The sequence below is a fragment of the Taudactylus pleione genome, unplaced genomic scaffold (genome assembly GCF_031769625.1).
Source record: "Taudactylus pleione unplaced genomic scaffold, aTauple2 ptg000219l, whole genome shotgun sequence".
Lineage (NCBI taxonomy): Eukaryota > Metazoa > Chordata > Amphibia > Anura > Myobatrachidae > Taudactylus > Taudactylus pleione.
This window is the reverse complement of record NW_028284621.1, coordinates 734,819-806,907: the sequence shown is the minus strand read 5'-3', so window position 1 is coordinate 806,907 and position 72,089 is coordinate 734,819. Positions and strand designations below refer to the sequence as shown.

The 72,089-nt window shown below is 47.8% G+C and overlaps 1 protein-coding gene across 1 annotated transcript; it reads right to left on the bottom strand.

Annotated features, from left to right (window-relative positions):
- Positions 1-18,481: 18,481 nt before the first annotated feature.
- On the bottom strand, positions 18,482-43,215 carry LOC148517332 (uncharacterized). Its single transcript, XM_088478832.1, has 2 exons — positions 43,138-43,215; positions 18,482-19,382 (listed from the first exon to the last, which is right to left on the bottom strand). Exons 1-2 carry the CDS (start codon positions 43,192-43,194, stop codon positions 18,576-18,578), a joined length of 864 nt encoding a protein of 287 aa, XP_088334958.1. The 5' UTR covers positions 43,195-43,215; the 3' UTR covers positions 18,482-18,575.
- Between the last annotated feature and the right edge of the window lie 28,874 nt (positions 43,216-72,089).

The following is a 72,089-nucleotide window of genomic DNA, read 5'->3' as shown; positions in this document are numbered from 1 at the left end:
GGGTGCTTAGCACAAAGTACCTGATGGAGGGAACACATGTGGACAACAGGTGCAGTGCAGTAAAGAAATGTTGGGCGCCAGACCATCTCATAATGCAAAAACAGGAAAACTTTATTTACACTCCTCCATATCCTCCAGCACAGGAAGCGTAACCGTTACAAGCGCTACTTCACCAACTTCCTCCAGCACAATTCTTGCAGCAGATGGTCAATGCTGTATTTTACGCTTAATGGTTACAGAAGATTAGTTACGTTCCACTCCAAACGAACACCTCCAGCGCAGACTTAAACATATGACACAGCAGTGAAATAGTAGCACATACCCGGTGTTGCTGGGCTCAGTAGTTCTACACATGTCAGCCCAATAAAACTTCATACAGCATACAGGAGACTCCAGATTTGAAGTTCATCGCACTCGTCTCTATCCTCACGAGAGACTGCTAACGTGCGGCACATCCCATTACACAGGGACTCTCTCTCCTTCCATCACCCCGCATACACCTTCAGGCATACTAACGTCCTGTATATCCCAGGACTCTGCCTTTAGTACATGTCCCACTATCCAGGGACCTTTCATCTGACATGCTGGCAGCTTCATGCAGACCATTAACCCTTTCACTACTGGGCTTCTCTATTTCAGCACATGGTTACACAGAATTCTTCCATAGGACTCCCCTCTAGCCACGCTGCCATTTTGCACTGAGCCCTCCCTCACTATGGGGCACTTCTCCAAGGGCCAACAACCAGGGATCCAGCAATACACATCTCAGACACTCACCCTCTCACACATGGGCTGTCTCTTCACAGAAGATCTCTCATCTTCCACTGTGGCACAGTGGCGTAACTATAAATTTTGCTCCCCCATGCCAAAAAAGTTTCAGGCGTTCCCCCACCCAAAGATCAAACACACCCAAAGACTATGTTTAAGGTATGTGGTTACATGATACAGCAACGTGCCTTACACATTATGACACACTAAGTAATGCCACTTATAACACAGGGTGCCACACCGGAATGCCCCTTACAACACATTATGCCACACAGCAATGCCCCTTACACATCCCACACAATAATGCCACATATAACACATAATGACATACAGTAAAGCGCTTATAACAAATTTATGCCATGCTGTAATGCCCCTATTTCACATTATACCACACTGTAATGCCACATACAACACATTATGCCACACAGTAATGCCCCTTACACATTATGCCACACAGTAATGCCCCTAATAGCACATTGTGCACACAGTAATGCCAAATACACATTATACCAAACAGTAATGCCCATTACTTCCCACCCTGACAGATCTACTTCACCAACCCTCCTATCTGCTCCTGCCAGTCCAGTCCCATTATGCAATGCCCCCTGTAGTAGTGCCCCTTTTGCAATGTCCCCTGTAGTAGTGCCCATTATGCAATGTCCCCTGTAGTAGTGCCCATTATGCAATGCCCCCTGTAGTAGTGCCCCTTATGCAATATCCCCTGTAGTAGTGCCCATTATGCAATGTCCCCTGTAGTAGTGCCCATTATGCAATGCCCCCTGTAGTAGTGCCCATTATGCAATGTCCCCTGTAGTAGTGCCCATTATGCAATGCCCCCTGTAGTAGTGCCCCTTATGCAATGCCCCCTGTAGTAGTGCCCCTTATGCAATGCCCATTATGCAGGGCCCCCTGTAGTAGTGCCCATTATGCATGGCCCCCTGTAGTAGTGACCATTAAAGTAGTGCCCCCTGTAGAAGTGCCCATTATGCAAGGCCCCTGTAGTGCCCCTTCTAGTAGTTAGCCCCCTGTAGTTAGCCGCCTGTAGTTAGCCCCCTGTAGTGCCCCTTCTAGTAGTTAGCCACCTGTAGTTAGCCCCCTGTAGTGCCCCTTCTAGTAGTTAGCCGCCTGTAGTTAGCCCCCTGTAGTTAGCCCCCTGTAGTTAGCCCCTTGTAGTGCCCCTTCTAGTAGTTAGCCACCTGTAGTTAGCCCCCTGCAGTGCCCCTTCTAGTAGTTAGCCGCCTGTAGTTAGCCCCCTGTAGTTAGCCCCCTGTAGTTAGCCGCCTGTAGTTAGCCCCCTGTAGTTAGCCGCCTGTAGTTAGCCCTCTGTAGTTAGCCCCCTGTAGTTAGCCGCCTGTAGTTATCCCCCTGTAGTTAGCCACCTGTAGTTAGCCCCCTGTAGTTAGCTGCCTGTAGTTAGCCCCCTGTAGTTAGCCGCCTGTAGTTAGCCCCCTGTAGTTAGCCGCCTGTAGTTAGCCCCCTGTAGTTAGCCCCCTGTAGTGCCCCTTCTAGTAGTTAGCCCCCTGTAGTTAGCCCCCTGTAGTTAGCCGCCTGTAGTTAGCCGCCTGTAGTTAGCCCCCTGCAGTTAGCCGCCTGTAGTTAGCCCCCTGTAGTTAGCCCCCTGTAGTTGCTACCCCCTCCACACACACACACACACAAAAGAAAAAAAAACAAACACTTACCTTTATCCCCGCTCCAGTGCTGCTGCCGTCCATACCCCGGCGTCCGCTGCTCGGCACTATGGGAGTGACGTCATTACGTCACTCCCATAGTGCTCTGCGGGACCCGGAAGACGGAGCTCACTCCTGAGCTCCGTCCCCGGTGTCCGCTCCTCGGCACTATGGGAGTGACGTCATTACGTCATTCCCATAGCGCCCTGCGGGACCCGGAAGACGGAGGGGGCTCCGTCCTCCGGCTGCCGCCGGGGGTTTGAATAGGAGCCGGGCGCCCGCTGGTAACACACTCAGCGGGTGCCCGGCAGATGGAGGGTGCAGGGGGTGCGACCGCACCCCCTGCACCCTCCGTAGTTACTACTACTGCCCCCGTCGCCCCCAAGCTACCCAGCGCCTCCAAGCCACCGCGGGGGCTGCAGGGGCAGTAGTTACGCCACTGCTGTGGCATCAGGCAGCACTTCCCCTGTGATACTCTGCAGTGACTTCCTCACTCTAACAGGCACTCTGCTTCCAGCTGCTACCTCTGCAGCACTCCCCAAGCCTCTTCTAATAAGGGAGTCTCATTATCAATAGTGCTGCTCCTCATACAGCAGCTCCCTTGCAGGACTGTGGGGAAGGGTGACTCCCCCCCTTGTCTATATCCAGGGACTTCAAGACCGCTTATAGCCTATCGGCTTCTTGCAGGGGGCCCCTTTCTGCATTACAGGGGCATTCCCCCTGTACATATATGATATGGCTCATGGCAGCAGCCATGCTCCCTCCCCTGAACCTCAGGGAACCGCGGGACCTCCCTCCTCCCGTCCCGCGGCCCCAGCCTAAGATGGCCACACTCCTTCCTCCCCAAGGACACTTTTTGCGCTCCTGCGAGGCCACGCCCCCCTTTCCCTGTGAGGCCACGCCCCCTTTGCAGCCTGCTTCCTCCTGTCCTCCTGGTGATTGACAGATGATGTCACCGGGAGGTGGGGCTTAATTACGGGGCGGAGCTTAAGCCTGGCTCTGCCGGGTATTACAGGATGGTCTGTGTGCAAAAAGTTTGTTCCATAACAGCCCAACTTACCATCCCCTGTACAGGAGCCACCTTGGGTGTTTTCCTTATCTCACGTTAAGTCATGGCTAGTGGATTGCTTGCAAGCTCTCATGCTGCCTCCTACCATGGGCTACCCACAGCTGTTTAAAACCTGCTATATCGGTACCACCTATGCATCCTTCCTGGATGGATATTTTTACCCACTCTATTCAGATTATGGCTAGTACATCTCCCACCTTTCAACAGATGTTACAGGCGGATAGACCATTACCTTCCAAAGCATGTAGGCTGACTGTATCACCCTCTCAGTCCACCCAGTTTTCATATTCTGATGCGTCATCTGAGGAGGCAGATGATGCTTGCAATTCTTCCTCTGGGTTCCTCTAGGGCGAGAAGGACCATCATTCTACAGTGACTGTCTCTTCTCTAGGGAGGGCGGTCAAGTCAATCCTGAACATAGAGGATGAGGAACCAGACCCTAAGCCGAAAACCATGGTGTTTAAATGCATGGATGTAGTTAAGGCTGAATTTCCTCAATCAGACCAGCTCACTGAGCTCATGAGGGAGGATGGAATACTCCGGATAAAGGATTTCAGTTTCCAAAAAAGACGAGCAACTTTTTACCTCTCCCACCTGGTGAGTGTACAAAGTGGGAAACTCCTCCTACTGTTGATTTGTAGGTGGCACTCTTAGTCAGAAGCCCTTTGTTGCCTGTACCATCCACATCTTTTCTTAAAAGACGCCACGGATAGAAAATTAGAAACTTGATTCAAGTCCGTTTTTTCACTTTTTGGCACCATTACTTGGCCAGCTATGGCTGCGGCCTGGGTATCTAAGGCTTTCAGAGGATGGATAGATGCGTTAGAGGAGAGCATGCCATCAGATGCAACCAGGGAGCAAATAACCTACATCTCATCTTATTTGGGAGAAGAGGGATTGGATACTGGATACATTGTTTTTAAGGCGTTGGTAACTTTGGTTAGTCACCTGACATGTCCTTTGGCTATGATCCTGGAAAGTGGACTCGGAATCCAAGAAGGCTCTCAAATCCTTACCTTTCTCTGGAAACAGATTGCAGATCTGGCAGAGCTCTCCTGTCGCTCCCCCTTCTTGATGTTTCATCTGGACAGAGCTGTGCTACGGACCCGGGCTGGATACCTACCTAGTGGTAACCTGGTTCTATTTGAATAAAGAAATTGTGGTTCTGGCCTTCCAGTCCTCGGACCTTTCTGCCGATAAAGCCTCCCTGGATGTAGTTCCTGCTCTGTGGATCTACGTGGATCGTACCAAATCCGTTAGGAAATCGGATTCTCTTTTTGTGTTGTACGGCTTTCACTAGTGAGGCTGGCCTGCTAACAGACTTTGGCTCCGCATGACAATCTCTCAGGCCTACATGCAAGCTGATCTTCCTGTTCCAAACACAGTTACAGCACAATCTACTCAGTGTGTGGGACCTTCATGGGTCGTTCGTAGGGGCACTTCTGCTGAACAAATATGCAAATCGGCCATGTGGTCTTCAGTCCACACCTTCCTCAGATTCTATGCCTTTCATACCTTTGCCTCTCAGGATATTTCCTTTTGGGCGCTGGATTCTCCTTTTTGCTCAGGAGCATCTCCACCCTGCTCCAAACTGCTTTAGGACATCCCCATGGAATCCCTATGGACACTGAAGAAGAAAAAAAGAGTTATGGTAGACTTATGGTTAACTCTTTTTCTTCGAAGTCCATAGGGTCCACACAGCGCCCACCCTGATGCACCTGGCTTCAAGGGGTATTTTCCTCTTGGTCACTGATTCCCTCATCTGTTGTGAGAGTTTTTGTGGTGTGTATTAATCATCATTCTCCTCTCTCCCTCCACCTGCCTTGGGCTTATTCACAAAACTGTGTGCCTGTGCCTGGAGGAGGGGTATATATAGCAGAGGACCAGTGCATCCTGGGAGCCAAAGCTTTGTTTTATTCGGTGCGCGGTCAACCCCAACCACCTATACTCCATGGTAACCCAGTGAACCCTATGGACTTTCAACAAAAACAGTTATCAAAGGTAAGTCTACCATAACTCTGCATACGATGATGATGTACATAGTATATATAGTATACATACATATGCAGAAGTAAACAACTACACGTAAAACGCAGATGGGGGAGCTGCTACAGCTTGCCTAAGGCCCAGGCCCCCAGCAACAAGCCGTAAAAGTGAAACATTGAAAAGATTAGTACCATGCCGGGCAGGGGCTGGCTGGCAACTTTTAGCCTGGGGGGCAAATGCATGCAGGTGGCCCTGGCAGAGGAGTAGTGTGTAGCCAGGGTGCCCGAAAGAACGTGCGTGCTACGGCGCCCCCCCCCTCAAGTGTTCTAGGGAGGAGGCGGGTCCATATGGGATTCATGTAAGGTAAAAATAAAGATTAGGGGCAGCACCCTGTCGTAGTGCCCATATGCAGTGCCACCCTGTGCCACAGGAGAGGACACCCTTATGCAGGCCTTGAGTAGTGCCCCCGCCCCAGTAGTGTTCCCCCCTATGCAGTGCCCCCAGTAGTAAGCCCCTTATATAGTGCCCCCAGTAGTGGTAACCCTTATGCAGTGCCCCTTAAATAGTGGCCCCAGTTGTAGTCTTCCCCCTATGCAGTACCCCCACTATTGCCCTTTATATAGAGCCCCCAGCAATGGTCCCTCGATGCAGTGCCCCCAGTGGTAGTCCCCTCCCCCCTATGTAGTGCCCCTAGTAGTAGTCCCCTCCCCCCTATGCAATGCCCCTAGTAGTAGTCCCCTCCCCTTGTAGTGCCCCTAGTAGTAGTCCCCCCCAGTAGTAGTACCCCCCTTGTAGTGCCCCCATTAGTAGTCCCCCCAGTAGTAGTAGTCCCCCCCTTCTAGTGCCCCCAGTAGTAGTAGTCCCCCCCTTGTAGTTCCCCCAGTAGTAGTAGTCCCCCCCCTTGTAGTTCCCCCTAGTAGTAGTAGTCCCCCCCTTGTAGTGCCCCCAGTAGTAGTAGTCCCCAGTAGTAGTAGTCCCCCCCTTGTAGTGCCCCCAGTAGTAGTAGTCCCCCCCTTGTAGTGTCCCCAGTAGTAGTAGTCCCCCCCCTTGTAGTGCCCCCAGTAGTAGTAGTCCCCCCCTTGTAGTGCCCCCAGTAGTAGTAGTCCCCAGTAGTAGTAGTCCCCCCCTTGTAGTGCCCCCAGTAGTAGTAGTCCCCAGTAGTAGTAGTCCCCCCCTTTTAGCACCCCAAGTAGTAGTAGTCCCCCCCTTGTAGTGCCCCCAGTAGTAGTAGTCCCCCCCCTTGTAGTGCCCCCAGTAGTAGTAGTCCCCAGTAGTAGTAGTCCCCCCCCTTGTAGTGCCCCCAGTAGTAGTAGTCCCCCCCTTGTAGTGCCCCCAGTAGTAGTAGTCCCCCCCTTGTAGCACCCCCAGTAGTAGTAGTCCCCCCCTTTGTAGTGCCCCCTGTAGTGGTCTCCTCCTTATAGTGCCAGACCCCCCCCCCCGCAGTAGACACACATAATATTTTAAAAAAAAAAAACACTTACCTGACACCCGCTCCTGGTCCTTCCGCCGAGATAAGCTCCTCCGTCTGCTGCTTTGCATTATGGGAGTGACGTCACATCCTGACGTCACTCCCATTACCCACTGCGGGAACCGGAAGATGTCCGGCTCTGGCAGTGGGAGCAGCAGCTGATGAGAGTCTGTCTGACTCTCATCAGCTGCTAAAGCAAACACACAGCTGCCGGCGCCAGCTGCTGTGTGTTTGTGCTGTGTAGCGCTGACGGAACTCCGTCCGGTCAGCGCTACACACGCGGTGCAGTCTGTGTCACAGTGACACAGACTGCCCGCGGCCCACATGACGCTGCGGCCCGGGGGGCACATGGCACCCTACCCCCCAGCCCAGCCCGCCACTGACGCCGGGATTAGAAAGTCAAGAAGCCGGAGGTCGGCATTTAGACCGTCGGCATCCAAACTACATCCCATCCATCCTGTCTTTGACAGGAGCAAAAAATGGGGGTTCTCCCCCACCATGGTATAATCTATAATACTGGTTGTCTGCTGTAAACACATTTTAAAATGACAGCAGTTTGGAATATGAAAACATAAAATACAAATGGTCATTTTGATGCAAATACTGCATAACATGCAATTAGACTGACCTCCTGTAATCTCTAAAATGAGCTACATGCCAACATAAAACTAATTTTAGAGAAAATAAATACTCATATTATAGTAAGATATTTCTTCCTACCCAGCTAAGCACTGTCTGTGTTCCCTCATTGAATAAAACAGGCTATGTGAGGACATTTTACACACAGTGCTTAAAATTTCTTGGGACCATTTTGTCTACATTTTCTATTTACTAAGCAGTGTTAGGAGACAGAGTGAAAAGTGATAAGGTCCCAGCCAATCAGCTCCCAACTGTCATTTTTCAAACACAGCCTGTGAGATGACAGTTGGGAGCTGATTGGCTGGGACCTTATCACTTTTCACTCTGTCTCCTAACACTGCTTAGTAACTAGACCCCACAATTTGTTCTCAGCCACTGACTGAAGGTATTTTGTGGGGACGCCATATCAGTCTATTCTGGACACTCATGAATTCCCCACAAAACACCTTCAGTCAGTGTTTGAGAACAAATTGTGTGTGAAAATGTAGATAAAATGGTCCGCACAAGAAACTTTAAGCACTGTGTGTAAAATGTCCCCACAAAGCCTGTTTTATTCAATGAGGGAACACAGACAGACATCGTGACTCACGTCGTGAATGACCAGAATAGAGTGATACGAATAGGTAAGAATAGTGTGTGTGTTTGTATGGAATAAACTAGGGGTGAGCGGGTTCGGATTTCAGAAACAAAGTAGTGCCAAGCGTGCGCCTGTGTCATAAGTAAAGGGCCTGCTGGCTTGACCATTAAAGGGTGCTGTAACCCCCAAAGTACACTCCAAACCCCAAAAAAAAAATATTTTCTGTGTTTGTGAATTGTGTGCGCAGTAGCCGCACGTGCATCAACAAAGTAGTGCCAAGCGTGCGCCTGTGTCATAAGTAAAGGGTCGGCTGGCTTGACCGTTAAAGGGTGCTGTAACCCCCAAAGTACACTCCAGTCCAAACCAAAAAAAAATTTATTTTCTGTGTTTGTGAATTGTGTGCGCAGTAGCCGCACGTGCATCAACAAAGTAGTGCCAAGCTTGCGCCTGTGTCATAAGTAAAGGGCCAGCTGGCTTGACTGTTAAAGGGTGCTGTAACCCCCAAAGTACACTCCAGTCCAAACCCAAAAAAAAAATTTTTCTGTGTTTGTGAATTGTGTGCGCAGTAGCCGCACGTGCATCAACAAAGTAGTGCCAAGCGTGCGCCTGTGTCATAAGTAAAGGGCTGGCTGGCTTGACCGTTAAAGGGTGCTGTAACCCCCAAAGTACACTCCAGTCCAAACCAAAAAAAAAAAATATTTTCTGTGTTTGTGAATTGTGTGCGCAGTAGCCGCACGTGCATCAACAAAGTAGTGCCAAGCGTGCACCTGTGTCTTAAGTAAAGGGCCGGCTGGCTTGACCGTTAAAGGGTGCTGTAACCCCCAAAGTACACTCCAGTCCAAACCAAAAAAATATATATTTTCTGTGTTTGTGAATTGTTTGCGCAGTAGCCGCACGTGCATCAACAAAGGAGCAGCGCCAAGCGTGCGCCTGTGTCCCATAAGTAAAGAGCCGGCTGGCTCATTTCTTAAAGGCTGGTGTAACCCACAAAGGCCCTCATTCAGAGCCGTACGCTCTGAGCAGAGCGCACGCTCTGAATGAGGGCCGGCCTCCATGAAAATGGAGCGTCCTTCTGGACGCTCGTATAGCTGTGGGTCACCACCCACAGGCTATACGAGCGTGCATTTTGATGGCCGCGATGGTTTTCAACTGCAAGCTCCGGAGTGATTTTGGCTCTATCAGAGCCAAAATCACTCCCACTGACATCACTAGTGATGTCAGTGGGCCGGCTTCTGACGGGAGGCGTTCCCGTGGGAACGCCCCCGTCAGGGAGGCACGCCCCCGGCACGCCTACCAAAGGGGGCGTGCTGTCAATCAACATCGACAGCACGCCCCCTTTGATCAGACACAACGAGCGAAGGACTTTCCTTCGCTTGTCGCGTCTGGCGCATGCGCACGACGGAGCTCCCTCCGTCGTGCGCATGCTCAGTCCATAACATCGACCCACTTGCGAGCGGACAGCCGCTCGCGAGTGGGTCTGAATCAGGCCCAAAGTGCACTACTCTCCAGCAAATATAAAAAAATATTTTCTGTGTTTAGCCGCACATATATATCAAATCGATATAACATAAATGGAGGACCAAACTTTCTCCGATAAAAATAAAATAGAGAAAGATCAAGAACCACTTCCTCCTAATGCTGAAGCTGCTGCCACTAGTCATGACATAGACGATATCATGCCATCAACGTCGTCTGCCAAGGCCGATGCCCAATGTCATAACATAGGGCACATACAATCCCAAATGACAAAGTGCAGGAAAATGACCTTGAAAAAAACATTTAAATCAGCTGAAGAGAAACGTAAACTTGCCAATATGCCATTTACTACACGGAGTGGCAAGGAACGGCTAAGGTCGATCCCTAGTATGTTCATGACTAGTGGTTCAGCTTCACATGACGATGGAAGCCCTCCTCCCACTAAAAAAATCAAAAGAGCTAAGCTGGCAAAAGCACAGCGAAGAACTGTGCTTTCTAAGAAGATATCACAAATCCCTAAGGAGAGTCCAAGTGTGGTGGTGGTTGCGATGCCTGACCTTCCCAGCACTGGACGGGAAGAGGTGGCTCTTTCCACCATTTGCACGCCCCCTGCAAGTGCTGAAAGGAGCACCCACAGTCCACTTGCTGATATGCAAATTGAAGATGTCACTGTTGAAGTACAACAGGATGAGGATACTGGTGTAGCTGGCGCTGAGGAGGAAGTTGGCGAGGAGGATTCTGATGGTAATGTGGTTTGTTTAAATCAGGCTCCGGGGGAGACAGTTGTTGTCTGTGGGATGAAAAAGCCCATCACGGTCATGCCTGGGCAGAAGACCAAACATTCCACCTCTTTGGTCTGGCAATATTTCTATCCAAATCCGGACAACAACTGTCTTGCCATATGTACCTTATGTAAAGGTGGAATAAGTAGGGGTAGGGACGTTAACCACCTAGGAACATCCTCCCTTATACGGCACCTGCAGCGCGTTCATAATAAGTTACTGTCAAGTTCAGAAACTTTGGCTAAGACCGTAAGCAGTCCAGGGACACCTAAATCCCATTGTCCTGTTGTATCCAAGCGCCTGCAAACCACACCGTCAACTCCCTCCTCGTCAATTTCCTCCTTAGTCAGGATCGGAAGTAGTCCTGCAGGCCATGTCACTGGCATGACTGACTCTCCTATCGGGGATTCCTCCGGAGGATCCTGCATTGCTACGCCTCCTGCTGCTGCTGTTGCTGCTGCTGGGAGTCGTTCATCATCCCAGAGAGGAAGTAAGAACACCACTACTTTTACTAAACAATTGACCCTCCAACAGTCCTTAGCGAGGAAGATGAAGTACGACAGCAGTCATCCTGAAGCAAAACGTATAACTGAGGCCTTGACTGCTATGTTGGTGTTAGACGTGCGTCCGGTATCCGCCATTAGTGCAGTGGGATTTAGACAATTGATGGAGGTAGTGTGTCCCCGGTTCCAAATCCCATCTAGATTCCACTTCACTAGGCAGGCGATACCGAGACTGTACAGAAACGTCAGAAAAAGTGTCCTCAGTGTCCTGAAAAATGCCGTTGTACCCAATGTCCACTTAACCACTGACATGTGGACAAGTGGAACAGGGCAGACTAAGGACTATATGACTGTGACAGCCCACTGGGTAGATGTATCACCTTACGCAGCAACAGCAGCAGCGTCACCAGTCGCAGCATCTCAGAAACGCCAGCTCGTTCCAAGGCAGGCTACGCTGTGTATCACCGGTTTCAGTAAGAGGCACACCGCCGACAACCTCTTAGAGAAACTGAGGGAAATCATCGCCCAGTGGCTTACCCCACTTAGACTCTCCTGGGGATTTGTGATATCTGACAACGCCACCAATATTGTGCGGGCATTACATCTGGGCAAATTCCAACACGTCCCATGTTTTGCTCACACAATAAACTTGGTGGTGCAGAATTTTCTGAAAAGTGACAGGGGCGTGCAGGAGACGCTTTGGGTGGCCCGAAAAATTTCTGGCCACTTTCGCCATTCAGCGACTGCGTGCCGAAGACTGGAGCGCCAGTAAACACTCTTGAACCTGCCCCGCCATCACCTGAAGCAAGAGGTTGTGACGCGGTGGAACTCAACCCTCTATATGCTTCAGAGGATGGAGGAGCAGCAAAAGGCCATTCAAGCCTATACATCCACCTATGACATAGGCAAAGGAGGGGGTATGCACCTGACTCAAGCGCAGTGGAGAATGATTTCCGTGTTGTGCAAGGTTCTCCAGCCCTTCGAACTTGCCACACGTGAAGTCAGTTCAGACACTACCAGCTTGAGTCAGGTCATTCCCCTCATCAGGCTTTTGCAGAAGCAGCTGGAGAAAGTGAAGGAGGAGCTAAGACGGAGCGATTCCGCTCGGCATGTGGGACTTGTGGATGAAGCCCTTCATTCGCTTTGCCAGGATTCCAGGGTGGTCAATCTGTTGAAATCAGACCACTACATTTTGGCCACCGTGCTCGATCCTAGGTTTAAAGCCTATGTGGTGTCTCTCTTTCCGGCCGACACAAGCCTGCAGAGGTGCAAAGACCTGCTGGTGAACACACTGTCAGCTGAAGCGGAACGTGACACGTCAACATCTCCTTCTTCATTTTCTCCCGCAACTGGGGCTGCCAGGAAAAAACTGCTGGCGGTGATGCAGGGCAGGCAGGACCAAGTTTGGACATCTGGTCCGGACTGAAGGACCTCGCAACAATTTCTGACATGTCTACTGTCACTGCATATGATACTGTCACCATTGACAGAATGGTGGAGGATTACATCGGTGACAGCATCCAAGTAGGCATGTCAGATAGTCCATACCTGTACTGGCAGGAAAAAGAGGCAATTTGGAGGCCCCTGTACAAACTGGCTCTATTTTACCTGAGTTGCCCCCCCTCCAGTGTGTACTCCGAAAGAGTGTTTAGAGCAGCCGGGAACCTTGTCAGCGAAAGGCGTAGGAGGTTGCTTCCACAGAATGTGGAGAAGATGATGTTCATCAAAATGAATTATCAGCTCTTCCAGGGAGACCAGCCTCCAGAACGTACAGAGGGACCTGTGGTGGTGGATTCAAGTGGGGACGAGTTAATACTTTGTGAGGATGAAGATGTACACACTGAAGAGGGTGAGGAATCGGTGGATGAGGAGGATGAGGATGACATCTTGCCTCCGTAGAGCCAGTTTGTGCAGGGACAGATTAATTGCCAGCTTGTTTTGTGGGGGCCCAAACGAACCAATCATTTCAGCCACAGTTGTGTGGCAGACCCTGGCGCTGAAATGATTGGTTTGTTAAAGTGTGCATGTCCTGTTTATACAACATAAGGGTGGGTGGGAGGGCCCAAGGACAATTCCATCTCTCACCTGTTTTTTTTCTTTGCATTATGTACAGTTTGGGGCCTAGTTTTTCAAACTGCCATCCTGTCTGCCACTGCAGTATCACTCCTAGATGGGTCACGTGTTTGTGCCGCACACTCGTGTTGCTTAGCATAGTCATCCAGCTACCTCGGTGCAACCTTTTGGACATAAAAACACTATTGTGAGGTGTTCAGAATAGACTGGAAATGAGTGGAAATTAAGGTTATTGAGGTTAATAATAGCATAGGAGCAGAAAAACCTACAAATTCTGTGATTTTAGCTGTTTTTATGCTTTTTTTCAAAAAAATACAGATCCAAAACACAAAACCCAGAACCCAAAACACGGAAGGGTGGTTTTGGCAAAACCAATCCAGATCCAAAACACGAAGAAAGATCCAGATACAAAACACAAAACACGAAAAGTGGCCGGTGCACACCCCTAGAATAAACTCTTACTGTTGGGTCTGTTTACTAAGCAGTGTTAGGAGAAAGAGTGAAAAGTGATAAAAAAGTGATAAGGTGCCAGCCAATCAGCTCCCAACTGTCATCTCACAGGCTGTGTTTGAAAAATGACAGTTGGGAGCTGACTGGCTGGCACCTTATCACTTTCTTATCACTTTTCACTCTGTCTCCTCACACTGCTTAGTAAATAGACCCCTGTATATGGTGTGTGTGTGCTCTGGTTATTATACAATTTTTTTTTACAGTGGGGGTACTGGTGCACATCTTGGCCGTGACAATGATCACTGGTATCAGGCCTCAGGAGCTGCTCCGTGCTGACTGTGCTGCTGCATTCAGAACACAGAGGCCCTGATTCAGAGCTGAACGCTCTGAGCAGAACGCTCGCTCTGAATCAGGGCTGTCCTATTTAAATGTGGAGTGGCCTTATGGACGCTCGCATAGCTGTGGGTTACCACCCACAGCTTATGCGAGCGTCCATGATGATGGTCGCGATGGTCAAGACCATCGCGACCATCGGGCTTGCGATGAGACCCTTGCGGTAGGGTCTCGCTGCCGCAAGCCCAGGAGTGATTTTGGCTCTATCAGAGCCAGTCACTCCCACTGACATCATTACTGATGTCAGTGGGGCCGGACTCAGACGGTAGGCGTTCCCATGGCCGCCACGCCCCCGGCACACCCACCAAAGGGGGCGTGCTGTCAGTCGGGAGGCAATCGGGAAGCCGACTGCCTAAATACCGGCAGCCGGCTTCCCGACTGTCTTATCCCGTCAAGGGTGAAATGCCGGGCGTCTAGATGTAGACGCCCGCAATTCCCCGATGCCAGGAGACCGGCGCCCGGCATCACGATCGTAGTGATGCTGGGTGCCGCGAGCGGACAGCCGCGGGGGGGGGGAGGGTTAGGTTTAGGGCTCCCGGGGGGGACTTAGGGTTAGGCACCCCCCCGGGAGGGTTAGGCTAGGGGGGAGGGTTAGGGTCAGGCACCCCTCCGGGGGACTTAGGTTTAGGCAGCGGGGAAGGGGGTGGTTAGGGTTAGGCACTTAGAGGGGGGATTAGGGTTAGGCACTTGGGGGGGAAGTTAGGGTTAGGCACCCCTAAGGAGGGTTAGGGTTAGGGCGGTTAGGTTAGTGGATACTTACCTATCCACGATCGGGTTTTCCAGCGCTGTTGGGCTTCCGCTGTGTCGCACTCTGCTCCTGTCGGGCTGCCGCTGACGGGAATTGGCCGGCGGTATTTCATACCAATTCCTGTCAGTCACCATCGACAGCACGCCCCCTTTGGTGCGTGACCCCGAGCGACGTATTTGTCGTCGCTCACCGGGTCTCGCGCATGCGCACGACGGAGCTCCCTCCGTCGTGCGCATGGGCATTCTCACAACATCGACCCGTTTGCGAGCAAACTTTGCTCGCGAGCGGGTCTGAATGACCCCCAGAGCCAGAAAATTAGTAATCAGTTTAGGGGCAGTCTCCATGTGGCTGGGGGAGGGAGGGAGGGAGAAGAGGCTTGGTGTGGCCCATCACAATTTAGTTGCCCCAGGGCCCCCGCAAGCCTTAATCCGGCCTTGGTTCTGGATTCATCTTCATCTGGGTTTGACACGGAACCCCAACTTCTGTTCATCTCTAGTTTGAATGAGCTATTAATCACTTTACTGGACCATTAGTGACTTGTATCTGCCTAATGACTGTTGATGTTTCATTTATGAAATGCTACAGCGATAAATTTCAGAGCTGGGGATGGGCAGGAATTGATCTGTGACATTGTAATATCCTTTTAGGGCATTTTGGAAAGTTATTTTGCATATTACCCACTCCGGTCCTAGGTATGCCAGAAAGGAAGATCTGAGGGCCTGATTCAGAGCCGCTCGTTAGCGGCTGCTCGTTCGCTCCGAGCGATGTTTGCACAACTGCGCATGTGTACGGATTGTAATACGCATGCGCGAACCAGTCAGTGCGGCCGAAAATCGTTTGTTCGCTATATAGCGAGTGCCTGCTATTTTGAGTGACAGAATGAGGCGTATGTGGGTGGTAACAGGGGAAGGTGCTTGAAAACGGGGAGTGGAAATCAGAACGCAGGCGTGCTTAAAGGTCAAAGCGGCCGTTTTATGGGTGTGCATAATTAATACAGCAGCGTCATTGACCACGTCAGTTGGGTGTCTTTTAGCCAAAACTGCTCGCAAGATTGCGGTAGGAAAAACCAACCACAAGAATAGCGAGCAGTTCATACGCTGTTCGATGTACTCGATTAATCTAATAAATAGCGGACATGACGTATGATGCGAGCTGCCAGGGGGCATATTTTTCAAATAAACGAGCGCATGTTTTGTTCGCTCGTTCAGACATGGAGGCGTCAACAGACCGCAAGGAGTGAACGGTTCATTTGAATAGCCACCCCCTTTTTCTAAACGAGCGAGCGCTAATTGCGAGCGGCTCTGAATCAGGCCCTGAGTCTTTTATTACAGAAGTTTTTCACTCTGCTGTACAAAGAACCCACACAGGAAGCTGCGCAGTACTGTATGTCGTCTATAGGGGGTGCTCACCGTTTACTTTTCTATACGGAATGACGATGGCTTCTGCAGTGAATCAGAATGTTTGTCTTTTGTATTGAATCTGAATGTAACTTTATGTGGAGCAAGTACAATACTTGCCATTTATAAACAGAGACCATTCAACCAATCAGATGGCCTCATTAAGCAGTCTAGTGTAGCCAAACTAATACAACATAATATGTGATTAGTTATTAGGAATTCCAACATTTTATGAAATGATTGCCCAGCTGGCAGCCTGCTTACTACCTTATACTAATGCGATTATCTGCCCATCTATGCAGAGCATCTTTCCATCTCCCATCGGTTTTCCGTCTGCAGCTGCAGCCATCATCATTAGTAGCCGGTCTTAAGCTGGGTACACAACTTACAGGTATATCTGCAGATAATGGTTGTTCATACACACTGACCAACCATCATCTGACCGCAGATCCCGCTGGCCGGGGGGGGGGGGTGTTGTGCCCTCCTCCACGCGACCTCCACTGCAACTGTGATGATGAGAGATTGATGAATACCCCCCTAAATCTATGTAGTACATGTGTTGGTATTTATACTGCAATGGGGACCACTTGGCAATGAATCTTTATTGTGATATTTGAAGGTTATATATTCCCCCAAACAACTACTCTGTTTTCTTATTGCTGATTGTTATATTCTCCAACCACTGACCTGCCCCCACACCCTAATTATGTCTCCCTGTACCCTTTAGCCCATAAAACTGGTGGAAGGGATTAGGGAGAAGGTAACATATTATGAGGATGACACAATAAGTTGTTCTTTGTCTAAAAAGTTGGCTTTATGCTCGTCACAGGATATAGGGCCTGATTCAGACCCGGTCGCAAGCACTGAGCGCTCGCAACCGGGTCGATGGTGGCCCAGAACGCATGCACACGATGGAGCCGGCTCTGTCGTGCACATGTGCGAGACCCGTATAGCGACGGGCAAGCCGTCGCTCTGGGTTTCGCACCAAAGGGGGCATGCTGTCGATGTTGAGTGACAGCACGCCCCCTTTGGTGGGGGGGCTGGCTGCCCAGACTGAGGCGTTCCCATGAGAACGCCTACCGTCTGGGGGCGGCCCCACTGACATCACAAGTGATGTCAGTGGGAGAGCTTTCGGCTCTGTTTGAGCTGAAAGCTCTCTGGGGCTTGCGTCAACGAGACCCTACCACAAGGGTCTCGTCGCAAGCCCGATTGTCGCGATGGTCTTGACCATTGCGACCATCTTCCTGGCCGCTCGCATAGCTGTGGGTGACCGGCCCTGATTCAGAGCGAGCGCTCTGTCAGAGCGACGGCTCTGAATCGGGGCCATAGTCAGGATCATGGCTGTCAGAATACCGACAGATCCCGATAAGTATTAGGGTTAGGTTTAGGCACTAGGGAGAGTGTTAAGGTTAGGCTGCAGGAGGGGAAGGTTAGGGTTAGGTTGCAGGAGGGTTAGGTTGCAGGAGGGGAAGGTTAGAGTTAGGTTGCAGGAGGGTTAGGTTGCAGGAGGGGAGGGTTAGGCTGCGGGAGGGGAAGGTTAGGGTTAGGTTGCGGGGAGGGAAGGTTAGGGTGAGGGAGGGGAGGGTTAGTGTTAGGCTGTGGGAGGGGAAGGTTAGGTTGCGGGAGGGGAGGGTTAGGTTGTGGTAGGGGAGGGTTAGGTTGCGGGAGGGGAAGTTTAGGGTTAGGTTGCGGGGAGGGAAGGTTAGGGTGAGGGAGGGGAGGGTTAGTGTTAGGCTGTGGGAGGGGAAGGTTAGGGTTAGGTTGCGGGAGGGGAGGGTTAGGTTGCGGGAGTGGAAGGTTAGGGTTAGGTTGTGGTAGGGGAGGGTTAGGTTGCAGGAGGGGAGGGTTATGCTGCAGGAAGGAAAGGTTAGGGTTAGGCTGCAGGAGGGGAAGGTTAGGGTTAGGCTGCAGGAGGGGAAGGTTAGGGTTAGGTTGCGGGAGGGGAGGGTTAGGTTGCGGGAGGGGAGGGTTAGACTGCGGGAGGGGTGGGTTAGGGGGAGGGTTAAAATGCTTACCAAAATCCATCAAGACTTTGACTGTTGGGATGCCGCTGTCTATATTCTGACGGTCAGCATCCTGACTGTCAGGAACTCGGACCCGACCCCTTGACACAAGCTAGTAGCTCCCAGCTAAGTATTGCAACATATTTATCTGTTAATATTTACATTAGTTACAAAAGACATATGAAACTTACAGCATTATCTCACCTTTAACACAGATGGACATGAAGTACTTACTCTAATGCTCCTAAATTAATTAGCCTGGGACTATGGTGACAGGCGCCTTTACTGTAACTGTAGCAGCGAGCACCAATCCCTGCTTCTCTATCATTTATTGCCTAACAAAAATGCCACGTTTCCATATTTAGTTACAGATCCTGTCAATACCGTTCCAAAACATTGAAGTTCTGTCTTAACTTAAACAACGATTGGATTTAACATCCTTAAAAAGAACAAAGACATTTGTGAGAAAATGGTTTATTACACATGGCAGCTACTATTGACAATGTGGCTCTGCCGCCTGTTCGTTTCTTCGTATAGATTTACTGCAGTTGTGATCAACATTTCTGTTTCTCTGATCTATTTCTTCCTTTGCCCAGTGCCAGATGTTTGACCCGCACAATCTACGGCAATTCCATTTGCCTTCACGGGCTTAGATCGGCTTAGACTTGCATTCTGACTCCTCGAATACTTAAAGTTCCCCTTGATAGAAACGTTTTGGCTGTCAGTTGCATTTACCAGAATGGCTTTTGGAACTGAATTATGGACATTTCCACTTTTGATTTTAAGCATTGACAAACCGGATGCTCCCTCATGTGAATACACGGGCAGAGCATAAATGGTTGATGGGGAATCTTTTAGCGCCATCTTGTCTTTGGCTGGACTAATACCGTCTTTAAGTTTTGGTAGTTTGTGCTCACTGAGGCCAACTTTGTTTAGTGGATCCCCCTTTACGGGACCATGACGATCAGCTAAGGTCTTCATTGAAGCACCAGGGCGGTGGGAATGTCTCTTCTTGTCCAGGAAGACTTCGTCTTTCATATCAATTAACTTTTTAAGTTGGGCTTCCTTCGTTTCTGCTGGAAGATCTAATGGCGCCAATTTCACCGGCCATTTTTGGTGCACATTTCCCACGAGTTGTGCCCCTAATGGAGATGACCATTCAGTGGACCTCGCCCTGCTGCCTATGCTCTCATTTGGCTTCATTTCCTTTCTGCTCGAAGTGCTTTCTGGACAAGAAGCTAATGGCTCGGGACCAATAACATTTACATTTCTCGTGGGGGGTAATGATGTGATGTTGGGGCTTGTGCCCAGGATGCAGAGATGATTGCCGCTGACTGTGATTTTCCCATTCTGGGACTGATGTTTTTCTGCTTTAGGTGTGAACTGTGAAAACAACATATATATAGTTATTATTATATTATATACCATAAATACATTCTCTTAATGTAACTTTTGTGCATTATGTTTTAATTCATCCAATCTGACCCATAATTATATTTACTGGTGGTGAGTCCTATGTGGTCTAATCCATGATACTGGGAATCTGTTGGAAATTGGACTGGGGTATTAATCTTACTGGACTTCTGCGGATGCGTGTCACTTAAAAACAGGCCTATCATCAGGATTATTTACTAAAACTGCCTACACACTAGACGATTATTATGAACAATATGGATGATAATGATATCATTCAACGATATATCACTTAGTTCAGTATATATATCGTTCATATCGTTCAGTGTGTATGCAGTGAACGACGAACGACGCGCTCCCGCGGGTAGTTAACAATGTCTTTTGTCGTCCGTACATGGAGGCCAATCTGACATTATCATCAAGAATTGCCTGTTCAGAGATGTGACAGGATGACTTCACTGAAAGATATCTTTAAAGAAATCTATCAGTGTGTACACCCAATATCGTTTGTCCTGCACTTCAGAAAGTTCAAGAGAATACTTTCTCCAATATCGTTCATACAGCACATCGTCTAGTGCCAACCTGTGGCTCTCCAGCTGTTGTGAAACTATAAGTCCCAGCATGCCTTGCCAGAGTTTTAGCATAACAATAATAGCAAAACTGTGGCAAGGCATTTTGGCACTTGTAGTTTCACAACAGCTGGAGAGCCACAGGTTGGCCAGGCCTGGTCTAGTGTGTATGAGTCTTCAGAGTGACCACCAATTTTGAATCTCAGTAGAAAGATGAGATTTCATTTTTAAACACTTTAGCTGCATACACACACAATGATTTAGTAAATGAACGATTTTAGTAAACGATTTTCGTTCATTTTTTCAAGGGAAAAATGAACAAAAATCGTTTACTAAAATCGTTCATTTACTAAATGTAATGAACGATTTTTTTTTACTACAAAAATTTTTGCATTTTCCCTTACTGAAAATCGTTGAGTTAGTCAGTCTGACTGAACTACAAACTACAAACATGAACGCGCATGAACGATAATCGCTCATCATTTTAACTCAGAAGCTGCATACACACACAACGATTTTGTTACCAATGATTTTATGAACGATTTTCTGTCAGATTATCTGTCAGATTTTTTAAAGTGTAATGAACGATTTTTTTGAACTACAAACGATTTTTGCATATTCCCTTACTGAAAATCGTTGAGTTGAAAAGTCTGACTAAACTACAAACGTGAACACACATGAACGATAATCGTTCATCGTTTGACTCAGAAAGTGAACGATTTTTTCAAACGATTATCGTTAAACAATATCGTTTAACGATAATCGTTCAAAAAATCGTTGTGTGTGTATGCAGCTAGAAAGTTAATGATTTTTTCAACAATGAACGATAATCGATATAATCGTTCAAAAAATCGTTATGTGTGTATGCACCTTAATTATTATTATTATCATTTATTTATATGGCGCCACAAGTGTTCCACATATGTGACACATCATGATTAGACATTAGACATACAAATGAGTCCTCTTACACTGTGGCTTCATTCACGCCAAACAGACCCTCTCGGCGTGCCAGGTCCTAGGAGTCTCGGCCACGCCAAGTGTATTTATCGCTCAGTATGTGTGTCTTATTCACATAAATAAAACTGGACATGACAAAACTACTAGCTGAATATTCTGAGGAGCGACATTTGTACATCTGTGTATGAATGAGTCTGAATCTGTTTATGAAGCGCTATGATGCAGGGGCCGCGGCTTTTTCTCACACCAAGTTCTGCTGCATCTGCGACTTGTATGTGTTTAAATGAAAACTAATACCTGTGCGCTTGAAGTCGCAGCCCGGCATCTTTGGGCGGGATGCATCAATGCAGATATTGCAGTCAAACTTCTGAAAATGACCTTTGCGGAGGTTTGGCCGCTTAACGCATACGCAACAAGCTCCGGGGCTTGGAGGCGGTGGGCAATGCTGACCAATAAAAGCCTACAGGCTCTATTCGCAACTCCCCCTCAGCGGGATCCAATCGGACCCCTCCCTGCACCGCGTGCGTCATTCGACACATGTGCAGAAGGATTTCTGGGTCATAAACCCGGAGGTCCTTCTATAGCAAAGGACAGCTCTTACCGGGAGACCTCTACTTTTTTTTTCATTCATTTGGCGTTAGTAAATGACGTTATGCTTGTAATGAGTGGCGTAATGCACCGCATACAAAATTAGATGCGTCATGCATCCCGCCCTTTGAGTGGTGTTTGGTTGACTATGTGATGCGTATAGAACGCAAAATTTAAAGAAAAATACGGTACGCTACATTTCTCGGCGCGGCTAAGTCACACCGGGCGTCACGACGATAGGTGCTTGAGGACACTTCTGTGCGTGAAGCTAGGCAGCACAGTGTAAAGGGATGGCAGAAAGATTTAATAGGGATGATTCCAAATATTAGGAGGTGGGTGTGAAATTTTAAAATCCACCAAGTGGACAACTGTCCTTGTTTCCTTATCCAAATAAAAAGAATGCTCCTGGCTGTATCAGTCTTTAGGACAACAATGTACCTAGTTGTAGGAGGCACCTAATGCACCGAATAAGGGACATAAAGTCACTCGCTCGGTGACTTCATTGTCGCCTCCACCCTGAGCGCCTTCCGCGAACATGAGAAGGAAGCAGCTGGGAGCTTCTGACCTGCGGGCTGCTGTTTCTCCATGTTCGTGATGTCACATCCAAGCAACACACCTCTCCAAAAACAGGAAGATGCCGCCCAGCCCCCTCTCAATATCGAGGGGTGTCGGCCAGGGCCGAATTATAGGGGGGGGTGGACGGGGTGGGTCGCCCAGGGGCCGCAATCACTAGGGATGACCATCGACCATCAATGTTTCCAAAACATAGATGGTTGCTGGTCGATGGCAAAAGTAGTTGACATCGATGGCAGATAACCAATGGTTCTCTGCCATCGATGGATGAGCAGGAGCCGATGTGCTCCATATGTTTGATTGAGCCGCGTCCCAGCATGCTCGCAAGCAGAGGTGCCCATCAAGGGGGTGCAAACCATCAATAATTCACCATGGATGGTTTGTGTGCCATTGATGCCAATCACCGATGGGCCCATCATTAATAACCATCGATGGCCACCCCACCTATGGACATCCCTAAAATCACTCACAGCACACTCACTGATAGACAAACCATGGTTGCCAAGCCCCTCCCCCTCATTGACATAATGCCGTAATTTGCGGGTGTATGGGTAGGGGATGGGGCCACCCCCATCAGAAAGCTAATGCTTCAGCTGCAAAAGGTACTATGTGGGTGCTCTCATTGTTAGGAGATAAAGTGAACGGTGATAAGGTACCAGCCAATCAGCTCCCAACTGTAATTTTTCAAACACAGCCTGTGACATGACAGTTGGGAGCTGATTGGCTGGTACCTTATCACCGTTCACTTTATCTCCTAACACAGTAGCAGGGGCTGGGACCTCTCAGTCTCTTCCTCTCTCTCCCTTTCCATCCTCTCTCCCTCTATCTCACTCACTGTCCCTCCCTCACTCACTCTCTGGGCCTGATTCAGACCCGGACGCTAAGAAGCGTTCGCTCGTAGCTGCCGATGGTTCGCATTGTACGTATGCATCGCAGTGCGCATGCGCGAGCCAGTCACTGTGATCAGGAATCATGCGCTCGTAGCACAAAGACTGAGCGCTACCTTGAGTGACAGATAGCACCGTTGTGACAGGGGAAGGTGCTTGTGAACGGGGAAGTGGTGATGCGGACGCAGGCATGTCTGGGCGTCAAAATGGCATTTAAAGGGCGTCCATTATTAGCATGGAGGCGTCATTGTACACGTCACCTGGTTGTATATCAGTCAGCACTGATCGCATTGCTTGCAGGCAGGGTAGGGGCTACCTTGAGTGCTGCGTGCAGCTCAGATGGCTCTCGATGTTACCGATTATTCATACACTTCCTGGAGATGACGTGTGTCAAGAAAGGAAAGTGGGCGTCTTTATACACCTGCGTCCGCTCACTGCCGTCGCTCTCTAAGACACGGAGGGTGTCCTTACGCCACAGTGTGATAGCAGAATTTGCATACCCGGCCCCTTTTGGCCACGAGCGATCGTGGCTTAGCATCTAGGTCTGAATCAGGCCCTCTGTCCCCTCCTCCCTCTCTCTGTCACTCCCCCCCTCTCTCTCTTCCCTCCCTCTATCTCACTCCTCACTCTCCCTCCCTGTCCTTTCCTCACTCTCTTACACTTCCCCTTCCCCCTCTATGTATATATATATCTATATATATTAGGGGTGAGCGGGTTCGGATTTCTGAAATCCGAACCCCCCCGAGCCCCCCCGATCCGAGTCCGATCCGAATCAGGCTCGACTTTTCCCGCCTGACTCGGATCTGAAATCGAGGCAAAACGTCATCATCCCGCCTTCCGAGTCTCGCGGGTTTTGGATCCTATATAAGGTACCCGCGTCGGCGCCATTTTCTCACTCGGCTGTGGACAGTGAAGAGGGAGGGTGGGAGTTAGGGCTGTGTAGTGTAGTGTAGTGTAGTGCTGCTGCTGTCCACTACTTCAAAGTCCATAGGGGCTGGCTGTGCTGTGCTGTGCTGCTGTTGTTAATAGGGGCTGTGTCCACTACATCAAAGTCCATAGGGGCTGGCTGGACTGTGTTGTGCAGTCAGTTCTCCATAGGGGCTGTGTCCACTCCAAAGTCCTGTGCAGTGTCCCAGTCCTAAAGGGGTGCTGTAGTGTTGTCCAGGGGGTGCTCTGTCCATCAGGGGTGCTCCCCCCAAGTGCTAAAAAAATAATATATTTTCTGTGTTTGTGAATTGTGTGCGCAGTAGCCGCACGTACATCAACAAAGTAGTGCCAAGCGTGCGCCTGTGTCATAAGTAAAGGGCCGGCTGGCTTGACCGTTAAGGGTGCTGTAACCCCCGAAAGTACACTCCAGTCCAAACCAAAAAAAAAATTATTTTCTGTGTTTGTGAATTGTGTGCGCAGTAGCCGCATGTGCATCAACAAAGTAGTGCCAAGCGTGCGCCTGTGTCATAAGTAAAGGGCCGGCTGGCTTGACCGTTAAAGGGTGCTGTAACCCCCGAAAGTACACTCCAGTCCAAACCAAAAAAAAAATTATTTTCTGTGTTTGTGAATTGTGTGCGCAGTAGCCGCACGTGCATCAACAAAGTAGTGCCAAGTGTGCGCCTGTGTCATAAGTAAAGGGCCGGCTGGCTTGACCGTTAAAGGGTGCTGTAACCCCCAAAGTACACTCCAGTCCAAACCAAAAAAAAAAATATTTTCTGTGTTTGTGAATTGTGTGTGCAGTAGCCGCACGTGCATCAACAAAGTAGTGCCAAGTGTGCGCCTGTGTCATAAGTAAAGGGCCGGCTGGCTTGACCGTTAAAGGGTGCTGTAACCCCCAAAGTACACTCCAGTCCAAACCAAAAAAAAATTATTTTCTGTGTTTGTGAATTGTGTGCGCAGTAGCCGCACGTGCATCAACAAAGTAGTGCCAAGCGTGCGCCTGTGTCATAAGTAAAGGGCCGGCTGGCTAGACCGTTAAAGGGTGCTGTAACCCCCGAAAGTACACTCCAGTCCAAACCAAAAAAAAAATTATTTTCTGTGTATGTGAATTGTGTGCGCAGTAGCCGCACGTGCATCAACAAAGTAGTGCCAAGCGTGCGCCTGTGTCATAAGTAAAGGGCCGGCTGGCTTGACCGTTAAAGGGTTCTGTAACCCCCAAAGTACACTCCAAACCAAAAAAATATATATTTTCTGTGTTTGTGACTTGTGTGCACTGTGGCTGCACGTGCATCAACAAAGGAGCAGCGCCAAGCGAGCGCCTGTGTCCCATAAGTAAAGAGCCGGCTGGCTCATTTCTTAAAGGGTGGTGTAACCCACAAAGTGCACTACTCTCCAGCAAAAATAAAAAAATATTTTCTGTGTTTGTGTGCGCTTTAGCCGCACGTATATATATCAATATAACATAAATGGAGGACCAAACTTTCTCCGATAAAAATAAAATAGGGAAAGATCAAGAACCACTTCCTCCTAGTGCTGTTGCTGCTGCTGGGAGTTGTTCATCATCCCAGAGAGGAAGTAGGAACACCACTACTTTTACTAAACAATTGACCCTCCAACAGTCCCTAGCGATGAGGATGAAGTACGACAGCAGTCATCCTGAAGCAAAACGTATAACTGAGGCCTTGACTGCTATGTTGGTGTTAGACGTGCGTCCGGTATCCGACATTAGTGCAGTGGGATTTAGACAATTGATGGAGGTAGTGTGTCCTCGGTTCCAAATCCCGTCTAGATTCCACCTGCATCCTCAAAGCAGCAGCGACAAGCGTGCGTCTGTCTGTTAAAGGGTGGTGACACCCTCAAAGTGTGCTACACAAACAATTAAAATATTGTTCTTTTTTTTTCTGTCTTTGTGAATTGTGTGGGCTGTAGCCGCACCTGCATCCTTAAAGCAGCAGCGACAAGCGTGTGTCTGTTAAAGGGTGGTGACACTCTCACAGTGTGCTACACAAACAATTCAAATATTGTTCTTTTTTTTTCGGTCTTTGTGAAATGTGTGGGCTGTAGCCGCACCTGCATCCTTAAAGCAGCAGCGACAAGCATGCGTCTGTCTGTTAAAGGGTGGTGTAACTCTCAAAGTGCTCCAAAAAATAAAAAACTATTTTTTTAATGTGATTGTGACTTGTGTGCGATGTAGCCGCACTTGCATCCTCAAAGCAGCAGCGACAAGCGTGCGTCTGTCTGTTAAAGGGTGGAGACACCCTCAAAGTGTGCTACACAAACAATTAAAATATTCTTCTTCTTTTTTCTGTCTTTGTGAATTGTGTGGGCTGTAGCCGCACCTGCATCCTTAAAGCAGCAGTGACAAGCATGCGTCTGTCTGTTAAAGGGTGGTGACACCCTCAAAGTGTGCTACACAAACAATAAAAATATTCTTCTTCTTTTTTCTGTCTATGTGAATTGTGTGGGCTTTAGCCGCACCTGCATCCTTAAAGCAGCAGCGACAAGCGTGCGTCTGTCTGTTAAAGGGTGGTGACACCCTCAAAGTGTTCTACACAAACAATTAAAATATTGTTCTTTTTTTTTCGGTCTTTGCGAAATGTGTGGGCTGTAGCCGCACCTGCATCCTTAAAGCAGCAGCGACAAGCGTGCATCTGTCTGTTAAAGGGTGGTGTAACTCTCAAAGTGCTCCAAAAAATAAAAAACTATTTTTTTAATGTGTTTGTGACTTGTGTGCGATGTAGCCGCACTTGCATCCTCAAAGCAGCAGTGACAAGCGTGCGTCTGTCTGTTAAAGGGTGGTGACACCCTCACAGTGTGCTACACAAACAATTAAAATATTGTTCTTTTTTTTCGGTCTTTGTGAAATGTGTGGGCTGTAGCCGCACCTGCATCCTTAAAGCAGCAGCGACAAGCGTGCGTCTGTCTGTTAAAGGGTGGTGTAACTCTCAAAGTGCTCCAAAAAATAAAAAACTATTTTTTTAATGTGTTTGTGACTTGTGTGCGATGTAGCCGCACTTGCATCCTCAAAGCAGCAGCGACAAGCGTGCGTCTGTCTGTTAAAGGGTGGTGACACTCTCAAAGTGTGCTACACAAACAATTAAAATATTCTTCTTCTTTTTTCTGTCTTTGTGAATTGTGTGGGCTGTAGCCGCACCTGCATCCTTAAAGCAGCAGCGACAAGCGTGCGTCTGTCTGTTAAAGGGTGGTGACACCCTCAAAGTGTGCTACACAAACAATAAAAATATTCTTCTTCTTTTTTCTGTCTATGTGAATTGTGTGGGCTGTAGCCGCACCTGCATCCTTAAAGCAGCAGCGACAAGCATGCGTCTGTCTGTTAAAGGGTGGTGACACCCTCAAAGTGTTCTACACAAACAATTAAAATATTGTTCTTTTTTTTTCGGTGTTTGTGAAATGTGTGGGCTGTAGCCGCACCTGCATCCTTAAAGCAGCAGCGACAAGCGTGCGTCTGTCTGTTAAAGGGTGGTGTAACTCTCAAAGTGCTCCAAAAAATAAAAAACTATTTTTTTAATGTGTTTGTGACTTGTGTGCGATGTAGCCGCACTTGCATCTTCAAAGCAGCAGCGACAAGCGTGCGTCTGTCTGTTAAAGGGTGGTTACACCCTCAAAGTGTGCTACACAAACAATAAAAATATTCTTCTTTTTTCTGTCTTTGTGAATTGTGTGGGCTGTAGCCGCACTTGCATCCTCAAAGCAGCAGCGACAAGCGTGCGTCTGTCTGTTAAAGGGTGGTGTAACTCTCAAAGTGCTCCAAAAAATAAAAAACTATTTTTTTAATGTGTTTGTGACTTGTGTGCGATGTAGCCGCACTTGCATCCTCAAAGCAGCAGCGACAAGCGTGCGTCTGTCTGTTAAAGGGTGGTGACACCCTCAAAGTGTGCTACACAAACAATAAAAATATTCTTCTTTTTTCTGTCTTTGTGAATTGTGTGGGCTGTAGCCGCACTTGCATCCTCAAAGCAGCAGCGACTAGCGTGCGTCTGTCTGTTAAAGGGTGGTGACACCCTCAAAGTGTGCTACACAAACAATAAAAATATTCTTCTTTTTTTTTCTGTCTTTGTGAATTGTGTGGGCTGTAGCTGCACTTGCATCCTCAAAGCAGCAGCGACAAGCGTGCGTCTGTCTGTTAAAGGGTGGTGACACCCTCAAAGTGTGCTACACAAACAATAAAAATATTCTTCTTATTTTTTCTGTCTTTGTGAATTGTGTGGGCTGTAGCCGCACTTGCATCCTCAAAGCAGCAGCAACAAGCGTGCGTCTGTCTGTTAAAGGGTGGTGTAACCCTCAAAGTGCGCTCCACAAACAATAATAATATTCTTTTTTCTGTCTTTGTGAATTGTGTGGGCTGTAGCCGCACTTGCATCCTCAAAGCAGCAGCGACAAGCGTGCGTCTGTCTGTTAAAGATTACATCGGTGACAGCATCCAAGTAGGCATGTCAGACAGTCCGTACCTGTACTGGCAGGAAAAAGAAGCAATTTGGAGGTCCGTGTACAAACTGGCTCTATTTTACCTGAGATGCCCCCCCTCCAGTGTGTACTCCGAAAGAGTGTTTAGTGCAGCCGGGAACCTTGTCAGCGAAAGGCGTAGGAGGTTGCTTCCACAAAATGTGGAGAAGATGATGTTCATAAAATGAATTATCAACTCTTCCAGGGAGACCAGCCTCCAGAACGTACAGAGGGACCTGTGGTTGTGGATTCCAGCGGGGACGAATTAATACTCTGTGAGGATGAGGATGTACACACTGAAGAGGGTGAGGAATTGGTGGATGAGGAGGATGAGGACGACATCTTGCCTCCGTAGAGCCTGTTTGTGCAGGGACAGATTAATTGCCAGCTTGTTTTGTGGGTGCCCAAACGAACCAATCATTTCAGCCACAGTTGTGTGGCAGACCCTGGCGCTGAAATGATTGGTTTGTTAAAGTGTGCATGTCCTGTTTATACAACATAAGGGTGGGTGGGAGGGCCCAAGGACAATTCCATCTTGCACCTCTTTTTTTTCTTTGCATTATGTACAGTTTGGGGCCTAGTTTTTCAAACTGCCATCCTGTCTGCCACTGCAGTGTCACTCCTAGATGGGCCACGTGTTTGTGCCACCCACTCATGTCGCTTAGCATAGTCATCCAGCTACCTCGGTGCAACCTTTTGGACATAAAAACACTATTGTGAGGTGTGAGGTGTTCAGAATAGACTGGAAATGAGTGGAAATTAAGGTTATTGAGGTTAATAATAGCATAGGAGCAGAAAAACCTACAAATTCTGTGATTTTAGCTGTTTTTATGCTTTTTTTCAAAAAAATACAGATCCAAAACACAAAACCCAGAACCCAAAACACGGAAGGGTGGTTTTGGCAAAACCAATCCAGATCCAAAACACGAAGAAAGATCCAGATCCAAAACACAAAACACGAAAAGTGGCTGGTTCACACCCCTAATATATATTATATATTATAAGGGCAGGGTCGTGGCCTTATAAGGCTGAATAGAAAACAATGGAAATCTCCATAGAGAATTCTAAAGGGGGGGGGGGCAGGGTGTTTAAGGAGCTACACCTCAAAAGCTATTCTAGGTACCGGGCTGAAATTTGGCATGAGCTGGTAGAACTGTTGCTGGATGCTGCATGCCAAATTTCAGGGCAAAAAAAATGAAAAATAAGTATTTGGGAGTAATCTAACGCTCCAACTGTCACTTTTTTCTGAAAATGAGTTAGGACCACTTTACTGCTGTTCTCTATGGGGGATTTTGGGAAGGCATAACTCAGGGTAGGGGGCAAATTTAGACTTGGGATTTGTTTTATTAGGTTTTATTAGGTAGATATTGTTCCAGGGCCTTTTGGAGTTCAGGTATTTGAGACAGTTACAGTTTTTAAACTATTACCTCATGAATCCGCCATTATAGACATAGGAAATTTCAATTCCTTGCGCAGCCCCAGTAGGAGCCTTCAGCAGGTGTACTCACTGTGGCTTCACTTGGGTGCAGTAAGATGTCTGCCTTTTGTGTGCAGTAGCAGGGGCTGGGACCGGGAAGAAAAAACAACGTTAATTGCTGCCGGTACCCGGGAAGGGGGGGGCAGGGGTAGCAGGCATCAGCTGTGGCCAGGACCTGTGGACTGTAGCGGCATCGGTGGTGTGGCTGTCAGTGGCGGTGCAGGCGGCAGGACCCGGGGGAGGTAGCAGCACACAGATGCAGGCTTGGATCTGAAAGATCCGTGATACCTGTATCTGTGTTTAAATAAACAAACACAGAAGCAGGGACGGGTCAGTGAGACCCATATGTGCTTCTGTGTTTAATTAAAAAAAAACCTGTGTAAAACAAAAAAAATGGTGTGGCCCCCTCCCCAAACACTACAACCAGCACCGGGCTTTGGAGACCTAGTACTGGTTGTGCTAAATACAGGGGACAAACAACATGGGGGTCCACTGTATGAAGCACAATCAGCACCAGGGTTTTCAGAACCAGTCCTGGCTGCCAAAATACGGGGGACAAATGACGTAGGGGTCTCCCATATTCAGCGCAACCAGTACTGGGCTCTGAGACGGCCCTAGTTCTGGAAATACAGGGTGAAAAAATGCGTAGGGCCCCCCTGTATTTACCAGAACCAGCACCGAACTCTTTCTAGTGGGGGGTGATGCCACAGCCAGCTGAAGCATCACCCCTGACCGCTAGTCAGCCCAGGCCGGGGATCCCTGGGGAGCTGGGGACCCCCCCAAATTTAGGGGTCTCCCTCTCCAGGGCACCCCAGGCCTAGGCTGATAGCCCGGGACTATACGCGGCATGCCTGGAGCGGTGGGTGCCGGGTTGATTGTGTAAAGTGTGGTGCAAGTAAAGAGTTAAAATATTGGCTTTTGCTATGGAACTACAATTCCTAGCAAAGCCTCCCCCACATGCTGGTACTTGGAGAACCACAAGTATCAGCATGCAGGGCATTACGGGCCTGCTGGTACCTGTAGTTCCACAGTAAAAGCAATATTAAAAAAACACAGAACGCACACACCGTAAAAAAGTAAAATGTTATTAAAACATACATGCACACACACACATGTACACACATATGCATACACACCATCTCACATACTCACCTATTGTATGTTTTCCTGATGCCAATCTGTCCTCTTCTCCAGTAGATAATCCTATGGAGTACCTGTAATAAAAAATCCATAATCACCTCCTCCTAAGCGTGGATCTGTAGGCAATCCAGGGTCTTGGCGAGAAAATAATGCAAAAACCTGAGCCCTCGTACATTAGTAGTGTCCTCTAAGGACACTACTACCCGAATGACAGCTCCGCGGAGGGATTCCAGTACAGAAATCCCAGTGTAGAGCACTCATTGGCTGAGAGAGTCGAGCCTTCCGCCTCGGTGAGAACCTGCACGTGCCCTTTTCAAAAATGGTGCCTTAGAGCCATTTTTGAAATTCAAAGATGGCCACCACGAGCAAATCACGGCTTGCGATGTCAATGCCCCACCCCCTCGGCTGGCTTATATACAGCCAGCGTGAGGCGCTTTCCTGTGTCCTCCCCCACCCGCACTACTCTGTCTTCCTATACATCCAAACTAATCTGTCTTCCCCAATCCCGACTGTTGTGTGTTCTCCTATTTGTGCTAGTCTATATTCCCTTATCCGCACTAATCTCTATTTAACCCATCTGGACTGCTCTGACTTCCCATGTTCATGCCACTCTCTACCCCCATCCATGTCGCTGTCCCCCCAAACCATGCCATTCTGTTTCCCCCCCATCCGCACCACTGTTTTCGCCCCATCTGCATTACTTTGTTCCTCCACCCTATGCGCACCACTGTTTTTCACCCATTTGCATAATTTTGGCTACCCCCCCTTCTGTACTGCTTAACCTTTCCTCTTCTACACACCTTTTTGTCTCACCTATCCATACTGCTCTGTCTCCTCCTCCCATCCACACCACTTTTATCCCATCTGCACAGCTGTATTTTCTGCTTAGACCTTAGTTGCATAGACTGCATGTGTGTATTCCAATGAGCACACAATTCTATGAATTAGCAGCTCCATCATTTTGTGAGTGACAGCAATCTCATTCTGCGAGAGTGCTGAATCTGCAGTTATCCACAGGGTGTGATGGCATACCATATCTGTATTGCGCAAGGAACACATCCATTAAGGCGTTAGCCTTAATGATCGTAATTTCATTGCTTTTTTTAGTTTGAGTGGCAGAAATGCAGCAGGTTTTGTGAAATTTCAGATCATGTCTAAGAAGCCTTAATGGTACATGTAAAACCATAAGGTTTTTTGACTATGGAATATATTTATATGTATCTATGGCCTGATTCACTACCGGTCACAACTGCCAATGCAATAGCGATTACACATGCAGTTCCACTGCGATAGTATGCTAATCCATTGCGATCGCTATGCCGTCGCAGCACTACACAAAGACGCCCACTAAACCTTACACACATCCAGTGGCGCTGAGGGGGGTTGGGGAGTGGGTACTAGTTACCTGAACACGGGCTTGCTGGAGGGGCCTGGCGGGGGTTGGGACCCGGCGCTGCCGCCCCCCCTCTTCTTACATCGCAGCAGCTGGGCTGCACTGGCAGACTGCTCATGGCAGTCTCCTATGCCTATGGGGGGAGTGATCACACTGATCCCCCCTATGATCCATCCCCCCCTGCTGGCTATGTGCTGAGCTGAGAGGCTCACAGTGCCACCCTCCCCAGCACACAGCGCCTCACAATATTTTTTCCCTCCTGCGATTAGGCCATGCCCCCTGTACCTTGGCCAAGCATGGCTATCGGCGCACCTGCACACATCAGTAATGTTTAGCAAGACTGCGAAAACATCGGTACAATCGAGTACCATCGCAGCCTCACGCACACTTGCACAAGATCTGACCTTACTCAGAAATTGCTAACTTCATCGCACGCTATGAGTACTCAAGCTGCATACAACATCACAGTGGATAATTTATGCTTGCCATTGTAACGGCGTTCGAAAGCACTGGCACACCTATGTTTCACCAACCACCCCCCGTCACCGCCCACAAATGGCACTTACTGTTAATCACTCTGCGATGGGTCTGTGCAGTCACTGAGATCGCAGTCCCGATCACAGTGGCTGGTTCACGCACGAGCACTGCGACGCATACGCATGAGCGGATTGCAAAAATTTGCAGATTGCGTGCGTAATCAAATTTGCAAACGGTATGTGAATCAGGCCCTATATCGCTATTTATATATCTCTATCTATAAATATATATATACACTATATATATATCTATATAGATCTGTCTTATCTATCTACTGTATATATCCAACACTCAAAATCCTGCTTTTGCTCCTAGTAGTGTATTAGATCATGTCCGCTATGCTGGCGGGAGTCGGTTCCCAGCAGTGTCGCTGACATGATATAGCGTGCTGTGACCTTGCCAGTCAGTGGAGAGTCCAGAGGCATGCTTGCTGACAATCAGCTCCAGCCTTCCGGGAGGGAGCTGATTGTCGTCTAAAAGCGGGGGGTGGGGCCGGCCATTGACGTCACATTGGGGGCGGAGCCATCCATTGATGTCACATTGGGGGCGGGGCCGCACAATAGCATCATCATGGCCCTGCCCCCGATTCACAATGCCGTTATTTTCGGCATTGTGAAGCAGGGGGCGGGGCCACGATGACACAATTCAGCGCAAATCACGTCACCACCCCCCCCCCGCTGCGGGGGTTTCTAGTTTTTTATGGGTGGGAGGTCGGGAGGATCGCAGGCTTCCGGGAGGCTTGTCTGCTTTTCCGGGGGGGCGGGATCGGCACCCGAAAATCGGGATGCTCCTGGCCAAATCGGGAGGGTAGGCAAGCCTGTCCAGAGGCAAGGTAAGGGGCATAGTAGTTGGTGTGTGAGGTTGTGGAAATTTAATATATGGAGCCCCAACAGTTTAGTTGCCCCAGGGCCCCCACAAACTTTAATCCGGCCCTTTTGTTGCCTAGGGTGCAAAGGACCCAAACACAAACCCTGCAGACAATTAAGAACAGATGCGACAAGGCTGAACACAGTGAGAAATGGCTAAACTTGCTAAGCACAGATCTAGGGGCGATTGCCACAAAATGTGTAAGCTCCTACTGTATGTGCAGTGCAGACGCTGCTCCAGGGGTGTATCTATAATGGGTGCAGGCTGTGAGGTGCACACGGGCCCCGGGTCTAGGGGGGGGGCCTGCACTGTACACCCTGCACCGCACACCCTGCACCAATATTATTTAAAACTTACCTCTCCGAGGTCCTGCGCCTGGTCTCAGCGCTGTACAAAAAGCTGGAAAAAATGGCTGCCATGGCCATCTTTCTGGAGTTTTTTGCGCATGCGCAGTAGTCTCTGGACACACTCTAGTGCCCAGAGTCTACTAATGCTCCAGTGGCCGGCCAGCCACGACAATCGGCTGCCACTCACCGGGAAGAGAGGAAGGGGCACCGGACGGGGAAGGCACACGAGCCCCTTCCTCAAGATGCCCCTGCTCTGCTTAGTATATAGGAGTAAGTCCGTACGATTGTTGCGATGATCATGTTTTCATACACCAGTCGCCATTATCATATTGGTGATGAGAAATTATGATTTGCTATAGTTTGAAAAACGAAAGTCAAGATTTGACAATGATAAATGTGACCCACTAACAACATCTATAGTGTGCTCATCGTCCGAAGCCTTTCCAATCCCCAAATCTCTATTCCATCACCCAATTCCCACACTACCTGCAAAGGGCGCAGATCGGAGAACGCAGTAATACATTAAGAGATTATTTCCTCTTCAACACAAGCAGCATAATACTGAGTAAGAGGCCTGAACTCTGCCAAGTGTCTGTGCTGGATCCATCCAGCCCTATGTGTCCTTGTTCATCAGTAAGCAGCAGACAGGCAAGGTCAGGCCGAGGGTGCTGGGCACATGAATCCAAAATCAATGCTGTAACTTAAGAGGTGCTTTAAAAGTAGCCGCTGGTTTCCGATTTAGCATCTATTGAGAGAGAGGTTATGGATAAACAGGATGGTAAGAGACCAAGGGGAACCAGGTAAGTGAATACTGTAACATTGGCTGCTTGGCAACATACATAAATGTCCTCCTCACTGACTGGTAGTTTGTGCGCCATCTGGCGTGAGATGCTCGGCATAAGTGGCGCGCTCTGAGAGGGGTAGCATACTGTATTATTCTTTACGCACAGCAGAGATGCCGGGCTGCAACTTTAATGGCACAGGAATTGTTTTTACATGTACAAAAACGGAACTTGGAGTGAGAAAAAACCGCGGCCGTTGTATTGCAGCGCTTTGTACACAGGTTCATCCTCATTCACACACAGATGTACAAGTGTCACCAGAGACGGCGCAACCCACTCAGCAAAACCTGCACTGCAGGGGGCGCTCTCCCTGCAGCTGCCGCTGAGCCCATTGTTTCTGCTGCCGGCTGTATGACAGACAGCTGCATCTTGCAAAGAATGGCTGCTGAGCCTGGGCGGCTCTTCTTCACACAGTCCTACACAGCCACCTCTCTGTCTTGCCGGGCTCAGACTGCCTGCCACAACGGGCTGAATCAAATGCAGCGCTTCCAGGATTGTGTTCCATTGCGGAACGCAAACCGGAAGCTGTTATCTGCTCTGGGCTGGCTAGCTGGCACTTCCGTGTGTCGTTAGCCGGAGCAGCAGTCCAGGCAACAAGCGGGCAGGGACGGGGCAGTCCCACCTCCAGGGGTCCTCAGCAGGGCTCGGTACAAGTCAGGCTGGCCCCTCTCCAACAGCTCTAGCAGCCAAGGCCCTTCCTCCGTAGCGGCAGACTGGATTTCCTCTGACCAGCGAGCGGGGGGGGTGGTCACCTCAGGGGTGGTAATGAATCTACAGGACCCGGCACAGACACGCCTCTTCTTGCTGGCTCCTCTCTTGGCAAATGGCAGCTGGTGTTCACTCCATACGGCTTCCAGCGGGGTCTTCACCCTGCGGTTTCTTCCAGGCATTCAGGAAGCAGGGTGCCAGCGCAGTCAGTCTCCAGGGTTCTCTTCACCTCCAGCAGACCGGAGCAGCAGGGCAGGTAAGAGATGGCAGCATCTATGGGTCTGTCTCTACGTAGTAGGCAGGATGGACACTGCAGGAATGTAGTAGGAGGTTGCAGCGGGATAGGTCAGTTACCCTCCGGCGGCGACTCTTCCTCCTAACTGACCAGCAGTACCTGGCTGTGTGGCTATGCCCCTCCCTTGTGAGACCACACCCCTTTTTACGTGCACTGGGCCTGATTCAGACGTCTCACATCAAAATGGGGCGGCTGTCAATGTTGATTGACAGCTCTCCCCGTTTTGTAGGTGGGTCAGGGGGGTGGCTGCCCAAACGGAGGCATTCCCGAAGGAATGCCTGCCATTTGTGGGCGGCCCTACTGACATCACACGTGATGTCAGTAGTGAACTTCCTGCTCTATTAGAGCAGGAAGTTCACTGGGCTTGCGGTGGACGAGACCCTACCACAAGGGTCTCGTCACAAGCCCGATGGTCGCGATAATCGCTACCATCGCCAGGCCGCCCACACAAGCTGTCACCCACAGCTATTCGAGCGGCCTGGAAGTGGATTTAAAAAAAAAATGCCCTGATTCAGAGCGAGCATTCGCAAATAGCGAGCACCTTTGAATCAGGCCCACTGTTCCTTTATAAGTAATGGTAGTGAGGGTGCAAATCTATAGCTTGCAAGGGAGAATCTGGCAGCAGCCGTTACAGGCACCCTGCTAGCCAGTTGCAGGAGCTGTGGGTGAGTAGCGGTGTCGCCCACAGAGCTCTGCGCTCTGGGCCTGATTCAGCAAGGATTGCAGTTGCAAAGACGCACGCAATCGGTCGATTAAATGTGCATTGCGCATGCGTATGCAAAGTAGTGCACGTGCGCGAACTAGCAATTGCGATGGGAACTGCGTTTGAAGAGGCTACGCAGACCCCGAGCACATTGATTGACAGGAAGTGCCGTTTGTGGGTGGTGACGGGAGGGTGGTCGGGCGAATGCAGGCATGTCAGTGCGTTGCAATGCCGTTGCAGGGGCGTGCATAAATTATCCAGTGCAATACCATACTCAGCCTGAGGGCTCATAGCGTGCGCTGAAGTTAGCAATTCCCGAGTGAGGTCTGACCTACCTTACCTGTGCGTATGGGTCCGATGTTACCGATTATTTCACTATGTTGCCCAAGTATACGGATGTGTGTAAGGGGAAGTGGGCGTCCTTATGTTAAGCTGTGATCGCAATGTGATTGCAAACATATACATGTCACTGTAAATATTAGCAACTGCGGTGTGTGCATTTTAGCAGAATAGCGATCCTTGCTGACTCAGACCCTCTGTGCGGTTGCACCACTCGCACACCCCTAGTTACGGCCTTGGTCTAATCTAGCAAAGTAGTTTTGTCACTTACAGTTGTTTTATTTATGCAAATAATATTGGATGAGGAGAGCTCTGGCGCTGCCTCCATCCTCAGTGATGACAGGTAAGCTCACCAGCGAGATGTCTATCCCCTGACATGCGCCAATGTGTGATGCGCGGCATCTCCCTGTGTCTTTCTCTCTTGTATTCCTGCCGACTAGACGTGTCTCCAAGACTCTCCAACACACTAGCCGTGCAGAGCCTATACAAACATCACAAGTATTCCGCAAGTGTGTGGGAATATTGCTAACATCCTCAGGTGCTTTTACCACTCAGATGCCAGGTGCACTACAATGCCCAGCGATACCCTACAGATCCAGGCTGCTTTTATATATACTACAGTTATTCCTGTCATATCCCTGTGTCTAGATATTCAGGCTAAGATGCAGCCTTAAAGGCAGAGGTATTGCCTTGAGGGCTGAGGTGCGGCTAATGAGCCAGTAGAGATGCAGCCTTGAGAGCCGAGGTGCAGCAGGAGAGACAATAAATATTTAGGCTGAGATGCGGCCTTGTGGTCCGAGATGTGGCCATGACAGCCGAGATGCGGCTTTGAGAGCCAAGGTGTATATAGGCTGTGATGCGGCCTTGCGAGCCAAGGTGCGGCTATGACAGCTGAGATGTAGCTTTGAGAGCCGAGGTGTATGTAGATTGGTTGCTATGGGCAACATATCTTCTAAACTCACTTCTAAAAACTCTCACTTTAGTAAATCTAGTGTCTACTCTCAACGTCTTTGTGCCAGTGCTGCATCTGGCTCCACAGCGTGCGTACTCAATATGCCATCTGAGTACTAACTCCGAAGTGTCATTCTCCTGTGCCAGTGCTGCATCTGGCTCTACAGCGTGCATACTCAATATGCCATCTGAGTACTAACTCCGAAGTGTCATTCTCCTGTGCCAGTGCTGCATCTGGCTCCACAGAGTGCGTACTCAATACACCATCTGAGTACTACTTAGAAGTGTCTTTTTCCTGTGCCAGTTCTGCATCTACAGTGTGGGTACGTAATCCCGAGTGCTAACCCCAAGTAACATTCTCCTGTGCCAGTTCTGTGTTTAGAAACACTGTGGGTGTACTCAGTATGTCACCTAAGTACTAACCCTCCGTCTCGTCCTCCTGTGCCTCACCTGTGATTGTGTTTCTCCATTTCCCAATTGTGCCGAATACCTGACCAAAAGGCAGCGACCTGCTTGCTGGGTGCAGCTTAAACTCAAATCCCAATTGGAGGGGTCACTGGTGAACACCTCCCAACAAGTTAGACTCTGCGCCTTTGGTCAGGTCTCGCCATCATCCAGCACTTGTGGATGAGTAGGACATATGTCCAGGCCCCTCACCTCCGGTTCTTTCCCAAACCCAGGACCCTGACTTCCCACTCCTCAGTAGGAAAACTCCCTAGCTCAAACGTGACAGGGGTCATACCAGATACTGAAAGCAAAGGTTCACATACTTTTGCCACTCACAGATATGTGATATTGGACCATTTTCCTCAATACAGAAAAGAGCACGTCTAATGTTTTTGTCTCATTTCTTTATTTGGTTCTCTTTATCTACTTTTAGGACTTGTGTGAAAATCTGAGATAGTTTTAGGCCAAATTTCAGCAGAAATACAGAAAATTCGGAAGGGTTCACAAACTTTCAAGCACCACTGTATATTAGAGATGAGTGGGTCTGGTTCTCTGAGAACCGGACCCTCCAGTACTTCACGATCCGGGCCGGGATCCAAGTCCAGCTCGGGTTTTCCTGCCTTACTCGGATCCCAAAACGATACAAAATGTCATCCTCCCGCTGTCAGATTCTCACAGGGTTTGGATTTTATATAAGTCCCTCCCCACGGTGTTCAGTGCCATTTGCTTGTTGAGTCCCGGGCTGTCAGGGCTGTACTTCGTCCAAGGGGGCTGTGTTGTCCAATACAGGGGTGTGTAGGCTGTGTTGTCCAATACAGAGGAATGAGCAGCACAAGTCAACATGCTGACATAGAAATTGAGGATGCTTCTGTGGAAGTGCACCAGTATGAGGAGGATATTTGTGTAGCTGACGCTAATAAGGATGTTGACGATGAGGATGCTGATGATGAGGATGTTGTTGATGAGGATGTTGTAAAATCAGGCACCAGTGGAAACAGTTGTTGCCCATGATAAGGAAAAGCCCATTGTCATGCCTGGGCATAAAACAAAAAATCCACTTCTTATGTGTATAATCATTTCTACCCAAATCCGGATAACAATTGTCAAGCCATCAGTATCCATTGTCATGTCAGAGTAAGTAGAGGTAGGGACCTTAACCATTTAGGAACCTTGTCCCTGTTACGTAATCTACAGTGCATCCATCAAAAGTGTTTGCAAAATTCAGAAATTTTGGCATAATAAAGTAACTACAAGCATTCCAGCATATCCAGCAACCTGGCATCTTCACCACCAACACCTTCATCAACAATATCCTCAATCATGATTGGAACTAGTCTTGCATCCAATTTGATAAGGCTAACTCAGTCCTCCCCTATCCTGGATTCCTCAGAAAAATCCTTGAGCGTTACACCTGCTACTGCTGCTGGGAGTGATTCTTCATCCCATAAGGGGACCAGGAAGACTACTAGTAGTAGTTCATAAAACAATTGACTGTTAAACAATCCTTTGCAAGGGGGAGCAGTATGACAGCAGTCACCCAGTTGCACAGCGGATCACTGATGCCATAACTTCTATGCTGATATTAGTGTCCTCCAAAATGCTGTTGTACCCACTGTCCACTTAACCACACATATGTGGATAAGTGGAACAGGGCAAATGCAAGATTACATGACTGTAACAGCCTTCAGCGGCATGAACAACAGCAGCAGCATCTAGGAAAAAGCAGCTCAATCAGAGGCAGGCTACTTGTGTATCACTGGTTTCACTAAGAGGCACACTGCTGACAACCTCTAAAAAAAACGCAGGGAAGTCATTGCAAAATGGCTTAATCCGCTTGGACTCTCCTCGGAATTTGTGATTTCTGACAATGCCACAAATATTGTGAGAGTATTACAGCAGGGTGAATTCCAACACGTCCCACATTTTGCTCACACAATCAACTTGGTGTTTCAAAAAAAATTAAAGGGCCATGCAGGAGATGCTCTCTGTGGCCCACAAAATTTCGGGACATTTTCGCCATTCAGAAGGTGCATGTAGAAGATTGCAGCACCTTCGAAAAATATTGAATTTGCGCTGTCACCAGTTGAAGCAAGAGGTAGTTATGAGGTAGAACTCCACCCTTTATATGCTTCAGCGGATGGTGGAACAGCAAAAAGCCATCCAAAGCTACACAACAAACAATGACATAGGAAGAGGAGGGGGAATGTATATTACTGATGCTCAATGGAAAATACTTTCCGTGTTGTGCAAAGTACTGAAACCCTTCAATGTAGTCACCTGTGAAGTGAGTTTAGACACTGCCAGCTTGAGTCAGCTAATTCCCCTCATTAGACTGTGGAAAAGTAGCTTGAGAAACTGAAGAAGGAGCTGAAACTAAGCGATTCTGCTAAGTATGTCAGACTTGTAGATCAAGTGAGGATCTTACAATCAGATCAATACATTTTGGCAACCGTGCTGGATCATAGGTTTAAGTCATACGTCATGTCTTTCTTCCCAGTGACACAGATCTAAAGAGATGCAAAGAGCTGTTGGTAAGGAAATTGTCAGCTCAAGCAGCACGTGATGCAGCGATGGCTCCTCCTTCAGTCTCTCCAGCAAGTGCGGCTGCCTGGAAAAAACTAAACTTTCCCAAAAAAAGACCCACTGGTGATGCAGATGAGTCAACACAACCAAGTTTTGACATCTGGTCGGATCTAAAAGAATGAAACTTCTACCATGACTCCATTTGACATGGTCACCATTCAAAGCATGGTTGAGGACTATTTTAATGATAACGTCCAAATAGGCATGTCAGACAGTCTGTTTCACTACTGGCAGGAAAAAAAAAGCAATTTGGAGGCCCTTGCACGAACTGGCTTTACTTTAGCCGCCCACCCTCCAGTGTGTACTCAGAGAGAGTTTTCAGCACAGCTGGGAACCTTGTCAGCGATCGGCGTAGGAGGCTACTTCCTCAAAATGTAGAAAAAATTATGTTCATCAAAATTAATTACAAATTTAATGAGGAGGACCTTTACCGCCAATTGCATCCAAAAATTACAGAGGCACCGGAGGCGTAATGGTGGATTCCAGCGGGGACGAATTAATATTGTGTGAAGATGATACTAATGAGGGTGAGGAATCGTATGATGATGGTGACAACATTTTGCCTCTGTAAAGCCAGTTTGTGCGCGGAGAGATCATTGCCAGCAATGTCAGCTGCCAGTTCGTAGTTTGTTTTGTGGGGGCCCAAACAAACTAATCGCTTCAGCCACAATTGGTAGTCCCTGTCGCTGAAGTGATTGGTTTGTTAAACTGTGGATAGGACATGCACAGTTTAACAAAGCAATCACTTCAGCGACAGGGACTGCCATTTGTGGCTGAAGCGATTGGCAGTTTACTATATACAACATAAGAGTGGGTAGAAGGGCCCAAGGACAATTCCATCTTGCACCTCCTTCCTTTGCATTATGTGTTGTTTGGGGCATTGCTGCCTGACATTTTTAATTTTATAGTTTATTAAACTGCCATCCTGTCTGCCACTGCACTGCCACTCTGTGCCATGTTGGAAGCTAAACAGCCACATGTTAGTGCCGCCCACTGCTGTCGCTTAGCTTAGTCAGCCAGCCAGCTCGATGCAACCTTTTGGCCTAAACTGGATGAAATCAATATTGTGAGCTGTGAGGTGGTCAAAATTGACTGGAAATGACTGGAAATAAATGTTATTGAGGTTAATATTACTGTAGGAACAACAACAGGCCCAAATTATGTGATTTCAGCTGTTTTTATAATTTTTTAGAAAAAATACAGATCCAAAACCCAAACCAAAACACGCAAGGGTGGTTTTGTAAAATGAAATACAGATCCAAAACCTAGAAGGAGATACAGATCCAAAACCAAAACAGGGGGTCGGCTCACATCCCTACTGTATATGTGTATATACACACACGCACACACATAACGTGTCTATATATATTTTGAGCCTACATTCACAATATAAAGTATACTGTACCAACTTTGCTTCACCATAGAGTGACACTTTACACTGTTATTCATTGTTTACAGAGGGCCTGATTCAGCAAGGAACGCAAAGGAAAGAACGCACGCTTTTGGCCGATGTTTTTGATCTGCGCATGTGTATGCATCGCACTGCGCGTACGCGAACTAGCTAGTGTGATCGGGTTATGCTATGCAGACTATACACAGTGTGCACGCAGACCCTTCCGATATTGATTTACCAGAAGTGCCGTTTGTGGGTGGTGACGGGGGGTGGTCAGGTGAACGCAGGTGTTATAACGCCGATATAGGGGCGTGCATAATTAAGGCAGTGCGGCGGCATACGCAGCCATACCTTAAGCCGTACACAGGAAGTGGCAAAAATCCTGCGGCAGGTCAGGTCAACCGCTATGAGTCCGATGGTTCTCGATGTTACCGATGTTTGCGCCATCTTGCGTACTGATCATGCCGCGAGTAAAGGGAGATGGGCAGCTTTATATGGGGCTGGGCGTCTGCATCTTGTGCTGCGGTCTCCGTGCGTATGCATTAGCATATTCTCGCAGTGGACGGGCGCGTGGGTCTGCTAGCGTGCGTTCCTTGCTGAATCAGTCTCAGAGACCACAAGACAAATTGTAATATGCACATTGCTGTTACAACCTTACCGGCCTCTCCTGTTCATCTCCTTCTCTCTGAACCCTTTTTAGGATTTCTTTAAACAGGAGAATATTGTGATACTCACAGAGTCACTGAGCAGCTCCTGCATCATCCGTCTGGATCTCAGATGTTCTCCCTGCATCGCCTGTCCCTGGCCGGTGGTTTTCGGTCACCCCTTGCTCGGTGTCAGTACAAATGTAAGTGCTCTGTGAACACCGGATTACAGGAACGGAAAGCCTTTCATGTGCCAGTCTAAACCGCAAAGGATTAGGGTCACTATTTATGGAATCCATTTAGTGAAAGTGTACAAGACGTCCGTCCTGCTGTGACAACACAATGACACAGGGATAACGCTTACCGTGTGCGTCTTCTCTTCACTTTCTGCAGCAGCACTGACTGGTTTGCAGGTTATTTACTAAGGCAGCAGATTTTGGAGGCACAGAACACACTCTCTCCTGCTGATGTCATGGTGTACACATTGCATAATGTTAGGCTAATGAAAAACTTTCATTTACACTAAGGAGCTCATTCAGAGCCGCTCGCTAAGATGCATACTCTCGCTGCTGCCGATGGTATGCGGTGTGTATGCATTGTGCGCATACCTTAGCGAAAGTTCACAATGCATTCGCTCGCTGCGCATAGACAGCCCAGCAGAGTGAGTGACAGGAGAAGCCATTTGTAGGTGGTTACAGGGGTTGGCCATTAAAAACGGGGGAGTGGAGGTGCAAACGCAGGCATGCCTGAGCATCTCAACGGCGTGTTAGAGGTGTGCATAATTATAAGACAGCATCATAGTACATGTCATCTGGCTTGTTTTTACACTGAAGTGCTCGCAGTGCTTGCGGAAGGGTATGGTCAACCTCAAGCACTGCGATAGCATCCGATGTTACCCGATGTACCGATGGTTGCATACACTTCCTGGACATGATGTGCACAAGTGGGCGTCTTACAACAGGCTGGTGGGTGTCTGCACACTATGTGATCACTCTCTAAGAAATACTGGCAGTGGCGGGCTGGGCTGGGGGGCAGGGTGCCATGTGCCCCCCGGGCCGCAGCGTCATGCGGGCCGCGGGCCGGTGCAGTCTGTGTCACTGTGACACAGACTGCACCGCGTGTGTAGCGCTGACCGGACGGAGTCCGGTTAGCGCTACACAGCACAAACACACAGCCGCCGGACCCGGCAAATGTGTGTTTGCTGTAATCAGCAGCCGCTGAGAGTCTGTCAGACTCTCAGCGGCTGCCGCTGCTCCCACTGCGGGAGCCATCTTCCGGCTCCCACAGTGGGTAATGGGAGAGACGTCGTCATGACGATGTCTCTCCCATAATGCAAAGCGGCCAGAGGAGCCTGTAGCAGCGTCGGGACCAGGAGCGGGGTTTTAGGTAAGTGTTTTTTTTTTCTTTTTTTATTAAGTCTCTCTCTACTATGGGGGGCACTACCAAGGGGGGGGGGGATTACTATGGGGGCACTACCAAGGGGGGGATTACTATGGGGGCACTACCAAGGGGGGGGTTACTATGGGGGCACTACCAAGGGGGGGGATTACTATGGGGGCACTACCAAGGGGGGAGTTACTATGGGGGCACTACCAAGGGGGGGGATTACTATGGGGGAACTACCAAAGGGGGGGATTACTATGGGGGCACTACCAGGGGGGGGATTTCTATGGTGGCACTACCAGGGGGGGATTACTACTGGGGGCACTACCAGGGGGGTGGATTACTATGGGGGCACTACAAGGGAGGGGGCTACTACTACTGGGGGCACTACAAGGGGGGGCTACTACTACTGGGGGAACTACAAGGGGGGACTACTACTACTACTGGTGGCACTACAAGGGGAGGGGACTACTACTAGGGGCACTGCATAGGGGGGCGGGGACTACTACTAGGGGCACTACATAGGGGGAGGGGACTACCACTGGGGGCACTGCGAGGGACCACTGCTGGGGGCTCTATATAAAGGGCAATACTGGGGGTACTGCATAGGGGGGAGACTACACCTGGGGCCACTATTTAAGGGACATTGCATAAGGGTTACCACTATTGGGGGCACTGCATGGGGGGGGTGGACTGCTACTGGGGGCACTGCATAGGGGGTACCACTATTGGGGGCACTATATAAGGGGCCTACTACTGGGGGCACAAGGGGCACTGAACAGGGGGGACCACTACTGGGGGCACAAGGGGCACTGCATAGGGGGGGATCACTACTGGGGGCACTACTGGAGGCCTGCATAAGGGTGTTATCTCCTGTGGCACACGGGGGCACTGCATATGGGCACTACGACAGGGGGCTGCCCCTAATCTTTATTTTTACCTTACATTAATGCCATATGGACCCGCCTCCTCCCTGAAACACTTGAGGGGGGGCGGCGCCGTAGCACGCACGTTCTTCGGGCACCGTAGCTACACGCTACTCCTCTGCCAGGGCCGCCTGCATGCATTTGCCCCCCAGGCTAAAAGTTGCCAGCCAGCTCCTGAATACTGGGCGTGTTAATGCACTGCTGTGCAAGAGCACTGCCTACGCAATTTACATATACATCGTGTGAGCGAATGAATCTAGCGAGCGGCTCTGAATCAGTCCCTATGTTCCCTATATTTATAAACTGATAGAAATTATTTTTAATGTCACGTCCCTGTCCTCATCACGCATGCCATGGCCAGCCCTCAACGTCCCCCAACTCCCGGGACAGTGACGCCATTGGAGGTGTGATGCCAAAATTTTGGTGTCACCCCCTTGGATGGTGTCATACGGTGCGGTCCCCACCCCCCACACCCCACTTAGTGGCGCCGCTGAAACCAAGTTGCTAAAAGATGTCGCTCAGGGCATGTGCTTCACGGTATGAGCGTACAGAGGCGCAGGATCGATGGAGAGGCATTGGGCTGAATGTAATACAGTAGCTCGCAATCTTCAGCCGCTGCGGGGAATTATACGAGTCTCCCCATATTTTTAAAGCACCAATCATTTTAAAGGCTAAACTAAGCTGGTTTAGCCTTTAAAATGATTGGCACTTTAAAAATACGGGGAAACTCGCATAAACCCACCGCAGCGGCTGAATATCGCAAGCCACCTTATTACATTTAGCCCATGCTCTCAGAAATGTATTGGGCATTCCTAGGCAGTGACAGGGGAGAGAGTATTCAGATGCACGGCGATGCAGCCTCTTGCGGGCATGTTATGGGTGTGTCATGGGCGTGTCACTGACCTGGTTGCGAACTCAGGGCCTGATTCAGAGCTGTTCGTAAGCGGCCGCTCGTTCGCTCTGAGCGATGTTCGCAAAACTGCACATGCGTATGGGTCGTAATGCGCATGCGCGAACCAGTCATTGCAGTCGGAAATCGCGCGCTCGTAAAACAGCGAGGGGCTACTAATTTGAGTGACAGAATGAGGCGTTTGTGGGTGGTAACAGGGGAAGGTGCTTGAAAACGGGGGAGTGGAGATCCGAACGCAGGCGTGCCAAACGGTCAAAGTGACCACGTCACTTGGTTGTCTTTTAGCCTGAACTGCTCGCAGTGATTGCGGGAAGTAAACCCTACCACAAGCGCTGCGAGCAGTTCAGATGCCTTTCGATGTTCCCGATTAATCTAATAAATACAGGAGATGACGTCTGATGCGAACGGCAAAGGGGCGTCTTTACAAAATAGTGAGCGCATTTTTCGGGCGCTCGCTCAGACATAGAGGCGTCAACAGACCGCAAAGAGCGAGCGCTCAATTTAAATATCCGGCCCCTTTTTCAGAACGAGCGTCCGCAAATAGCATCCGGCTCTGAATCAGACCCTCAGACGGCTGGAGGCCATACTCTTATGAAGAATCTGCAGCTAGCATGGGACTGGTACAAGTTTCAAAGGTGCAACTGATAGCAGTGGCGTCCCTCCCTGCGGTGACACCCGGTGCGGGGAGGGATGCCATGCATGCAGCGCAGCTGCGCGCCGATGAAAAGGGGTCGTGATCTCGGGGAAGGGGCGTGGTCTTGCGGCCCGAACCTCCCCGGCCCGTGGTTATCAATGGAGTGGTGAGGGGTGCTGCCGGCTCCCTTACTGTGACGGGAGCTAAGTGCTGCACTTAATGCTACAGTGCAGCACCCGGCTCCTGTCACTGAGGGGGAGTCTGCACCTTGGTGTCACCCCTCGGCGGGTGACAACCGGGTGCGGCCCACACCTCCCTTGTGACGCCACTGACCGATGGTATCATCTAAAGATGCACATTGTGGGCGTCCCTGTCCTTGCACAGTCAGACGCACGGCTGTACACCAGGGGAAGGGCTAATAGAGGCATTTAACTAAAAGTCGTAGACGCACACACAAATGCCGTTGTACCATCAGAGGAGAAGCACTGCAGTTATCTATGAGCATGACTCATTACGGATGTCAGATGCAATAGCGATTACACACACAGTATCACTGCGATAGTATGCTAATCCATTGCGATCACTATGCCATCGCAGCAGTACATAAGGACGCCCACTTTACCTTACACACATCCGTAATCCCTATCAAAACTGCAAAACCATCGGTACAATCAAGCACCATCGCAGCCTCATGCACACTTGCACAAGCTCTGACCTTAGGGCTTCATTCAGAGGCGCTCGTAAGCGGCCGCTCGTTCGTTCTGACCGATGTTCGCTCATCTGCGCATGCGTACAGATTGTAATACGCATACGCGAACCAGTCAGTGCGGCCGAAAATCGTTTGTTCGCTATATAGTGAATGCCTGCTACTTTGAGTGACAGGAGGAGGCGTATGTGGGTGATAACAGGGGAAGGAGCTTGAAAACAGGGAGTGGAGATCCGAACGCAGGCGTGCTTAAAGGTCAAAACGGGCGTTTTATGGGTGTGCATAATTAAAACAGCGTCATTGACCACGTCACTTGGTTATTTTATAGTCAGAACTGCTCGCAATGTAGTGGTAGGAAAAACCAACCACAAGAATAGCGAGCAGTTCATACGCTGTTCGATGTACTCGATTAATCTAATAAATAGCGGACATGACGTATGATGCGAGCGGCCAGGGGGCGTATTTTTCAAAATTTCGACCGCAAGATTTGCTCGCTTGTTCAGACTTATAGGCGTGAACAGACCGCAAAGAGCGAACGGTTCATTTGAATAGCCACCCCCTTTTTTTTGAACGAACGACCGCAAATAGCGAGCGGCTCTGAATGAGGTCCTTTCTCAGGAATTGCTAACTTCCACGCACGCTATGAGACCTCAGGCTGTGTAGGACATCACAGTGGCTAATTTATGCACGTCCATGACTGGCACGCCTGTGTTTCGCCGACCACCCCCCCTGTCACCTCCCACAAACAGCGCTTCCTGTTATCCAATCTGCGATGGGTCTGTGTAGTCACTGCGATCGCAGTCCTGATTGCAGTGGCTGGTTAGTGCACGAGCGCTGCGATGTATACTCATGTGCGGAACACAACAATCAGCCGATTACGTGCAGAATCGCAGTTGCGATCGGTAGTGAATAAGGCCCTATATCAATTGACAATGCAGCTTAGGTTGCTTCAACTGGGAGCAGCAGAATCAGACTACGATCACAGGATGGCAGGTATAGTATACTATATAGACTACGATGACAAGGGGACAGGACGGCAGGTATAGTATATATAGTATACTATATAGACTACGATGACAGAGGGACAGGATGACAGGTATAGTATATATAGTATACTATATAGACTACGATCACAGGGGGACAAGACGGCAGGTATAGTATATATAGTATACTATATAGACTACGATCACAGGGGGACAGGATGACAGGTATAGTATATATAGTATACTATATAGACTACGATCACAGAATGGCAGGTATAGTATATATAGTATACTATATAGACTACGATCACAGGGGGACAGGAAGGCAGGTATAGTATACTATATAGACTACGATCACAGGGGGACAGGATGGCAGGTATAGTATATATATAGTATACTATATAGACTACGATCACAGGGGGACAGGACGGCAGGTATAGTATATATTGTATACTATATAGACTACGATCACGACCATCCTTTGTAATCCCACTCATGTATCTCTACCCTCAACATAAAATATACCCCTGGAACAATGGGCCTGATTCAGACCCGGACGCTAAGAAGCGTTCGCTCGTTCTCAGCGTATGCAAATACGGAACACATCCAGCAAGGCAGGGCGATCGCACGGCAAGGCATAAGCACGCCTGCTATGTCTTGGCGTGCATTCACTTTGTGTATGCAGACGCCCACCAGCCTGTCTTAAGACGCCCACTTGCGCACGTCATCTCCAGGAAGTGTATGCAACCATCGGTACATCGGGTACCATCGGAAGCGAACGCAGCGCTTGAAGTTGACTTTACCCTACCGCAAGCACTACGAGCATTTCAGTGTATAAACCAGCCAGGTGACATGTACTATGATGCTGCCTGTTAATTATGCACGCCTCTGAAACGGCGTTAAGACACTCAGACACGCTTGAGTTCGCACCTCCACTCCCCCGTTTCTAGTGGCCAGCCCCTGTTACCACCCATAAACGGCTTCTCCTGTCACTCATTCAGCTGGGCTGTCTATGCTTGGCGAGCGAACGATCCATCGGCAGCTACGAGCGAACGCTTCTTAGCATCCGAGTCTGAATCAGGCCCAATGTCCAAAGCCTGATCTCTCTCTGTCTATATGATTATTTTCAAGTGGATGATTGCATCAGGGTTTGGAAATAACGGGGGAGGGGTGTTTTGCAAATTTCCTTTATGACGAAGATCATACAGCTGAAACTGAAGCTGCAACCACTTGGAAAACAGTATAAACTCAGAAATGCCGCAAAAAACTATTTGTTCAATAAAATTGATTTGATACAATAATGCGTACGTCTATGAAATACAAAAGAGCAGCACTCGCCTGTATCTATCAAAGTGTTAAACAATACCATCTCTCAGCATTATGGAATTCAAGAGTTGAAAGAATGATTGGTATCCATGAAAGCATTCCCCCGAATATATAGAGTTACACAGTCATGGATCAATGCAATAAATGATTGGCTAAACCCAGAAACAATATCCAACGTTGAAGTCAACTAGCAACATATCACATTAGCCAATCTTGAGGTTAGGATTGTAGATTGTCACAGATAAATCTTGGCCGGAGTGAATATAAGATTATGTGCCTTGAGTCCAAGGCTCTTGCGCAACCTTGAAGGACCTATAGACCCAGCCTCAAGGGCACCAAGAGGGAAGATACCCATTATCTGGGCTTGGGCAGGGGCCCGATCCAGCTGTGGAGAGGAAAGATTGCCCTCATCCTCGGTGCAAGCCGGCGCTGCATAGTCATTTTCATTAATTTTGTTTTTCGGGGCCACAAGGATTTGGCCATGCCTCTCCAGGGCCCATCATTGCCCTCTAAAGCATTGACCAGCCTCTGCCTAAGTCTGATAGCATTCCTGAGAGACTTACAGTACAACACAGCCAAGTTCAATGTAGAACAAGGACACCAAGTATGATTCCAAAATGTCCCCTGTAGCAGACAAGAGCTCTCAGGACCAAAACAGAGGAGCAGGCCGTAACCGAAAGGAATTACCCAAAATGTGTTAATTTTTTTTATTATTTCAATAAAATCAGCATGTAAACAAAGACTACACATCAATGCCCTGATCCAAGCTACAGATTACACCGTCTATTTTATATTTAGTTTAGAAATGAGAGCTTCGGTTTTGGCTCAGGTTTTCCGTCAAGTTTGAATCTCAGAACGAGGCAAATCGTCATCTTTCATGGACATCTTGGCACAGATGGAGTCAAAATTGAGGTGCTCAACTCTACTTTAGTTCAGTAGTCTCAGCAAAATGTCGTATTTTTACAAAGACAAGTACTTACAATTTCCACTATAGTCCACGTGACTTTCTTAACTGAAAAATGTTTATACAACTGTCATCCAAACTAAAGTATCAGCGTCTGGCTTCAACTCATGTGACATTACCTAGACAAACTGCTGCACACTTAGGTGGCCACTCTCAGAGACGTACTTAAGATACCTAGAACAGGAGAGCAGACAGGAACCCACAGATCCGTCCAGTCTGCTCATGCTTGTTTGTGCATTTATTTTTTTAATATTTGCAGATTTAACAGTGACCAACAGTCTCCTGACAGTGACCAACAGGCTCATGACAGTGACCAACATGCTCATGAATCCCAACCTCCATCCTTCTGTAAAAAACATTCCTCTTTATCAGCCACCTGTAAGTCTTTGCCCCCTCCCCTTGTTCTGCCAGGCCTTTTATTAACACCTTTGATATATTTGAGGGTATCCATCATGCCTCTTCTTTCCCCGACTGTTTATGTTCAGCCCATGGACAACTTTACTAACCTCTCTGAATTTATTCCTGTTATTAATTTAATTTCTCTCGCCAGTTTCTAGAGTTACCAAAATACTCTCATCCCTGTCTGCACTTCCCTGTATTGCTTTTCTCTCATTCATCAGTATTACTGAAGTTGTTGCTCAGTTTTCCACGTCTTCCTAGTTTTCCTCTGCGTGCTCGGCTCCCTCCCACACTCTGCTGACATACAGTACACAGAGCTGTAACTACACATTTTGGTGCCCTGTGCCAGAAAGAGCATTGGTGCCCCCCTCATTTTTCTCATTTTTCAAAGGGACATAATGCACCCAAAAAAGGGCCATGGCTTCATGGGGAAGGGCCAGGGAACTTTGCAAATGCGTGGCCTCAGAAGCGGTGACGGGGGATAAGTAAGTAACGCAGATTTTCAGAGCAGCTGTCCGATGATGAATAGGGCCCCTGGTTATTACTATACAGTCCAGGTTATCATTGTACAGCCCTGACTCTAGTAACGTAATAGAAACAAGAGCTAAACTATCCCTTAATAGGACTGAAATTAGGACCATTAGGTCGGTCTGCAAGGCTGCGTTCGCACGTACCCCGCTCGCTGCGAAAATATGCTAATGAATGCAACTGCAGCACTATACCAAGACGCCCACCACTGTATAAAGCCGCCCACTTCCCATGACATGGATCCGCAAGTCAGCGAAAACATCGGTAACATCGAGTAACATCGGAACCATCCGCACAGTTGTGGTTGACCTGACCCTATCGCACAAACTGTTAAACTTCATATCGCCATCTAGACCTCTGAAAGCGTATGCTATCGTAGGGGCTTAATTATGCACGCCCCTGTAATGGCGTTTAAGCACGCCTGTATGTCTCTGACCACCCCCCGTCACTACCCTCAAATGCTCACTTCCTGTCAATCACTGTGTGAAGACTCTGCGTGCTCACGCATCACGATCGCTGTGGCCGGTACGCGCACGGCGTCTTATGCGCATGCGCAGAATCCAAACATCGTCTGGCTGCGTGCGAACACAGCCTTGTGAACCAACATGAATCATGCCCTTAGTTCAGGAATCCTATTTCCTACACTGAGGGTATTTGAGAACTAATAAATAACATCTAACGTGTCCATTAGCTGCAAACTATTCACAAACTACAAATACCTGTATGCTATTAGAAGTTTAGAACAAGGGCCTGATTCAGAGCCGCTCGTAAGCGGCCGCTCGTTCGTTCTGACTGATGTTCGCTCACCTGCGCATGCGTACGCATTGTAATACGCATGCGCAAACCAGTCAGTGCGGCCGAAAATCGTTTGTTCGCTAAATAGCGAGTGCCTGCTATTTTGAGTGACAGGAGGAGGCGTATGTGGGTGGTCACAGGGGAAGGTGCTTGAAAACGGGGAGTGGAGATCAGAACGCAGGCGTGCTTAAAGGTCAAAACGGGCGTTTTATGGGTGTGCATAATTAATACAGCAGCGTCATTGACCACGTCACTGGGTTATTTTATAGCCAGAACTGCTCGCAAGATTGCGGTAGGAAAAACCAACCACAAGAATAGCGAGCAGTTCATATGCTGTTCGATGTACTCGATTAATCTATTAAATAGCGGACATAACGTATGGTGCGAGCGGACAGGGGGCGTCTTTTTCAAAATTACGACCGCAAGTTTTGTTAGCTCGTTCAGACATAGAGACGTGAACAGACCGCAAAGTGCGAACGGTTAATTTGAATAGCCACCCCTTTTTAATGAACGAGCGAGCGCAAATAGCGTCCGGCTCTGAATCAGGCCCTCTGTTTGGGAAGCTCCTGATGGAACTTTTGTTGGCACTTTTGTTCTATAAGAAGAACACTGACAGTTTTAAACTCACCTGAGATTGCCAAATATATCTACTTATAGTGTTGCGCATTCTTTAATTAGTCACAAACTTTTATATTAAAACTGGTTTTGCATTAACATAAAAAATTTGTGTATGCAGACGCCCACCAGCCTGTCTTAAGACGCCCACTTGCGCACGTCATCTCCAGGAAGTGTATGCAACCATCGGTACATCGGGTACCATCGGAAGCGAACGCAGCGCTTGAAGTTGACTTTACCCTACCGCAAGCACTGCGAGCATTTCAGTGTATAAACCAGCCAGGTGACGTGTACTATGATGCTGCCTGTTAATTATGCACGCCTCTGAGATGGCGTTAAGACACTCAGACACGCCTGCGTTCGCACCTCCACTCCCCCGTTTCTAGTGGCCAGCCCCTGTCACCACCCATAAACGGCTTCTCCTGTCACTCATTCAGCTGGGCTGTCTATGCTTGGCGAGCAAACGATCCATCGGCAGCTACGAGCGAACGCTTCTTAGCATCCGGGTCTGAATCAGGCCCAATGTCCAAAGCCTGATCTCTCTCTATCTATATAATTATTTTGAAGTGGATGATTGCATCAGGGTTTGGAAATAAAGGGGGGGGGGGGCGTGTTTTGCAAAGTTCCTTTATGACAAAGATCATACAGCTGAAACCGAAGCTGCAACCACTTGGAAAACAGTATAAACTCAGAAATGCCGTAAAAAAACTATTTGTTCAATAAAATTGATTTGATACAATAATGCGTACGTCTATGAAATACAAAAGAGCAGCACTCGCCTGTATCTATCAAAGTGCTAAACAATACCATCTCTCATCTCCCATTCAAAAGTTGAAAAAATGATTGGTATCCATGAAAGCATTCCCCCGAATATATAGAGTTACACAGTCATGGATCAATGCAATAAATGATTGGCTAAACACCAGAAACAATATCCAACGTTGAAGTCAACTAGCAACATATCACATTAGCAAATCTTGAGGTTAGGATTGTAGATTGTCACAGACAAATCTTGGCCGGAGTGAAAATAAGATTATGTGCCTTGAGTCCAAGGCTCTTGTGCAACCTTGAAGGACCTATAGACCAGCCTCAAGGGCACCAAGAAGGAAGATACCCATTATCTGGGCTTGGGCAGGGGCCCGATCCTGCTGTGGAGAGGAAAGATTGTCCTCATCCTCGGTGCAAGCCGGCGCTGCATAGTCATTTTCATTCATTTTGTTTTTCGGGGCCACCAGGATTTGGCCACGCCTCTCCAGGGCCCGTCATTGCTCTCTAAAGCATTGACCAGCCTCTGCCTAAGTCTGATAGCATTCCTGAGAGACTTACAGTACAACACAGCCAAGTTCAATGTAGAACAAGGACACCAAGTATGATTCCAAAATGTCCCCTGTAGCAGACAAGAGCTCTCAGGCCCAAAACAGAGGAGCAGGCCGTAACCGAAAGGAATTATACAAAATGTGTTAACCAATTGCAACTTTAATTTTTTTGTATTATTTCAATAAAATCAGCATGTAAATATGTAAACAAAGACTACTCATCAATGCCCTGATCCAAGCTACAGATTACACCGTCTATTTTATATTTATTTTAGAAATGAGCACTTCGGTTTGGCTCAGGACTTCCCGTCAAGTTTGAATCTCAGAACGAGGCAAATCGTCATCTTTCATGGACATCTTGGCACAGATGGAGTCAAAATTGAGGTGCTCAACTCTACTTTAGTTCAGTAGTCTCAGCAAAATGTCGTATTTTTACAAAGACAAGTACTTACAATTTCCACTATAGTCCACGTGACTTTCTTAACTGAAAAATGTTTATACAACTGTCATCCAAACTAAAGTATCAGCGTCTGGCTTCAACTCATGTGACATTACCTAGACAAACTGCTGCACACTTAGGTGGCCACTCTCAGAGACGTACTTAAGATACCTAGAACAGGAGAGCAGACAGGAACCCACAGATCCGTCCAGTCTGCTCATGCTTGTTTGTGCATTTATTTTTTTAATATTTGCAGATTTAACAGTGACCAACAGTCTCCTGACAGTGACCAACAGGCTCATGACAGTGACCAACATGCTCATGAATCCCAACCTCCATCCTTCTGTAAAAAACATTCCTCTTTATCAGCCACCTGTAAGTCTTTGCCCCCTCCCCTTGTTCTGCCAGGCCTTTTATTAACACCTTTGATATATTTGAGGGTATCCATCATGCCTCTTCTTTCCCCGACTGTTTATGTTCAGCCCATGGACAACTTTACTAACCTCTCTGAATTTATTCCTGTTATTAATTTAATTTCTCTCGCCAGTTTCTAGAGTTACCAAAATACTCTCATCCCTGTCTGCACTTCCCTGTATTGCTTTTCTCTCATTCATCAGTATTACTGAAGTTGTTGCTCAGTTTTCCACGTCTTCCTAGTTTTCCTCTGCGTGCTCGGCTCCCTCCCACACTCTGCTGACATACAGTACACAGAGCTGTAACTACACATTTTGGTGCCCTGTGCCAGAAAGAGCATTGGTGCCCCCCTCATTTTTCTCATTTTTCAAAGGGACATAATGCACCCAAAAAAGGGCCATGGCTTCATGGGGAAGGGCCAGGGAACTTTGCAAATGCGTGGCCTCAGAAGCGGTGACGGGGGATAAGTAAGTAACGCAGATTTTCAGAGCAGCTGTCCGATGATGAATAGGGCCCCTGGTTATTACTATACAGTCCAGGTTATCATTGTACAGCCCTGACTCTAGTAACGTAATAGAAACAAGAGCTAAACTATCCCTTAATAGGACTGAAATTAGGACCATTAGGTCGGTCTGCAAGGCTGCGTTCGCACGTACCCCGCTCGCTGCGAAAATATGCTAATGAATGCAACTGCAGCACTATACCAAGACGCCCACCACTGTATAAAGCCGCCCACTTCCCATGACATGGATCCGCAAGTCAGCGAAAACATCGGTAACATCGAGTAACATCGGAACCATCCGCACAGTTGTGGTTGACCTGACCCTATCGCACAAACTGTTAAACTTCATATCGCCATCTAGACCTCTGAAAGCGTATGCTATCGTAGGGGCTTAATTATGCACGCCCCTGTAATGGCGTTTAAGCACGCCTGTATGTCTCTGACCACCCCCCGTCACTACCCTCAAATGCTCACTTCCTGTCAATCACTGTGTGAAGACTCTGCGTGCTCACGCATCACGATCGCTGTGGCCGGTACGCGCACGGCGTCTTATGCGCATGCGCAGAATCCAAACATCGTCTGGCTGCGTGCGAACACAGCCTTGTGAACCAACATGAATCATGCCCTTAGTTCAGGAATCCTATTTCCTACACTGAGGGTATTTGAGAACTAATAAATAACATCTAACGTGTCCATTAGCTGCAAACTATTCACAAACTACAAATACCTGTATGCTATTAGAAGTTTAGAACAAGGGCCTGATTCAGAGCCGCTCGTAAGCGGCCGCTCGTTCGTTCTGACTGATGTTCGCTCACCTGCGCATGCGTACGCATTGTAATACGCATGCGCAAACCAGTCAGTGCGGCCGAAAATCGTTTGTTCGCTAAATAGCGAGTGCCTGCTATTTTGAGTGACAGGAGGAGGCGTATGTGGGTGGTCACAGGGGAAGGTGCTTGAAAACGGGGAGTGGAGATCAGAACGCAGGCGTGCTTAAAGGTCAAAACGGGCGTTTTATGGGTGTGCATAATTAATACAGCAGCGTCATTGACCACGTCACTGGGTTATTTTATAGCCAGAACTGCTCGCAAGATTGCGGTAGGAAAAACCAACCACAAGAATAGCGAGCAGTTCATATGCTGTTCGATGTACTCGATTAATCTATTAAATAGCGGACATAACGTATGGTGCGAGCGGACAGGGGGCGTCTTTTTCAAAATTACGACCGCAAGTTTTGTTAGCTCGTTCAGACATAGAGACGTGAACAGACCGCAAAGTGCGAACGGTTAATTTGAATAGCCACCCCTTTTTAATGAACGAGCGAGCGCAAATAGCGTCCGGCTCTGAATCAGGCCCTCTGTTTGGGAAGCTCCTGATGGAACTTTTGTTGGCACTTTTGTTCTATAAGAAGAACACTGACAGTTTTAAACTCACCTGAGATTGCCAAATATATCTACTTATAGTGTTGCGCATTCTTTAATTAGTCACAAACTTTTATATTAAAACTGGTTTTGCATTAACATAAAAAATTTGTGTATGCAGACGCCCACCAGCCTGTCTTAAGACGCCCACTTGCGCACGTCATCTCCAGGAAGTGTATGCAACCATCGGTACATCGGGTACCATCGGAAGCGAACGCAGCGCTTGAAGTTGACTTTACCCTACCGCAAGCACTGCGAGCATTTCAGTGTATAAACCAGCCAGGTGACGTGTACTATGATGCTGCCTGTTAATTATGCACGCCTCTGAGATGGCGTTAAGACACTCAGACACGCCTGCGTTCGCACCTCCACTCCCCCGTTTCTAGTGGCCAGCCCCTGTCACCACCCATAAACGGCTTCTCCTGTCACTCATTCAGCTGGGCTGTCTATGCTTGGCGAGCAAACGATCCATCGGCAGCTACGAGCGAACGCTTCTTAGCATCCGGGTCTGAATCAGGCCCAATGTCCAAAGCCTGATCTCTCTCTATCTATATAATTATTTTGAAGTGGATGATTGCATCAGGGTTTGGAAATAAAGGGGGGGGGGGGGCGTGTTTTGCAAAGTTCCTTTATGACAAAGATCATACAGCTGAAACCGAAGCTGCAACCACTTGGAAAACAGTATAAACTCAGAAATGCCGTAAAAAAACTATTTGTTCAATAAAATTGATTTGATACAATAATGCGTACGTCTATGAAATACAAAAGAGCAGCACTCGCCTGTATCTATCAAAGTGCTAAACAATACCATCTCTCATCTCCCATTCAAAAGTTGAAAAAATGATTGGTATCCATGAAAGCATTCCCCCGAATATATAGAGTTACACAGTCATGGATCAATGCAATAAATGATTGGCTAAACACCAGAAACAATATCCAACGTTGAAGTCAACTAGCAACATATCACATTAGCAAATCTTGAGGTTAGGATTGTAGATTGTCACAGACAAATCTTGGCCGGAGTGAAAATAAGATTATGTGCCTTGAGTCCAAGGCTCTTGTGCAACCTTGAAGGACCTATAGACCAGCCTCAAGGGCACCAAGAAGGAAGATACCCATTATCTGGGCTTGGGCAGGGGCCCGATCCTGCTGTGGAGAGGAAAGATTGTCCTCATCCTCGGTGCAAGCCGGCGCTGCATAGTCATTTTCATTCATTTTGTTTTTCGGGGCCACCAGGATTTGGCCACGCCTCTCCAGGGCCCGTCATTGCTCTCTAAAGCATTGACCAGCCTCTGCCTAAGTCTGATAGCATTCCTGAGAGACTTACAGTACAACACAGCCAAGTTCAATGTAGAACAAGGACACCAAGTATGATTCCAAAATGTCCCCTGTAGCAGACAAGAGCTCTCAGGCCCAAAACAGAGGAGCAGGCCGTAACCGAAAGGAATTATACAAAATGTGTTAACCAATTGCAACTTTAATTTTTTTGTATTATTTCAATAAAATCAGCATGTAAATATGTAAACAAAGACTACTCATCAATGCCCTGATCCAAGCTACAGATTACACCGTCTATTTTATATTTATTTTAGAAATGAGCACTTCGGTTTGGCTCAGGACTTCCCGTCAAGTTTGGATCTCAGAAGGAGGCAAATCGTCATCTTTCATGGACATCTCGGCACATATGGAGTCAAAACTGAGGTGCTCAACTCTAATTTAGTTCAGTAGTCTCAGCAAAATGTCGTATTTTTACAAAGACAAGTACTTACAATTTCCACTATAGTCCACGTGACTTTCATAACTGAAAAATGTTTATACAACTGTCATCCAAACTAAAGTATCAGTGTCTGGCTTCAACTCATGTGACATTACCTAGACAAACTGCAGCACACTTAGGTGGCCACTCTCAGAGACGTACTGTAGATACCTAGAACAGGAGAGCAGACAGGAACCCACAGATCCATCCAGTCTGCCCATGCTTGTTTGTGCATTTATTTTTTTAATATTTGCAGATTTAACAGTGACCAACAGTCTCATGACAGTGACCAACAGGCTCATGACAGTGACCAACAGTCTCATGACAGAGACCAACAGTCTCATGAATCCCAACCTCCGCCCTTCTGTAAAAACATTCCTCTTTATCAACCACCTGTAAGTCTTTGCCCCCTCCCCTTGTTCTGACAGGTCTTTTATTAACACCTTTGATATATTTGAGTGCATCCATCATGCCTCTTCTCTCCCCGACTGTTTATGTTCAGCCCATGGACAACTTTACTAACCTCTCTGAATTTATTCCTGTTGTATTAATTTAATTTATCTCGCCAGTTTCCAGAGTTACCAAAATACTCTCATCCCTGTCTGCACTTCCCTGTATTGCTTTTCTCTCATTCATCAGTATTACTGAAGTTGTGGCCCAGTTTTCCACGTCTTCCTAGTTTTCCTCTGCGTGCTCGGCTCCCTCCCACTCTCTGCTGACATACAGTACACAGAGCTGTAACTACACATTTTGGTGCCCTGTGCCAGAAAGAGCATTGGTGCCCCCTCATTTTTCAAAGGGACATAATGCACCCAAAAAAGGCCAGGAGATGCTGGGGATGAAATAAGAGGAAGCTACAAGCAAGAATGAAAATAAAGAGAAATTTGACAGGCCCAAACAGCGCCCCCTGCCCTGCAGTGCCCTGTGCCATGGCAACGGCCGCACTACCCTAACTACAGCCCTGACAGTACAGTACTGGTGAGTTACGGAATATAGGGGAAGATTTATCAAACCTCAGAGAGAGATAAAGTGGAAAGAACTAATTTTCCCCATTTAACGATACATAACCCCTTTAACGTGTGTTAAAGGGGTTATGTCATGCTTTCAATATTTAACAAACAGTGGTAATCTAAGATTACCGCTGTTTGTCACTGCAATGCTCTCGCCATATTTAGATGGCGAGAGCGATGCGGTCCCCATTGCCAGCTTCATCAAAGTGTCTTCCAGGCATTGCAAGGTCCCCACTAGGTTAAACAGTCACGCACATGCGCAGACTGACCGCCATGCATGCATATGTAATAGAAGTTCGGCGCTGGCAGTGATAGACTGCCAGTAGCTAAGCGGAAGACCACGCCAACAAGGGGCGACAAGGACCTCGCCGGCTAGGTAAATAATGATGAATATCAGTGGCATATTCATTTGTATCAATGCGGTATTAAAAAAAATATGCCGCTGGTATTTAGGTTTGTTAATAAATGGGGCCCAAAGTACCAACTAATCAGCTCCTAACTGTCATTTTTCAAACACAGCCTGTAAAATGACAGTTAGCAGCTGATTGGTTAGTACTTTATGTCTCTCCAAGGCTTGTTAAATCACTTACTGTACTTGGGGGTCTATGTTTTAAGCCTTGGAAAGAGATAAGATACCAACCAATCAGCTGTCATTTTACAGGCTGTGGGCCTGAATCAGAGGCGCTCGCACTGAATCAGGGCGGGTTTTTTTATTCCGCCCTCCAGGACGCTTGCTAAGCTGTGGGTGACCATCGTGCTTGCGAGGAGACCCTGTGCTAGGGTCTCAGCTCTCGCAAGCCACCCCCTCGCCTTCAAAAGGGGGCGAGCTGTCAATCAACATCGACAGCCGCCCCTTCTTGTAGTGAGACCCGTTGCGACGGAGCTTCCGTCGCAGTACGGGCCCCACGCATGCGCATGCTGGAGGCGGCGCATGTGCAGTCGGGGACCATCGACCCGCTGTGCACTCGCGAGCGTGTCTGAATCAGGCCCAGTGTTTGAAAAATGACGGTTAGGAGCTGATTGGTTGGTACTGCAATCTTTGACCACTTTCTCTCTCCGAGCTTTGATAAATCTCCCCTAAAGATTGTAAGCTCCACTGGCGCAGGAACCAATGTTACTGTAATTATTAAATATTTTTTTGTAAATAGCTTACAAATATGTGGTTGCTACTGTATATAAATAACCGGTAATGAATAAATAATTCTGTCTTTATGAAACAGGGTATAGCTACTGTATGCCACAGTAATGGTTGTTAACGTACAGTCCAAGTTATATTTGTACTGTACAGTCCTGGCTATCATTGTAAAATGCTGCTTATCATTATACAGTCCAGTTATTACTGTCCAGCCCTGGATATCCTTGTACAGTCTTGGTTATCATTGTACAGTCCTGGTTATCATTTTAAGGTCCTGACTATCATTGTACAGTCTTGGTTATCAGTGTACAGTCCTGGCTTTCATTATACAATCCTGACTATCATTGTACAGTCCTGGCTGTCATTGTACAATCCTGACTATCATTGTACAGTCCAGGTTCTATCACTATAAAGTCCTGGCAATCTTTGTGCAGTCCTGCTTATCATTGTACAGTACTGGCTGTCATTGTAAAATTCTGGTTGTCATTAGACAGTACAGTTATTATTGTACAGTCCTGGCTATCATTGTTCGAATTGGTTATCATTTTACAGTACTGGCTGTCATTGTACAATTCTGGTTATCATTAGACAGTCCAGCTATTATTTTACAGTCCTGGCTATCATTGTAAGTCTTGGTTATCATTTTACAGTCCTGGCTATCATTGTACAGTACTGGCTATCATTGTACAATCCTGGTTATCATTGTACAGTCCTGGTTATCATTTTACTGTCCTGGTTATCATTGTACAATCCTGGTTATCATTGTACAGTCCAGGTTATCAGTACAAAGTCCTGGGGGGCCTATTCACAATACGTAAATTGCCTGTTAACTATGTGTAGACGCTAGTTTATGCATATTTAAGTTACTGGGCCATTTGTCATCAGGGGTCTGATTATCACCACCTGATATTCAACAAATTCTGAAAACAGAACGTTTTCAGAGTTTGCCTGTGAGAACAAGCCCCATCTTCAAATTGTGCTTGTTCTCGTAGCCCCGATCCTTCCTATGGAGTTCGGGGGATGCGAAGAGGGATCAGAGGGGATCCTTCCGCCCTCTCCTCACTGACTCCCTGACAACTTTGCAAATGCATGGCCTCAGGAGCGGTGACGGGGGATAAGTAAGTGACGCAGCTTTTCAGAGCAGCTGTCCGATGATGACTAGGGCCCCTGGTTATCACTGTACAGTCCTGACTGTAGTAACGTAATAGAAACAAGAGCTAAACTATCCCGTAATAGGACTGAAATTAGGACCATTAGGTTGGATGCGAAAATATGCTAATGAATGCAATCGCACGGCAACCGCAGCACTATACCAAGACGCCCACCACTGTATAAAGCCGCCCACTTCCCATGACATGGATCCACAAGTCAACGAAAACATCAGTAACATCGAGTAACATCGGAACCATCCGCACAGTTGTGGTTGACCTGACCCTACCGCACAAACTGTTAAACATCGTATCGCCATCTAGACCTCTGCCAGCGTATGCTATCATAGGGGCTTAATTATGCACGCCACTGTAACGGCGTTTATACGCCCAAGCACACCTGCGTTTATCTGATCACCCCCCGTCACTACCCACAAACAGTCACTCACTGTCAATCACTGTGTGATGACTCTGCGTGCTCACTGCGATCGCTTCACGTTCACTGTGGCCAGTTTGCGCACGTGCACTGCGTCTTATGTGCATGCGCACAATCCAAACATCGGCTGGCTGCGTGCGAACGCAGCCTTGCGAACCAACATGAATCATGCCCTTAGTTCAGGAATCCTATTTCCTACACTGAGGGTACTGTATTTGGGAACTACTAAATAACATCTAAAGTGTCCATTAGCTGCAAACTATTCACAAACTACAAATACCTGTATGCTTATAGAACAAGTCTTTTCAACGCAGCAAAATATCTACGTGAAACGTGTCCTTACTCTACTTCTCCACTAGATGTCTCACTCCTGTCATTAATAAAGCAGAAGTTGTAATGTAATTGAGCGCATGTAGTTGTAATATAATTGTATGCATGTATGTAATATATATATATATATATATATATATATATATATATATATAAAATGAACATTTGAAAGTAAATTGTAGCCTGCTTACTCACATGCTGTATATTTGTGTGTAGCAGACAATGTTTGTGGTGTATATTACGAGAACATTGTAATTAATTATAAATCACAAGGTAGTGTTACAGGGTTGCCTACCTTTAACATTCTCTTCCCGGGAGAAGCCCGGGTAAGAGATGCAGCAGGGGGCCGACGGGGGCGGGGCTGGACGATTCGCGTCATTAAGCCCCGCCCCCTCACGGTAAAATTGCCGCGATTGGGCACAATTTACATAGGGGGCGGGGCCAAATGCTGTGATTCATGCAGAAACACAGCTTAAGCCCCACCCCCTTCACGGAGACCCGCGATTGCCGCGGGTATTCTCCTAATTCTGCCCACTTCACTAGGAAGTGGGCAGAATGCGGGAGAAATGCCTACCCTTCCAGGGGTGCGGGGGGTTACCCGAAAAATCGGGAGCCTCCCGCGAAAACCCAGAGGGTAGGCATGTACGTAGAGTTATTACCATCAGTATTCTCCCCAGAAAATTTTTCCAGCCAGGTGGTATCAAGAAGTCGCCGGGTGGGGGCCTTCGCAATAATACAATGTTTAAAACCCTGACCTTATAATGATTTAAACTTGAAATAACATTTTTATATATTGGCCCCATATGCAGTGTCCCCAGACTGGCTTCTTATGTAATGCCCTCAGACTGGCCCGATAAGCAGTGCCCCCAGACGGGTCCCAGCCCAGCCCCAGCCCCAGCCCCAGCCCAGAACTTACCTTAATATGCTACTCGGCGCTCCCACTCCTGCTGCCTCGCTCTGACTGGATCTAACTAGATCCAGCAGGCGTGCAGGGCAGGCTCCTCACGTCACTGGGAACGCTGGCCTCTGAAGAGATCGGAGGCTACTTTAGCTAGCGGTCGCTTCAGAGGCCAGCGATCCACAGCAGGAGGCGGAGGGTGACCGAGAATGCAGGGCGGTAGGCGATGCGCCCGCAGAAAACAGCCCGGGGAGAACACTGACCATGTTAAAAGGAACGTGGCCTCAGTCTAGTTCTGTCACAGTAATGCAGTACAGACATGGGGTATGTTATGTTTGCAAGTGGGAAATATCTTAAGCAAAACTAAATTATATTTACACATGACTCCAGTAATTTCCGAGATATCCCCTGGTGTTCCCCTCCTCATAAAATATTAGCGGAGCTCCTCACAGTAACCGCAGGAGGAGAAGCTCACATTGGGCCTGATTCAGAGTCATGCGCAATTTGGCCTCATCTAAGTGCGCCCTGTTATCGCACATTTGCTCCCATTAAGCAGGAAGTGGAGAAGCGACTGACATGCGTATGACTGTATCACCGGTAGGTGCTAAAACTTGTGCAATGTATGTGCGATGGGTGCGCAACTGCTAAACATTGCAACAGACTTCCGTGCAACCGCCATGTCTGTGTGCACGACATTATCACGCAGCAGCTACTGTATTCTTCTTTTGTTTTTCCCTCCAACTTCCTAGATAATGGATTTTGGAATAAAAGGTCTGTTACGTGCGTTTGGCATTTAATAGCAGCTCTTAAATCTACAGTATTAAGGGCATATTTATTATCAGGTCCTAGTCCCGATAATTATAATTTCTTATCATTGCTATTAGAGGTAATAAGAAATGAATCATCGTAAGGATGTATTAAGATAAACCCTACAGGGCAGGGCCGGCTCTAGGGGTGTTCGCAGGGGCTGGCTGGCAACTTTTAGCCTGGGGGGCAAGTCCAAGGCACTGGCCCATAAGTAACGGCGCATCCTTAAATGGAGGTGTATGTGTACAATAGCGCTGCTAACATACATATGTGTACGTGTAAAATAGGCTATTTTACACGTACACTTATGTATGTCAGCAGCGCTATTTTACACGAACACTTATGTATGTCAGCAGCGCTATTTTACACGTACATTATGTATGTCAGCAGCGCTATTTTACACGAACACTTATGTATGTCAGCAGCGCTATTTTACACGTACACTTATGTATGTCAGCAGCGCTATTTTACACGTACACTTATGTATGTCAGCAGCGCTATTTTACACGAACACTTATGTATGTCAGCAGCGCTATTTTACACGTACACTTATGTATGTCAGCAGCGCTATTTTACACGTACACTTATGTATGTCAGCAGCGCTATTTTACACGAACACTTACGTATGTCAGCAGCGCTATTTTACACGTACACTTATGTATGTCAGCAGTGCTATTTTACACGTACAATTATGTATGTCAGCAGCGCTATTTTACACGAACACTTATGTATGTCAGCAGCGCTATTTTACACGAACACTTATGTATGTCAGCAGCGCTATTTTACACGTACACTCATGTATGTCAGCACCGCTATTTTACACGTACACTCATGTATGTCAGCAGCGCTATTTTACACGTACACTCATGTATGTCAGCACTGCTATTTTACACGTACATTATGTATGTCAGCAGCGCTATTTTACACGAACACTTATGTATGTCAGCAGCGCTATTTTACACGTACACTTATGTATGTCAGCAGCGCTATTTTACACGAACACTTATGTATGTCAGCAGCGCTATTTTACACGTACACTTATGTATGTCAGCAGCGCTATTTTACACGTACACTTATGTATGTCAGCAGCGCTATTTTACACGAACACTTATGTATGTCAGCAGCGCTATTTTACACGAACACTCATGTATGTCAGCAGCGCTATTTTACACGTACACTTATGTATGTCAGCAGCGCTATTTTACACGAACACTCATGTATGTCAGCAGCGCTATTTTACACGTACACTTATGTATGTCAGCAGCGCTATTTTACACGTACACTTTTGTATGTCAGCAGTGCTATTTTACATGAACACTTATGTATGTCAGCAGCGCTATTTTACACGTACACTTATGTATGTCAGCAGCGCTATTTTACACGTACACTTATGTATGTCAGCAGCGCTATTTTACACGTACACTTATGTATGTCAGCAGCGCTATTTTACACGAACACTTATGTATGTCAGCAGCGCTATTTTACACGTACACTTATGTATGTCAGCAGCGCTATTTTACACGTACACTTATGTATGTCAGCAGTGCTATTTTACATGTACACTTATGTATGTCAGCAGCGCTATTTTACACGAACACTCATGTATGTCAGCAGCGCTATTTTAAACAGCGCTGCTAACATACAAAAGTATAAGTGTAAAATAGCGCTGGTTAAGGCGCATTTGTCACTTTGCAGCACCTTGTGCATATTCCCCAACGGTCAGTGTAGAGAAATATTACATACAAGAAATCCCTCCCACCATATTTTATTTCAAAAGAAAAATAAGAGTATAAAATCCATACTAAACATACACTTACCTTTATTTCTTCTTTGTTTTTCTCTGTTTTTCTCTCTCCACTTTCATAGCAGCGTACCCCATAGCAGCGTACCCCATAGCAGATTCTCCATAGCAGCGTACCCCATAGCAGCGTACCCCATAGCATCGTACCCCATAGCAGCGTACCCCATAGCAGCGTACCCCATAGCAGATGCCCCATAGCAGCGTACCCCATAGCAGCGTACCCCATAGCAGCGTACCCCATAGCAGCGTACCCCATAGCAGATTCTCCATAGCAGCATACCCCATAGCAGCGTACCCCATAGCATCGTACCCCATAGCATCGTACCCCATAGCAGCATACCCCATAGCAGCATACCCCATAGCAGCGTACCCCATAGCAAATGCCCCATTGCAGCATACCCCATACCCCATAGCAGATTCTCCATAGCAGCGTACCCCATAGCAGCGTACCCCATAGCAGATGCCCCATAGCAGCATACCCCATAGCAGCGTATCCCATAGCAGCGTACCCCATAGCAGATTCTCCATAGCAGCGTACCCCATAGCAGCGTACCCCATAGCAGATGCCCCATAGCAGCGTACCCCATAGCAGATTCCCCATAGCAGCAGATTCCCCATAGCTGCTGCCCTGCGAGTCCATAATCACCCCCCCACCCCCTCCCTCCCCCTGCAGCTGCTGCCGCTCGTTATGTACGGCCGGCGCCGCCTATGTGCGTCGCCGAAGGGCCCATAACCACCACCGCCCTCCCTTCCTCCCCCTGCAGCCGCTGCCGCTCGTTATGTACGGCCTATGCGCGACGCCGACGGGACGGCCGGGGTTGGTGCCTTGTTTATTATGTACCTACAGGGCTTCCGTAGCCCTGTAGTACAAACCAGAAGGGCACGTGACCGCGGCTGCCTCCGACAGTTAAAGTCGGAACGCAGCCGCGGCGGAAACCCCTGAGCTGCACACTGGTCCAACTCCTCCACAGCCGATTGCAAGGAGGAGGTGGGCGGCCCACGATGCATGCTAGTAGAGCAGCCCGGGGGGCACACGGCACCCTGCCCCCCGGCCCAGTCCGCCACTGGGTGTTCGACCGGTGCGGTCGAACAGGGGCTCCACCCATAGAGAGCGCACCCCTCCCCAACATCACGATTTCAGTGGGACAGTACTGTACCGCTGTTTCACCTGTGGGCCAAAGTGGCCCGCGGGTGGTCAAATCGGGAGGTTGGGAACCGCCACCACCGCAGCTGTGCAGCGTTGCCGGACCCCGGAGTCTGAATGAATGCCGTGATGGGAGAGGGCTGGGGAAAGCCCAGCTAGTGAGGCTCCACTCAGCCTGACATTATTTGGAGGTGTGCCATGCAGACACGCCTCTAAATAACATCACGTAGGGGCGTGGCCTGTGGTAATTAGGTTGCGCCCCCATTTTTGGTTGCACGCTGTAGAGAGCCGGCACAGGGTGCTCCGACCCCTGAAGCTGGCCCTGTTACAGGGACATGTGCTTGCTGCAGTTTGCTAGAAGTGAAGGGATTGCTGATGCAATCCCGTGAGTCATTATGCACAAGTGCGGTCTAGACCTTATAATGACCCTAACCCTGACCAAGCATGCGCGAGTGGTGAGGGCCGGGGAGGGATCCTACGGATCCCTCTCCCGGTACTTTTGTCAGAAAGTAGCCCTTAGAGGCTTGGTAAATTTGCCAAAAGCCAGCCAAAATAGTAACCTTTGCGAAACATCTGCTGGGTCCCCTGTATATATATTCAGGGGAGATTAAGGGGTCTATTTACTAAGCAGTGTTAGGAGAGAGAGTGAAAAGTGATAAGGTGCCAGACAATCAGCTCCCAAATGTCCTCTTTCAAACACAGCCTGTGAGATGACAGTTGGGAGCTGATTGGCTGGCACCTTATCACTTTTCACTCTGTCTCCTAACACTGCTTAGTAACTAGACCCCTTAATATTTGTGGGTTCCCATTTTCTGTGATTTCCTGCTAATATGAATTGATAAATAGGCCCCTTAGAGTCTATTTACATTTTAAGTCTATGAAACATTCCAGTTTTACTGCATAAAATACTTCTCCATTGTTACTACGGGCTGGATTCAATCAGAGGCGAAAAGCCGCGATTTGCGAAAAAGTTTCGCCTATTGCTGCTTTTCGCCTGTTTGCATCTTATCTCCAAATTCAATTCTAAGACATTTTCACCTAAGCAGAAACTCAATGCAATGTAACAGGCAGAAAATGAATGGCAGGTGGAAAAAAGTGCAAAATCTCTATTTTGAGGTGCAAATGAGGGGAATTAATTCAGAACCCTTTGGACAAAGAACAAAACAGCAACAACTAAAAAAATACTTTACAACAACCCAAAAAAGACATGTAATTTCTGGGGCGAAAATGTAAAAAGCGGGGGGGAAATAGGTTTCTTGGGGGGCTGTGTGTATAGGGCAGGTGTTTTTAGGATTGCAGGTGCATGCCGCAGGTGGATTTTTGCACTTCTGAGACTCAAAAATATGATAGTACCCATATTCAAGTACCCCAAATTTGACTGGACTTTTATTTTCCACAAAAAATACTGTTTTCTATCATTCGTGACCACTGTTACAAATATGCTTCCAGAAAGCCTTTAACACAACTTAAGGACACAAAGTACATTTATTAGGGCTAATAGTACCCATCTGTAATGATTTCCAGTGTCAGAGCATCTTATTTTGGGGTACAGACTGATTCCCTCAATGTATTCAGTACTTTCCGCCTGTTATGTATTCGCCTATTTGCGTTTTTGCATGTTCTGCAATTGAATACGGCGAATCGCGGGGACGCTTATACCTCGAATTCACGTCTCAAACAGGCGAATGCGGCGGAAAGTACAATAGGCGAAAAGTTTCCAACTTTTCGCGTCTAATTGAATACGGGCTTATGTTATGTCTATAATAAAAGACCGGAAAATGTATAGGAAGAAAATACATTTGATTCAATGTTTCAAATTACTCAATGAATGAAGCCTGGGGGGATTCCAACATATCTACTCTGAAGTCATTTATATTATCTATGAACCTATAAATTACTAGAGATGAGCGGGTTCGGATCTCAGAGATTCAAACCCACCCGAATTTTGAGATCAGGTGCAAGAACCGAACGGTTCCCCCACCGGCCCCAGATCTCAAACCGAGGCAAAACCATAGAGACAAAATCTCATTGCTTGCGAGCTTTCATCTCTATGTATATAAGGGACCATGCGGCGGGAGCCATTTCACTCCGAGTGTAGAGACTGAACAAGGAGGGTGGGTAGAGTAGGGCTGGGAGAGGTAGTACTACTTACCTATGCTGGTGCTGTGCTGGTGCTGTGCTGTGTCCTGGGCTGGTGCACTGCTGATCCATCTGGTGCTGTCACTGCTGTGCTGTCTGCTGTGTCCATCTGGGCCCAAGTTCTGGAACTGAAAAAAAAAAAAAAAAAAGTGTATTTTGTATATTTATTTTCTGTGTGTGTGTGCGTGTTAGGCTTAACCGCACAAGATCAAGATACAGCCAGCAATGCAAGTTGCAACCTAGTGCTGCCCGACTCCAGTCGTCATCAATCTGAGCTCTGGGCCCAAGTTCTGGACCCGAAAAAAAAACACAAAAAAATTTGTGTCTTTTTGTCTATTTATTTTTTGTGTGTGTGTGTGTGTGTGTGTGTGTGCATGTTAGGCTTAGCCGCACAAGATCAAGATACAGCTAGCAACGCAAGTTGCAACCTAGTGCTGCCCAACTCCAGTCATCATCAATCTGTGCTTTGGGCTCAAGTTCTGGACCCGAAAAAAAACTACAAAAAAATAGTGTCTTTTGTCTGTTTATTTTCTGTGTGCGTGATAAAGTTAGCCACACAAGATACAGCAACGCAACCTAGTGCTGCCCGACTCCAGTCATCATCAATTTGTGCTCTGGGCCCAAATTCTTTACCCGAAAAAAACCCCACAAAAAAATAGTGTCTTTTGTCTATTTACTGTGTGTGTGCGTGTTAGGCTTAGCCGCACAAGATACAGCAATGCAACCTAGTGCTGCCTGACTCCAGTCATCATCAATCTGTGATCTGGGCCCAAGTTCCGGACCTGAAAAAAAAAAACACAAAAAATAGTGGCTTTTGTCTATTTTTTTTCTGTGTGCGCCCAACTGCACGTGTGTGAATTTTGTAACTGCACCTTGGCTACACTATTGGTGCTTGTGACACTGCTTCAAGACCACAGAAAATATGGAGGGCTGTCAGATGACAGGAGAGCAAGGCCACGAACCAGATGTTGTAGCTGCCACCAGCAGTCATCAGGATAATGCAAGGCCTTCAACTTCCTTGTCCTCTATGAAGGCCCATGCCCCAGGGTTTAAGTCACGCCATGGATATGGTAAAGCTACTTTTACTGTAGTTAATTAATTTATTATCAATTTTACAGCCAGGGGCTGCACCAATGAATTTCTTTTTATTATTAATTATTCAGCCCGGGGCTGCACCAATGAAATGTTTTTTAATTTATTTATTATCAATTTTACAGCCAGAGGCTGCACCAATGAATTACTTTTTATTATTAATTATTCAGCCCGGGGCTGCACCAATGAATTGTTTTTTCATTTATTTATCAATTTTACAGCCAGGAGCTGCACCAATGAATTGTTTTTTTAATTAATTTATTATTTTACAGCCAGGGGCTGCACCAACTATCAACTATCAATTCTTCAATCCTCAAGGCTATACCCACCATCATCTTTGCACAGTCCTCAACTCTATTAATAATTAAATCAATCAGTTTTGAGCTAGCAAGCTGGATGCAACCTTTTGGCCCTTTCACTAGATGAAAAAAATCAATATTGTGAGCTGTGAGGTGGTCAAAATTGACTGGAAATGAGTGGGAATAAAAGTTATTGAGGTTATTAATATTGTAGTAACAAAAAAAGGCCCATTTAATGTGATTTTAGCAGTTTTTTTAAGAAAAAATCCAGATCCAAAACTAAAACACGAAAATAAAACACGGAGGTGAGGTTTTGGCAAAACCAATCCAGATCCAAAACCAGGGGAGATCCAGATCCAAAACCAAAACACGGGGGTCGGCGCACATCTCTATAAATTACATTATACCAATATATTAACAATCTACATACTATGATTCAGTTTTCATTAAAGTGATGACCTCACTGCGCACAAGGTACAGTGCCCTGCTACTGTACTTTATCTCCAGGCACGCCATACGCAGTGACACTATTGGACCAATTATATGCTATTTATATATAGAGAGAGAGATGATAATAGAAACAAAGGCATCACTGGGTATAGTGACACCCGGTGCAGCACCTCAAGACTCCTCGTGCACACAAGGGTGGATTGGCTTTGTGCCAACAAAGCCATGCCCCTTGGTTTTTCCTGGTTCGGGAACATGAAAATGTGTCACGCCCCCATTGTCATCACGGTCGGGGCTTGTCCAGTGCTCTGAAAAGGGAAGCCCCAAACCTCTCCAGACACAG

Bases quoted from the DNA above. Each gene is read 5' to 3' on its own strand.
- LOC148517332 (XM_088478832.1), bottom strand. From the start codon at position 43,194: ATGCAGGGAGAACATCTGAGATCCAGACGGATGATGCAGGAGCTGCTC. The intron at 19,383-43,137 runs GTGAGTATCACA...TTGTTTTCACAG, and splicing joins AGGAGCTGCTCAGTGACTCT to TTCACACCTAAAGCAGAAAA.